Raw genomic sequence first — 72,089 nt, forward strand, 5'->3', positions numbered from 1 at the left:
CTGGAACTGGCCTTCAAAAATTGCTTTTATATGAGAATTTTGTGAACAGTGGAAAAAGGAAAAATATTTTATTTTAAGCTATAAAATACCATAAGTGGTCACATTTTTATAAAAGCTGTCAAAATTTTGTGAATCATTAAGAACTTAATAAGACTACAACCTGTTTGTGGATGGCTTGTGTGAATCATTGAATATACTAGTTTTAATGGCCAATTTTACCACCCTTAGCTCAATCAGCACAAGAATTATATTTCTGAAAGCTAACACGACTTGGACATATTATCCAAATTTCTTTCCAGCATGTTGGAAGCAAAGCAAACAAAACTGCTGTGTTTACTGAAGAGGACAGCTTTCCTGTGAAAGTTTATTTTTATTCCTCTTCTTACTCAGTTATAGGGAAAGATCCTATAATTATCGACTATCTTTTAGTGATGATTTACTTGGGGAAGATTGATTAGCACAATCAGTCACTCTAAAGCAATTTCCATCACCAAATGGTTTATTTTCCTACTTGATTAGCAGTCCTGATGCAGGTTACATTGTAGATGTAACTCTATAAACATGGCTTGAAAAGTGTTGTTATACGAAAAATCCATATCTAAATATAGAAATTCTTAAATATTTATGGATACTAATTGTGTGCATGCACATGTATACATGAGTGTGTGTCAGTGTATATGCATATGAAGAAAATCTGATAATGCTGATTACATTCTAAATATGGAGCTGAAGATTTGGATTCAGAGACTAATCTTCCATATGTATATATGAATAACATTTTTGTTTGATTTTATCATCCTGCCCCAGTATAATCTGGTTAAAAGAAGAAAAAAAATCCTTAGATATGTTTAGCAGAAAGTATTTCACATTTGTCCTTAAAAGTACAGTTAGCTTAATACATTTTGTCTCAGGAAATTTGTCGTGCTGGTTTTGGCTGGGGTAGAGTTCTTCACCCCTTATTCGGTACCATTTATTTCATGCTCAGGTCCCACACTATCCAATACATACTCATTAATCACTACCCCTTTCCCATCATTTGATACAATACACAGATATCATTACCTTAGTTTATGGACCATCCCTGTGAAATGTCCTTTTGGGTCACATTATAGAGTTTAACATTACAATGAACTCCTCCCCTTGATGCTTCTATTGTAATTCCCATAACACTCTACTCAAATAATGAATTATTTTCATCAGGATTAAATCCTCTTGAGGAATACACTGGACTCCTTCTGTATTATCCACCTAGTGCACCCAGGTCCTTGAGCAAAAATAATTCCATGTTTATCCTTTCCTGAGGAACAAATAACCCCAACTATTTTTCCCAGTGGTTCCTTAAAAACGTACTCCTGGCATCCTACCGCCTTCCATAGTGTTGCAGGGGTGTTGTTTGGGCAGGGCCAGGTAGTCTGGCAGATCCTGCAGTGTTAACTAGCCAAGTGACTTCTGCTGAATGTCAGAACTCCAAGACCAGTGATGTAAATGAAAAACAATTGCTTCCCAACAACTGACCACTGTCGAGCCAATCTGCCACCAGCAGCCCCTGACTAAATTTCCTACTAGTTTATATGCTGAGCATGACCCATGTGGTATGGAATATCCAGCCCTTTGGTTAGTTGGGGTCAGCTGTGTCTCCTCTCAGCTCCTTGTTTACCCCCTTGTGCTGTTGAGAGGTGTAAGATACAGAAGCAGTCTTGAATTTGTTAGTCCATAACTAAAACAGCAATAACTAAAACATCCCTGAATTATCAACACTATTCCCAGGGTAAATCCAAGACACAGCTCCATACTAGACACTATGAAGAAAATTAACTTTATCCCAGCCAAAACCAGCACATACTGTTCAGACTGATTTGGTTTTTTGCTGGTTTTTTTGGTGGGTTTTTTGTTTGTTTCTTGGTTGGTTGGTTTGTTTCATTTAATTTTTATTTTTATTTGGAATGTTTCCTTGTTGAGCTATTCTGTTTTAAGCTTTTGTCTTTAAAGGCTGCACTGTTTGGGTCTGTTGTCTAGGGATGACTTGGGTGAACTGCTACTACAGCTGAAGAAATCATATGTAATTCCTATTCTGAAATCTTCCTCAGATTGACAAGAAAGCAGAAGCAACTATGTTCAAGAACAGATTCAGCAGAGCTGCTGAAGTGTCTGCAACTCTAGGTATTGCAAGGCAACGTGTATGGTATAGATCAAATAATGCAGCTCACTCTCAGAGAGACGTGAATAATACATTTGCCTATAAAAATGTTATATGTGCATTAACAAGAAGCCACATTTTATGAGCAACTGAACAACATCGATTTTGTGTCTTGGTGCAATTTCCTATGCAGCATGAACATAAGGGCAAGCAAACTGCAGGTACACACACAGGAGGCACCGAATATCTATCAGATGGGGGGTTTCATTGCTTTGAGCAACTTCTTATCCTGAGGCTGAACTAGAAAAATGAAAGAGGCTTCTACTGCCAGACCATGGCCTGGGGCAGCAGTAGTTGTGCTGCAAAAGAAGAACCAGAATGTGAAGCCTATGTGGGGGATGTAGGACTTGGGAGAGGAACGAGTTCGACAGGTAACTGCAGTAGGTCCCCGTCTCCCACCAGTGCCAGCAGCCAGAGTGAGGAGGTTCCCAGTCTCCTTTGGTGGCTGAGATGAAATTATTTCCTGATTTCCCCAGAGCTGATTTTCCCGCTGTAAATTCACTCGTTCATTTGGTCTTGACTTTCCTTTCATTGCCAGCTTGGCTACTCAGTTCCAACAATGGATACAGGATTTTAGATCAAAATTATTTTACATAGTGAAGCAGAAATGAAATTAAATCTTTTTCAAGCTTCAGTGCACTTTCTCAATCTTCAAATGGGACAAGTCTTCCAGTCTGTAGTCATGCAGAAGTGAATGTACATATATATATATACAGTATATATATGCACATATATCCTACTGTCCTGTAAGTCACAAAGGTAGATAAAACCAGGAAGACAATCTTTCATTTAAAAATCAAAACTGAGGAAGGTTGCTGTTTTTTTCTTGAGTTGATAAATATATAGCCCTGTTTTCAGTGAAAACTTAGCTCTGTTAACACCTCTTATTTCTCTGTGCACTCATGTTGTATCTACTGTAACAGTTAATGGAGTTGCAACTTATCACATACAACATCACAAATGAACATAAGGAAATGATGTTTTCATGCAAAATCACATAATTAATACCTTATAAAATACTGAGGAAAAAAGTTCATAGTTTTTGCAAATATATCTGAACTTTCTCTTATATAAACACACAGTCCCAGAAGAAAGTGTTTAAAAATGATTGCCCCCAAATGTGAAGATGAATAAAACATTCCTGATATGAAGACAAAAATTGCATGGAGTCCAAGTTTGAATTCTTGCTTACCAGGTAACAGAAAAGAGTAAAGAGTAAGTAATCAGGCTAGTAAACACAATTCATTTTTCTAAGCGTAGTACAAGGTTGTAAAATTCATAGATATAAAAGCTTGAGGAAAGAAAAGCAAGATTTCTAAGATTTTAGAAATGTATCTCTGTTGTATTACTGTAACACACAATAAAACCCCTCCACATTACAGTATTATCACAAGAAAATCTTATTATTCTGTGTAATTTTAGCATTCTTTCTATCAGATAGTTTTAAGTGTCTAATGTAGAACACAAGTTAACAAAAAGAATAGGAAAATTTCTTAAGTCTCCAGTTCTCCATTTTTTCCCACTTGTAATTGCATGGGATATCAGCAAATAGAGCACTTTTTATAAGTTAAGAGATGTCAGTAACAAAAATTGCTAGCATATTAAATTTTAACTGTAACCTCTTCCCAGAATTTTTTTGCAAACTCTCACCATTAGAAGTTGTGGTGGTAGCAGGCAGTGTACAGCATGGGGAAGGTTTTCATCTTAGGCCATATTCCATTTCTGAATCATCTCTCTACCACTAGTAGCATACACATACCACAGTTTATGACCCCTAATTTATGTCAGGAATTTAGGTGAAAGCTGCCGATTCATGTAGAAGGCCTGCAAAAGTTTTTAATTAGCCAAAAGAGAGATGCTGAGGTTATTTCAAGTAGTATTTGTGGCAAATCACTTTATTCCAGTTGAACAAAAATGAAGAAAGCTCACTGATCTGTAATGATTTCTGTTTCTTGCAAAAACTTTGATTATTGAGCTGGAGAAGCTCTCTCAGATCATGCGGTGTGACCTCCTGTGGGGAGCATGATGTTCCTGTACAGCAAGCCAACAAGAAATGTACCTAACTTATTTTTGAACACCATTAGTGAAGGTAACTCAGGTTCATAAGTAGAAAGCATTTTTCCATTATCTAATTGCTTGTCTTCTAAGAAATGTTTCCTTTCATCTAATTCTGACCTTTTATTTTTAAACCATTAATTCTGATTTGATTTCTAAAAAGAAAGCAAGCAGTTATTCCTTTAGCTTTCCTTCAGATGTAAATAACTGGTAAATAGCTTCAAAGGCAACTAATAATGCCAACTTAGTGCTCCATGACATATGGTCATCACCTTTGCCACGTCTGAGTTTTAAATGAGACCAAAAAAAAAAAAAAAGAAAGCAGTCTGGATGGGTGTTTGCTGTAAAAAAAGATCTCCCAAGCAGTCAAAATGAAAATATTAGACACAGAAACCAAACCCAGTCTTTTATAAATAATGTATTTTCTACTGAAATGAGGGATAGATTTAGTTTTTGTTAGATTTGAATGGGTACTTTCAGAATGCTCTGGCAGACAAAGTATTGGAAATCTCAATTATGTATTTGAACTGAAGAACATACTACTGAATTAGATTTATTAGTACAAAATCCCATGATAAGCCCTCAAATTCATTTGAATCCTCCCTGTAGCTATTACAACTCACAAAACAGGAATTGGAAAGTGTGTAACTTTAATTCAAGTCCTAAGTAGTGTCTTTGAAATGTGTGTTGTAAATAGCATATGAAAGATGATATCAAATCAGGAAATAGTAAGAATCTTTTATGATTGGTTTTCATTGTGATACAAGTACAAACTTTTGCAGGAAACCTTATAAATTATAGGCAGGAAATGAAGGTTTTCTGCTGGAGAACATTGCAAATTCCCATCTCAGTGACTGATTACAAGTATTGCCTGATGTCAACAGCCAGCATGGTTGTTTATACTCCGCTCAGCTCTCCTTTGAAGTCCCAGGCTTCTATCACAGTATTTTCTCTAAACTCATTATAGTTGGGACTAAAACGTGCCGATAAGTCATAACATTTTCCTAGAGACCATCTGGTGTCCAAAGTCATGGGAATGTTGGCTGCTCTGCCTGACCTCACATGCAGTTAATCTTAAACGTATTACTCTTCATTTAGTGGAGGAGAAAATGAAGTCAAGAGTGTCTCCTTTGGTTTCAAAGAAGAGAAGTTTAAAAGAAAAAAAGAAACATTTGAATTAGATGCCAGAGCAGTAAGCGATAATACCTAGCCCTGTGGAGCTGAGTTTGAGAGCTTAAAAAGCTTGTTTCTAATTTTCAGATAAAGGATAATTATTACACAGCAAGATTTAAATAAAAAAAAAAAAAAAAGTGGCAACATGAAAATTGAGACAACAGACAAGCAGCTTCAGAGAAATAGTCATTTTGGTCACAGTTGGATTTTTAAAACAGATCTTCCTTTTCAAGAAGTGAAAGTCCTGCCTGTTACTCTGAGGGATTCAGTCCTGCAACCCCTGTGCTACTGGATGCTTCCCAAGAGCCTCCTTCCCAGAGCTGGTGTGACTGCTTGCCTGAGAACTCTGCGCTGGGGCTTGCACCTGAAGGACACATCTCCTCGCCCTGCTTTGGGAAATGCTCTGTCCCTCCAACAATAAGCTGTCTTTAGCAAGTGCAAAGTGGATTTATGCTTCTTTCACACGTGTGACACCCTGAACCTCACTAGATGCTGCAGCCATAGCCACCAGCTCGATAGCCAGCATCTGCATCTCCTGAGAATAAAACAGTCTGCAGGGCTGGATGGGGATGCCTTCGCCTCGCACTATTCCTGGGACAGTTTTCCTCTTTCTTTTAAACACAAGCCTAACCCATAATTGTAAAGCTTCACAGAGGGGTGGTGGAGAATTGTTTTTTCTTTAAGGAGAATCCCAACATGTAGACAATGCTCACAGCAAATTCTTTGACCACATTTATCCTCAATCTGCAGGGAACTCAATAGAGCCCTTCTCTGTCAGCAGTAGTATTCACATAATCAGACATGGTTACTTTGTTAGAATTTACTTTTATCCCATTTAATAAAATAACATTCTTTTTCCAGAAGAGATTAATTTTATTCTACTTTGTTTTTGAGAGAAAGCATCATATCTCAAATTGGAAAACGTACACTTAAGGACATAATCACACTGGAAATAAAACAGCAACCACTAATCCAGCAAGAAGTCTGGGGACTGTTCTTAAAGACAAATAGTAATACACTATTTTACTGGTGATGATACCGGCTCTAGACAGACAGTGACAGCTGAGCATCCATGATGGATGAAGCAATTTCTGTGTGTGTATACATAAGCTTTAGCAAAGCCACCAGGACTTGGTATTCTTTCCAGTGATGTCAAGTGGGGTTTTGCCATTAAAATTAGCTTGAGCAGACTTAGACCCCTAATTATAATGAGTCTAATCGTACATATCTGCAAGAAAGCATTTAAGTAAGTAATATTTTTAAGCCTCCCTAGCTATATAAATTATTATCTAACACCCAATCAAATGATTTTGAAGTGAGATACACAGAGACCTCCCAAGCCTCTGCTAAGTGGTGGTTTTTAATTAAATAGCAGATGTGTGAAGATGCAAAAATATTTAGAACATTACAAATCTTGAAAAGATATATTAATAAGCCTACCTTTGGTACTATACATAACTACCACTGGTACATAAAAATATACACATACCCTACTACCTGCACAAAATTACTACCATTAAAAAACAAGTCCAGATGAGACAATAGCGTGACCCTCTTCATCTGTGATGAAAGTATTTTTTGTTATATCTCTGGCTTACTGAATTCTAACACTGGGAAATGCACTTAAAAAGGACTCTGGTCTGAGAGCCACAAACGTTTCAGAGAGACTGATGCTAACAAAAATGGCAATTAATTTTTTCTATGCCAAATATGACAGTTAAGCACAGCAATCTATTTCTTTATTGCAATCATTTGATAGCAATCTATGCACAATGTTCAAGTCTAAAATTATTAGTTCAACTAGTATAAACAAGGTTTGGCTGAGAGACAAAGTCTGACAGAAGATAACAATACAAGGATTCCTGGTAATAATTGTACTTCCTGTGGCTAAATTTATCTGAGTTGGATTAGAGTACCAAGGTGGTCACAAGAAGAGATACTAACAATGATTCATTTAAAGCACTGAAGTTCCTCTCAGCTTGTCCCATGGGATATGCTTTCCATCCCACCCCTTTAAAAATGTGCAGGAATAGTAGCAACTCAATGATAATCTCATTTGCAAGAAAACTAAAGTATACTTTCATTCCAAAGTGATCTTTTTAGAGTGCTTAAGGTATCTGATCTTGCTTGGTTTAGGAGTTCCATAATAATCCACAAAGTTATATATTTGATAGTCAATTTGTGGAAAGTTTTGCCATTTAAATACAGGTACATATCTTCTGATTTATTTATCTTGAGCTATATCAATGTTAATAGAGTTAACCTAAATCTCATTTCCTGTGAATGGAATTACCAAAAATTTGTCATGTAGTTAAACAGGAGCTTTTAGCAGATCCTGCTGCTGGATAAATGTTGCTGTATTAGAATCTCCCTGCTGAAGTGCAGACATTCATTTTTACCATGCTTAAATTAAATGTTTGATTTTGAACCACAATAAAGTAAATTGAAGGCAATAAAGGGGATCAATGCTATTCATATTATTTCTACATTATGCATATATATACATAACTCGAGACAGAAGGACATGAATTTCTCTCAGTTACTCTTTTTTTCCTCCGCTTAAAATGTGTGGTATACATGTGTATTTATAGACAGATTATAAACATAATACACGTATGATGTATTTTGTATGCATGTGTATACATACTTTAAAAGTAAAGTAAAACCATGAAATAAGAAATTTTCCCTCTATTTACACTGTTTTCCACAACCAGTAAGTATGTGAAAAGGTGATTAAAAACCCACTGTAATTTAAAATAGATTATCAAGCAGTTCCCTCATCTAAATGAATGCCTATATTTCTGGAAAAAATAGATTGCCTTTTTAAAACTATGAAGATACCTTCTGCTGTGACTAACCTTATCCAACCATCTGAGAAAGGCATAGCAGGAAAGAATTTATCGAGTGTAATTATTCAGCATGCAGGTAGCAGTAAATAACAAACACAAGCTTCTTAGGGCATACAGTCAATAGAAGAAATACCTATTTACTGAGGATTTTCACAAGTCTGTTTTCAGAGCAGAGTCAACATCTAGCTCTTAGGAAGAGTGCATCATGATCTGCTGTGGAAAGGCTTTGGACAAACAAATCAGCACTGGTTATTGTCCCTGTATTATCACTGCATAATATAGCAGAATATGGATAGTATAGCAGCCTCATTTTATGAAATATAAGAACTCATAATTATTCAACCGAGTTGTTAATACAATATAAACTAATCCTAATAAAAGCTTCTGATGCATTATCCTCGTCTCTGGCCGTATAAGATGTACATGGTTTCAATTAAAATATTTTGGAATCTATCAATTCATCGTCTTCTAGATGGCTATTGTCAGAAACTTTATGAGCCTGAGATATGATGGCTAAAAATGTCATTTAGACTTCATAGTCCCTCTGAAAGGAAATAAATTATTCATTACATTGATCTCTCCAGCACATAGAAAGGGAGCCTAAATATGCCTTCCAGAAATTTGGCATATGCAACATACAGAACACCAACACTTATATTCCTCACTTCCTATTGTTGTGCTCCCTTTTTTTCTTCTTTGGCTGCTTCAAACAGTGAGATGAGTATTCTGGTAAGAGGTTAGTCTTTATTTTTTGGCCTCATTCTTATAAGTTCCTGGAAACCATCAGAAGCTGTTATTCTCCTGAGAAAGAAACTTTCTATTTTGGTAAAAGGTTCCTTCCTGTCCCTCACTCTGTCAATGTCTATCAATCCTAAATTATCTTTCAAGAACCTAAAAATCCCTAAATTTTATAATTTCTTTTTAATCCTACAAATATTTTTACCTTTTTTTTAAAGTCCTCCAAATGCAATAAATGTGTTCAATTTTTAACAAAATATTTTTAAAAAATTAATTTCTTAATACTAAACTTCTATTCCAAACACCTTTATTATAAACATTAGAGAAGTTTAAAGACAGTGCTGGTAGCATCACCTCTGTTTTGTACTCCTTCTTTCAAAGCCTTGAAAGATTTGCACATATATCACTTGGATATTTTGCTTTACACTGTCTTGTAGATTCTTTGGGGGATACGTGAAGAATTTATATGGCTGATAATCCAACAGACAATGCCACATTGCCTAGTATTCTGAAAGCTTGACAAAAAATTTAATGTGTTAATGGGCCAGAGAATAGTCACATTGGGGTTTTACATATTTTCTTCCTTGTGTGCTGGTTTTTTTAATAGTGGTTAACAGCTGTTCAGTTGCATTTTTATATTTTAAATCAAATTTAATCACCTTTACCTAAACGGAGACTCAATTTTGTCATTCTTCTTTATTGCTGATACCACATCAAGAAATATGGAATAATCCACCAGTAATGGCATTTTATTCACGACTGTTCAGTGGGTTTCTGGGTGACCCGGGTGCCTTATTGCATGATATTTCATCTCTTTCATTCTGGCTCTTTTGCACGACATATATATTATTTAAAATGTAAACTGCTGTCTTCCCATATCTTTTGCAGTTTTCGGTGTCTTTCCTCCTATAAATATTCTTTGCCCTCCCACTTTATGGCTTTTCATTGCCTTGATATGAGCTCAGTCTCATTGCTTCTCTCAGTTTTGTCATTCTCATATTTACAGTATCGGTGTTATCAGATGTGGTATCTCCTCTGATGCCAGTATATAAAATCTAGTGCTGTATTTTTTATGTTGTTTTGGTTTATTTTATGCCTTGAATTGAATTACAGCTTTCACTAGTGTTAGACTTTGACAACTTAGGATACCTTGCATCTATTATCTGTTCTAGCCTTTATTCTTCCTAAAGCCCTATACTCACAGTTCAATCCCTCTATGAACTGCATCACAAAAAACCTCCATGTATTTTCTTTTGCTCGTTCCATTCTCCTTTGAATGTTACTTTTTTAATATGATATGCCTATTAAATGAGCGCCAATTTTTGCACCTTTATGTGTCGTCCATATTTTCCATGTCAGTCACAGATAGCATATAGACTATGAGTCATCTAAACCTTTGAGTTCAGTAATACCTGAGTGTATCTGAGTTTCCACAGCTGACTACTCTTACCATGGGGATGGGGAATTACAAATCCCATTGTATTGCAGTGACATTTCCGCAGTTTCAAGGTAGCACTCCAACCTTGCTGCTGCTTCTTGCACATTCTGAATACCTCCTTGAACATAATAATTCTTTTCATCACTTTGTAGGTATTCCTGGTGCTCCATTTTTTTCTTATTTTTACAATTTCTGCCCAGTATCCTTGACATTTAGTCCCCACCCTTCTTCAGCTTCCACTCCAGGCTTCTTAACTTTCCATTACATTTCTCCCTCTTAACTCCCCAACATTTCATTGGCTTTCCTCATAGCTAGAAGTGCAAAGACATTTGGAAGGCTGCTGTATTTTCTTTTAAATTCTCTGTACTCTCTTTCCAAAGAAAAGACACATAATTCCAAATCACAGAAAGGCAGAGTTCTCAGACACTTAAATATGAAAGGTCAGTCTGATCCAGGAGTTTTCAGAAAATATTACAAAACCCCTGCTACACATTAGATTGTTTTTTAAAGTTCCCAAATGTAAACATAACAGCTACCAAAAGCTAGAACAAACCCATATGGCTCATTATTATGAGAAATAAACCAATGCATAGAGCAAAAGTCAGTCATCATTTCAAAGGGATGGGAGATTGGAAGATTTGAATATTGGACAGAAATTATTGTCTGCAAATTGCATGGCTATTTCTAGTTTACACAACAGTACTTTGTGTCCTCCCCACATGAAGAAGTACTATTATTGCCATAGAATTCATCAGTTTTAACTAAGAAGGGAATTTGAAAAAACAACACATTATTTTGCTACTACATTTTGAAATTCACATTCTTCTTGCTTCTTTCTTGTAGTGGAAAGAGGAGAAAAATTCACTATGACAAACCCAAATTTGCACAGTTTTGAAGCCAGGGACATGGAGTCACTCCAAGTCATTATGGAGATGCTAGTTTATCATGTCCACATGCGCTTGCTCATACACAGCACCATCTGATGCTTTTGCGAGAAACAAAAATATTGGCGTTGAGTTAAAGTTGATACAAAATTCAGTAAGTTTTGAAAATAATTATGGCAGACAGTTTGGATCTGATCCCAACCTTCAAGGACGTCACACAATTTCCATAAAGCTGTAACTTATTAAAAAAAAACCAAAAAACAACCCCATAAATTAAAAACGTTGGGTGGTCACAGACAACAAAACTGAGTAACTCACTTAAAATAGCAAGGAATGGAAAATTATGGGCAAATACTTTGACATTAATTTCTGTTTTCTTTGGTAATAGTCAAGCCAAAATCTGCAGTTTTTAAAAGTTTCTGCTCTCTGCTAACTTTCTTTTGGCAGCATGTGAGACTGGTTCCTGCCCTGTTCTCTGCCAGATGCAGCACAAAGAGGGAAACATCTGCCTCCGTCTGCCAGGGCACTGAAGACACGTCTAACCTGAAGTATGTGAATACTCCTTCCAGAGTGGGAACTGGTGCTATAGAGCACAATAGAAGCTAGACAGTATTTTCTATCAAAGCAATGTAAAGCGAATTTTCATAGATGAGAGGGTGACCCAACATTGATGTAAAATCATTGGCATTCACAGAGAGAACTTCCCTGTCAGGTACACTATTTCAGTGGGGATGTAGGGCAGTGGGATAAGGGCTGGTGTAGGCTGAAAAGAAGATCAGCTTCTTCCAATCAACTCTCATCTCACACCCTTCTTCCACAGTGCTGGGAACTGATTTGTTTTCATTATAGTGTCACTATTTCTAGTCAGTTTTCGGATCCCAAATGCCATTTTTAGAGAGCCAGGCATAAGATGTACCAGGGCCAAGGAATCTGTTCTTCTCAGGCCCCAGACTTGCACTGCCAAGCTGCAGCTATCTTCATGCAGAGGCAAGCACCCAGCTCTTGGCTCCCCTGCTTCCTAATGCTCCTTGTACATTCAGGCTGCATCCATTTGTGAATTGATTCCTTCATTCCTCCCATCAGTGGGGCTCTTCAAACAGATGAATCCTATTCAAAACAGAAGGGCAATTTCTAACCCACATTTTGGAGACTGAAGGATGCACAGTGCAAAAGGTCTATAATGGTTCATCTCAAAACGAGCAGCGTATCCCAGACATCTGTTCTGTGTGTTCCTGCTCACAGCCAAGACTCCAGCAGCAGGGCAACACCAGCCATGCTCCTGCCAGCAGCTGGCTGTCATCCCATTGTGGTCCCATAAGGACATAAAGCTTTGGGGGATAATATAATGTTTCTGTAAGTGATAAAAGAAAAGGGAAAAACCTCAGTGCACCTCTGCCCTCTCAAAATTGAAAAAGGACTTGAATTTTTTAAATTTATTGATTTATAAAAAGCAACACCAAAACACAAACGTTTCAAGGGACTGTGAGGGGGAGAAAGGGAGTAAAACGATATTGCAGAAGATATAGGTTATTTATTACCAATGTTTGTTCTAAACTAGTCTGCATTCCTAACATATTCACCTACTCAACTCAGTAAGAGATTGGGGTATGCAAAGAATCTGGGACTGGGTTTAATTTTCATGCTAGTCAAAGTGATTTTTCTTCAATCTATCATATACTGTATTTGACATATGGCTTTTCCCTCAATCAGTAATTGGCTGGTACATGCTTTGTACTCCAGTGAAGGGAGATTTAATACACTGGACATCGGAATGAGCTATTTTTGTCTTTTGAATGACAAATTTAATTTTTGTAAGCTGTATTGTACCATTGTTTCTACTAATTTCACATTCTTCACCAGCTCTTTGGTCCATCATTTCATAACTAATGTTTTACTTCAAGTGAACAAGAATCCTGAAAACATCAAAGGTGCCTTGACATCTCTCAATAGACCATGACAGACTCTTTCATTCTCCATATTTCTTAATGTGGAGACATCCAGTGAAGGAAGAAACACAGGACTGTGGTAAACAGACTTAGGGATAGTGACTCACCGTTTTTTTCAGTGATGTTAACAGTGGATTTTTATTGCTTAGATTAAGTGGACTAGGGGATTGAGCAATTTATGTAACCAGCAAGCAGAGAGAAGCAAGAAAATTAGCTGTCATCTTCCACTAGAGATATTTTTGGTCTCAAACTGATTTTTTTTTTTAATCAAACTTAAAGTAATTTTTTTCTGGTTTAATTTCGAAACTTTATTTTGTGTTATTTTTTCTCTATGAAAGCAAAGGACTCGGATGAACAAAACTCTTAAAAATAGATCTAGAGAAAAGTCCTAATTAATATAAATTATTTTCTCAATCTTCCGAAAAAAAATGCCTTATTTGCCGAAGCTTTGTATTTTATTCTCTTAAGAATTAAAGCTCTTAGGATTTCTCACTGCAAACCTTTCTTGTCTGTGCTCACTGCAAGCTTTCCTTCACTTTTATTTTCACTACTTCTTGTATGACTGACAGGAGCCAAATTAAACTCCTTTACTGGCAGTCTTAATGTGAACAACAAAGCAACTGGAGCCGTAAAGCACCACTTCTTGGTTAAAAACAAGCAGTGGAGGAAAGAGCAGGAGGAAAGGGAACTGCTAGGTCTCAATTTTCTTTTTCTGAAACGTTAAACATGAATGAAGGTAATCTGACAGAAGAGGAGATTACAAGTAATAGGATGGGTCTAAAACATGTGTTATAGATTCTCAGGATATCAAAAAAAAAAAAAAGCCAGCCAGGGTTTCAGGAAAAAAAGCACCAGGTGACTGTCCTTTCCCTCATTTAGGAGAAAGATCTGAACAATTTGCTTGAAGGCAGCACAAAGGCTGCAATTCTCCCATATTAAAATAATACAATAGCCTTGCTAGACTACTAATAGGATTGTCCTCAACAATCAGCCTTCCCCTTCCTCATCTGCATTTCTACTTAAGGGTAATACAGAAAGAGAGGAAATGTAAGGAGACAAAAGGGCTGGAGCTTAGGAAGAGAGAACTGCAGGACTGCTGCCGAATGACAGGCCTGGTGCTTTGTCAGACGCCAGAAGGCAAAAGCCTGAGGGAGCACAGACCTGGGATGGGTCACACGTGGCACAGCAGCTAAATTTTAGGCATGACTGTCCTTCCCACTAGCAGAAGAGCTAGAACCACGATATGGATGCTGGGTAGGAATGGTTTTCTGGGTAACCTTCATGTTAACCAAAGTAAGTAAAGGAGCACAGCTATAGTGCAAATCCTGACTTCTTGCTGTGTTTTGTAAATTCCCATATATCCCTTTTTTCAAATGTTGAGTATTGTCATTAATTTTAATTAGATTAGTTCTAACATTGCAGTTAGAAACATTCTCTTAATATAACAGAAGAAAATGAACCAGCTTGCTCTCTCTAAATACTTTGTCATTTTAAGTGGAGTACCAGGAGGAAAAAAAACCCACAGAACAAAACAAAAATGAATGTCACGTTACAAATGCAATGAAAAAACAGCAACATCAATTCAGCCAATGAAAAATACATCTCTGTTGATGCTCGAGGGCATATGAAAAGTGTTAAAATATATGAGTGAGGAAATGCACTCAGTCAGATGTACAAATGACAACGATTTGGGGAAAGATTCAAAACATTGTGAAAGAAATTCCAACAGGCATCAACAAGCAGAACAAATATACTTTCTCAGACATGATGTCTGGGAGGTTTCACAGTAGCTCATTTGGCCATATGAGGTGATGATATATCAGGAGATAATGTTTCTACAACCCCAGCCTCCGCAGAAAAAAAAAAAAAAAAGGAAAAGGATAAAGGATATTAAAATTTGTAGCAATGATGCTTCTTTTCTTGGTTTTGGATGAATCAGTCACATTGAATTTTCTGTTTGTCACTAGCTTAACCACATATTTCCCCTTGGTATGTGCCTACCACCTGTTGCAAAGAGTAGTTTCTACTTACCTCTTTTATTTTCTTTAATATGTCATACTCAGTTTCATCACAGTTTTCAAAACACATTTTCTTTTCTTGTACAGACATAACACTATTTTCTATTCCTACTAATATAAACTTTTCACATGCTTTTTTGGTATCTGCCTCAATTTTTTTCATAGTGATGGTGCACTTTACATCACAGCCAGTACTAAACCACCAAAGGTTTTCTTCTGCTGCATAGTGACAAGTTCACTGTGGGTAATGGAAATGCAGTAGCTCTTAGATGGTGCTGTACTTCCCAGTTTGGGTGCTATTTGGCTTTAGAATCTAATTTAAAACCAAGCATGTTAGCAGCAGTGACCTCAGCCCATGCATAATTCAGACCCTACCCCACTTCAGGGAAACATAAGTGAACTGCTGCCTCAGTACTACTAATATTATCACAGGGTCTGGTCCTAAGACAGTATGTGTAATAGAAGAAGCCCCACAGAAATCAACATCTTGCTTGTTTGGATATTGTTTAAAGGTTGTAAGGCAGGAACCTTCTGAGAGGACCTCTGTAACACAGCTTTTCCTGTTGACTCTGCAAAAAATTAACAATAGAGGTAGCTGGTAGCTTGGTACATGTGGTACTGGGCTTTGTCTGCTTGTTCCTGCTCTCATGTAAGAGACTTGGTGTCTCATATTCAGATCGGTTTCTTCAGCTCTTTGACTTGGAAGGATCCTTGACTGTGTTTATGGTGTTGCAGCTGTGAGTTACGGCAGCATGAGGAGCTCTTTCCACAAATTTGCAGATGGCACTGAGCTGGAGAGGGAGCAGCCAGTGTACTGGAGGGTAGGACTGTGAGTCTGAAGGACCTGGTCAGGCGGGAACCTCACTAAGTCAAGAGTGCAAATGAAAACCTTGCACCTTCAAGGGGATTATCCCATGCCCCAGTACAGGCTGGGGTATGACCAGCTAGAAAACAGCTCTGAATAAAAACGACCTGGTGATCAAAGTGGGCAGCAAGCTGAACAAGCACCAGTAATGTGCCCTGGCAGCAAAGAAGGCCAACAACATCTTGGCTTGTCTTAGCGAAAATGCAACCATCAGGTCCAGGAGAGTCATCCACCACCTCTATTCAGGATTTGTGAGACCATTTCTGGAGTATTCTGTCCAGAATTTTGGCTCCCCAATGCAGGAAAGGAACAGACATATCTCAGTGAGTCCTGCACACGGTAATAAGGGTCGTCAAAGCACTCTTGTGTATAAGAAGCTGAGAGAGATGGGATTATTGAGCCCAGAGAACTAAAGGGTCAAGAGGATATTACTACTTCCAGACCAGAAGACACAAAAATGGTGGTGCCAGTAGCTTTATAGAGATGCATGGTTTTGGGACATGAGATAACAGGGAAAAGTTGGAACAGAGTAAATTCTGATTAGAGATTAGAAGCTTCCATGACCAGAAGTGCATTCAAACACTCCGGTACCAGGGCACCAGAGAGATTGTGAGATTTCCATCCTTGGAGACACTCAAGCCTTAAGTGGACATGGCCCTAACCAATCTGATCTCATTAGATTTGGTTTGGAGCAGCAGATTGAACTAGATGACCACTAAAGTTACACTTTCAGACTAAATTATTCTTTGAGTCTTTGGTCTATGGATATAGTGGTACAATGGATGAGGAAGAAAGTGACAAAAGAAAAATAGAGAAGTCAGATGGAAAAAAAAAGGGGGAAAAAAGTTATAATAGTCAAAACACAAATTAGAGGAAAAAAACAACAGAGAAAGGATAAATGCTGATGCTGAAGTGTTATTCTAAGAGTACCTTTGCTTAGATATGGGATGTCACTTCAGAAATTAACTACTACAAGGCTCACTTTTATACCATCTTTAAGTATCTTAGAAGAATACTACTTATTGGAAATGCTTTAATATATAATTCCTCTATTTTATTTCTATATGTAGAATAATATATTGTACTTTAAAAGATACTGTTGTTCCAGAGTGTGACACTTAGAAATCTGGAAATGACAAGATTTAGACCGATTTAATTCAGGTGTTTTTACATATTTCTGAATAATGTAAATGGTGGCATGCTAATTAATACACGAGCATGAGCTATGCTTCCAGAGGATCCTTACTTCTCCAAGGAAATGAAGCAGACAGACAGTAATTCTTAGAACCTTTACTATATATTTATTGCATTTTACCTCTATACTGACTTTTTATTGAATATAACAGTATTATTCTCTTAGGATACTTCTATGGTCTTTGTGACTTTAGCATATGATTTTTAATAAACAGTAATGAACATCTCTGTTACATTTAGAAATGGTATATTTTTTCTCATTTTGTAAGAGAGATCGAGATCCATCGAAACTGCCCACTGATGGTAAGAGATATTTGAGTGCTTTGCATCTGGCATCCGTCTTTAAGGAGCTTTTGATTACATGTTAAAAATATCCTTGTAATTGATTTAATTTTCCAGTATGAATTCCCAACCTGAATCCAGGCAAGTCATTCAGACATTTCAAAAAATTACTTATTTGTACAGAGGAAAGCACAGTGTGTGAAATTGCACTGAACCACAACTCATGCCATCAGCAAAGGTCAGGTCTTCATAGCGACACAGAGGAGATCCTTATCACTTGAACTAATAGCTTCAGTAGCTGTTCCTTCTGTGGACTGACTGCCCAGGGAGGCAGGGCAGATTCTTCCACTTGATTTCATATCCATTCACCATAGGAAAAGAGATAGTCACAATACTTCTTAAGTCACAGACAGATTTCCGAGGCAATGGTGCTTGTTACTTTGTTATGAGCTCTGCTATTTCGGCTTTTGCTTGCTGTCTCTTCCCATTTTGTCTCTATGCACTTAATCTTGCTTGTACATTCATGCTGTCTCTGCCTTCTTTCCAGCTCCCCGTGAAGCCCAGGCTGCCTTGCTAACCCTTGAACCCCCAGTGTCAGATGGTGCCTTAGGACTGAGCGGTCCTGCCATGTGGGCTGTTTTCCCTACACTCCTTGAGCACAATATCTTTGGGATGGGCAGACATCTCCCTGTTCTTTTTCACTCCCAGAGCGGGCTCTAGCACGCTTTCCCAGGTCCTTTGGGAACAGTTGGTGGCCAGAAGATGGAGGCTGGAGAATCACGGAGCATCCATTTGCTGGTACATTGTTCATTCAGTCACAGAAGCTGTAAATGGATGCAGCACACTCACTACAGATGAACTCTGGAGAATGTAAGATATAAACACATCTCTCCTGAGCATAGCACACAGCACTGCAGTGTGCACGTTGTGGTTACGCTTGTGTTTGGGGGGGCTGTATGCCAATCTTCTGCTTCTCACCGGGAAAAATGTTGAAGTCTTTGGAGGTTTTTTTTTTTTGTAGACAGTGAAAATGTCTATTTTTCAGACTACATACGACTGAACTTTAGCTGGAACTTTTAAACAAACAAACAAACAAAAAAAATCAACACGGGGTAGGTATCTGATAGAGGCAACTCCATCCCAAACTGCAAAGGTTTAAAAAAGTAAAACAAATTGAGCCTTTGTTGCCAGAAAGTACTGGCAACATTAACTATAGATGCCAGTGTTATTTCTGCATATATTATCACAAGTTTTCACATATTCAAGTAAACTGTTTACATTTTTATGAAATACTAGAACAGAACCTTGATTCTGCACTTCATGCAGTTTTGAAATAGGTGTCTTGAGCATGGCACACCTATGCTCTTTATCAATTTTTTAAAATCCTATCTCATTTTTCTTTAAATCATACTTGCAATGTTCTTCCAGTAATTAACATTTTACATTTGGGAGGCAATAGAAACACGACTCAAACAAAGAAATTGGCTAATGTATTAATGTCTGGTATAGACCTACTGAAGTAATATCAGACATTAAAAAACAATAATAATAATTAAAAAAAAAAAAAAAACCACAACAAAACAAACCCCAACAAACTCCACAAAACCTCAACCCCAAATTTCTATTTGCCTTTAAGTTCTAGTAGGAACAGGTCAAGGAAATGCATTTCTTATTCAGGATTAGTGACAGACTGGTGTTAGTTGATTCACAGATATCTATGACCAAAAGCCCAGCTTTTGCTAACATCACACATTCTGTTTATGTACTCCCAAACACCTACTATGGTATCAGGGTACTGAGCTTTGGTTCTTGTGCTTTTAACAGAGGAGGCACCTAAAGAGAAAAGGAGAAATTGTTGCAATATGTGCAAGTGTTCTCTAACATAACACCGCTGGGAAACCAGGACTAGACCTTGTACACTAACTCCTAAGAGCAGCTGTAAGAGCAAAGCCGTTTGTGCTCCGAGAAGTTTGCCATGTAAATAATACTCTTTCTTTCTGTTTCAGCCTTGAACTGTGATCGAGGTGGAACGAAACTTGGAAGAAAGTTGTGCAAACCATTAGGATTTAATCCCACACCTTTCGAAATTGATGTGAACATTCCTATGACTAGAAGAAAGAAAGATCAGGAGCTTAGAAAGAAAACAGAATTTTTGAGGGAAAAAAAATAAACCCAAACCCACAACCTAAATAATATTAATAGTGATACAGTAATTAGCACTTATGGAAAATATTTTTCCTGTTTCTTCACTAGATGATGGCTATTCTGGCTTGATTTTTCTCTTTCCACTTCATAGTTCTCCCTCAAATGTAAGTAGCACCATTCTCTTTAAAATCCGCAGGTTGAACCTCCCTCCTCTTCCTTTTTTAATAATCCTTAATAGACGTCATACTCTACCTTGGTGCCTATGTGTGTTTCTATCTTATGAGGAAGAGCTGCTTTAGACAGTGAATTATACTAGTACCTTGTTTAATAACTAACCTAAACATTTGCCCTTGACATTCTCAGCACCTCAGTGCTAATTAAGCAAAATAAACAGAGACTAAATGGAAAGTGGGTGAAGTACTTATCCTTGGCTCAAAGATTTAATTTGGGATCAGCAACGCTGCTGAGGGGAGAGAGAAGTGGGAATTGCAGGTAAGTTCGCACACGAATAATGAAACGCTGAATTTTTTTTTTTTTTTAAGCCTCCGCTAATAACTTGTGATTTAAAGGTCACTTCAGAAGAAGAATCAAGGTCAGGCACCGCTAATCCCGCATCCGAGGCAGCCTTTCCTTTCCCATAGTCTCTCGCCGCGGCGGCAAGAGGGGGCGGCGAGGCCGGGGCTGCCGAGCCCGGGACACCCCGAGGTCCCAGCGGGGACGGGGGAGGCCGCTCAGGGGCGGCGGGACTCCCGGCAAACCGAGTCGAGCGCTTCCCTGCGGCGGGGGAAAGTTCCCCAAAGTTGGCCCCGGCGGGGCGGAGCGGAGCCCGCAGCGCCCCCGCCCCGCTCCCGGCGCGGCCGCTCCCGCCCCTTCCCCGGCGGAGCCCGGGCCGGGCCGCCCCGGCAGGGGCGGGCAGGGGGAGGAGCGCGTCGGGCCGGGCCGGGGCGGGCGGCGCTGGAGGGACTGGGGGGAGCTGCTGCACCTGATACACTGGGGCGGGAGCGCAGGGAGGGAGGGAGCGGCGCTGCCCTGCCCGCCGCCTGCGAGAGCCTCTCCCCGCCGTTAGTCAGCGCTGGTCTCGCTACCTCTCCCTCCGCCCGCCCCTTCTGCGCGGAGCTGGGCTCTCGCTCCTGTTCCCCTCGGGGCCGGCGGCAGCGCGTCCACCTCCTCCTCCTCCTCGTTTCCCCTGGGCCCCCATGGCTTCGGCCGGCAGCGGCATGGAGGAGGTGCGCGTCTCGGTGCTAACCCCGCTGAAGCTGGTGGGGCTGGTGTGCATCTTTCTGGCGCTGTGCCTGGACCTGGGAGCGGTGCTGAGCCCCGCCTGGGTGACCGCGGACCACCAGTACTACCTGTCCCTCTGGGAGTCCTGCCGCAAGCCCGGCAACTTGGACAGCTGGCTCTGCGAGTCGACGCTGCACAGCGGTGAGATACGGCTGCCCTGGACCCCCTCGGGTACCCCCGGCCCCGCTCCGCTCCCCTCCGCCTTCGGCGCCCCGGCCGCGTGCTGTCCTCTCTCTGCGGCCCCTGCCCAGCCCTCCTTCGGTCCTTGCTGCCTTTCCCCCCTTCTCGGCCGCCTCCCGCTCCCCGGGCACTGAGAATTATTCCCCCTCCCGCTGCCCTGGCTGCCCCACCAGCATCTCCTAAGATGCCTCTCTTTCACCCTTGCCTCCTTCTGGACTGTATCGCAGCCCCTTCCCGGGATCAGACACCCCCCCTCCCCGGACGGGAGCAGTGCCCGAGGACCTGCCCCGCCACCCCCGCTGCCCCTGCTGGTTCCCCGCCTCGCCCGCTGCCGCCCTTGCTCCCCGCGCCGGGAAAAGTCACCGGCACCTTTGTGCTCCCGCCCTCCGCATCCCTCCCCTTCCCTTCTCGAGCCTTTTCGTCCGTCCCCATCCTCCTCCTCCTTCTCCCTGCCTGCCTGGTCCCGGCGCTTGCCCTCCCCAGGCTGCGCGACTCCGAGCCCGCATCTCGCCGGCCGCGGGCTGAGGCGGAGGCGGCGGCGGCGGTCCCTGCGAGCGGCGTGTGCTGGAGGGGGAGCGCCGCACTCGGCTCGTCCCTCTGCACGCGAGATGGCCCAGAGGGCAGGAGAGATGCGGGGCTGGCTTCTGTGAGCGAAAGGGATGAATGGTTCCGTATCTGACTCGATGTTGTCACAAAAGATCTCGAGTTTGGACTAGTTTTGATTATTTTTCCGTGTGGCGGCTTTCCTATACAGTGAGAAGCTTTTTGGGATCGAGTATCTTGTAATTCCCCTCCGCCCCCATCCCCTGAAGTCACTGGTCTTGGAAAGTTGGGGCTTCCTAAACCAAAACTGGTTGTTTGTCCAGAGTGGAGACGTCTGGGCTCTGACTCTCTCCATCAACCCGGGTTTGCTTGTGTGTGTCTTTCTCTAGCAGGTACTGATCTTCCCATCGTCTTTCATGCTCCTTTGCCTTCATGCCACACTCCCCGTTGTGATTTCTTGACGCTCATTCGCTCTTCACCGTTCTAGTTCTTTGATCATAGCTTGTTATTTTTTTCATGTCATTTCACTATTGCTTGGAGTACTTCAAAAACAGGTTGTGAATGATAAAAACAAGCTGCCTGTTGAATATTTTTCAGTAAATTCTTTTGTAGTATGGTAATTGTTTTGGTTTTCATGGGCGGTTTTATTTACTTTATGCCTGATAGCAACTTCTGGAGCCCCAGTAGAAACACTGACAAATGCAGCCAGCCTCCCCCCACGTCCTTTTCATCCCCATCCCTGTCCTCCACACACACACACTTGCCTCGCTAAATCATCCATTTGGATGGCTGTGCTCTCTGGTTGGGTAAATCGTGCAGGGACAAGATGTTTATCTTGGGAAGGAAGACAACGGACTGACTATATTCTAGATGTGTTCTGTTTTCCTCTCTCTTCTGACGTCTGTGTATAGGTCCTGGGAAATAACTGATTTCTGCTTGAGTAGGAATTGCAGAGGTTCCTTTACTACTGGGCTTTTTTTTTTTTTTTTTCTGTCGTGTGCAGTAATATTTGAGGGGTTTGAATGTTGTTTGGGATTTTGTTTTAAATCACGTAACATCAAAATGTATTGTAAAGAAATGTCGGTTTCAGTCAGTTACCAGGGCATCTACAAAAAGTTTGGAGTGCTTTCTTTTTCTCCCCTGGTATAAATGGAAATTTATGTAGGAATGTCAGCTTCTACGTGTCTCCTTAGCAACGTGAATCCTTTGCCCCTTCTCCCTGTCTCCTGAAATAGTATCCCCTTGATTGCAGAAAGACTTTTCAAATGGCTTGAATGAGAACCTGCTTCAAATCCCTCCACCCCACCCCCCCCGCCGACTCCGCACACACTTTATTGGGCTCCCCCCTCGATCAATCTCCCTGTCACGCATGCGTGTGTAGACACATACACACAAAAGTGGGACGTTAAGAAAAGCAGGACAGCTCATGGAAAAGCATAAAAGGACAGTAATCTCTCGTGTTCCTCTATTGGTTCACCTGTCTGTTTGTGGGAAGGTGGAAGATGAATGGGTGAGGACGGATAGGAATGAAACACAGTTTTGTTGGATGCTACGTGTTGAAAATCTGTCCTTTCCTGGTGCTTTCTGCTGTCGTGTGCACAGATTCTTGCCTGTCCAGTTTTATTCAAACTCCTTGAATGAGCTTTACCCATTTTTCTCAGATACTTTCCAGTCTAGTGGAGGCAGGTTTCACAAGCTACTGGTGAAAAAGTGAATGATTGTTTTACTTGAGGTGCCTGGAACAAGCCCTTTACTTTCCTCATGTTTGGCACACAATGCTGCATTCTGAGCAGACCTGAAATATGAGAAACTGCACCGTTCTCCCTTTGCCTTCTACTGGTGTGTTGCAATGCCATTAAAGTCAATAGGAGGACTCCCACTAAGTTCACCAAGTTGGATTGGGCTCACATTTGAGACCATTTTGTGTACTTGCCTTCATATTTTAGGTGCACTTTCCTCTTACACTGAGAATCTAGCAAGCAGTGTATTTTGGAGATAGTGGAGAGTTCCCACAGGGAAAAGCTCTTTTAGTTTGATACCGGTGCAGGCAGCTTTGCAGCTAGCTAGCTGTGAAAAGCAGTATTACACACAGGAAAAAAGGCATCTTCACCCATGGTTTTAAGAGATTTACTTCATCATCCCTTGAAGGAGAGCACCTCAAGTGGCATCATCAAGGGCAAGCTCCTGCTAGAAGCTGTTAAAGCATATTTGAGGTTTAATTAAAACCTTTTGTTGTAATTAGATGTAGGACCCCTGACTGCTGTCAAAAGGGCAACTTGGTAGTGGAGAGCAGAAGGAAATGTACAGAGCACAATTGCATTGGCTGTTATAGCCAGAAATAATCCCTCATTTTTCCGTGAGCATTGCTAGTGTTTGGAGTATGTATTCTCACACTCATTCTTTCACTGTTCCAATTGCTTTTTTTATAACTTGCAAGCAATTTTTTTTTTTTGTAAGTGCAGGAGCTAGAAAGGTATTCTTGCATAACCCTTGTCTTCCTCTTCCCTAGATGAAATTCTAAAATTCCCTCTATCAGCAGCATCAGGAGCTGAAAAGCTAGCAAAGTTGCCAATGTGGAAAGCTTTGTGATAAAATCTTGAGATCCAGAAATGCAGCTGTAAAGTTTCACCAGCTGTCTGGGCATAAAACTATTTTCTGTGATCAAAGCTTAACTTGGCTAATGCACAAGTTGTCTTTAGGTCAGCTCTATTTTAAACTCATGTGTCTTTAAACAATTTTTTTTTTTTTAGATCTTTTTTGAAATGCATTATATCTAATTCATGATGGTTCATTTACAGATTTATCAAGAGTTATGTTAGGAATATTTGTCTTTCACAGCATTAAAACTGAATGCATCCCATTTACAACTGCTTGGTGTGTCTCTACCTGTACAGGTACTCCTCTTCTTCCTGCAGAATTAATAACAGTAAATTTGAATTTGTGCAATAGACTACAGCCATTATAGCTCTTTAAATCAAAAATACACATATATGATGTGGAAGAAATAAATGGCTCCATAGAATCTGATCTGCAGGTAAAGATTGTGTATTTTGACTTCAATACATTTATATGCTGTTCATAGAAAACAGTGGCTCCTTTGCAGCATTTCAGTTTATTGTGAAAACAGCATATATAAAAATACATTTGAATGGTTTTGTACTGTATTCATTCTGGTGAATGTGGGGGTAAATGGCTTTGTTACTTTACAGCCTGTGTGTTTCCTTATGCAGCATTCAGTTTTCTTTAAGAATATTGTACTCTTTTAGAACTGTCCATGAGCATTTGAAAGACAAAACACTCTCAAGCAACAGGGTCTCTGAATGTGTTTAAACTTTGTGATGAACAAACCATGAAGGTAAGCTTAGCTTACAGCACAGTGCAGTAAACAACTTGAGTCTAGTTTTATGCTTGTAATTTTGTTCTAATTTGTTCTTAAAATAAAAATAGCATCAGAGGCTGTTCATTCAGTAGCACTTCAAGGGGCTTAACCTTAATTATACATTAGATCCAGATATCTGAATTGACATGCCTGAATAGTCTTGGATGGTATCTCCTTGTTTGGAATTTAAGGAGTTGTTCCAAGGGGAAATTGCTAGCTCAAAAGCAGCTTCCTCATTAGAAGATCTGGATCATTGCTCAGATTTGATGTTGACATATATTTGTAAAAAGCTCAGCAAGGCTGGTAGTTTGCTGTAAAATAACATAAGAAGAACTAATGTAATTTTACTAACCTGAAAAAAAGTGGCTCATACAATGTAAAGAGGAATGAATAAAACATGCCCTCTGGTTTTGAGGGCACCCCTCTAATAATCATCCCCAACACTGTATCTGAAGGTGGATGTAAAATAAAAGGCATGCTACTTCAAACTTAGGTTCTAAGACTGATTAAGCTGACCTAACTTTGAAGTTGAGTGTAACTTGGAGATTGGCCCTGCTTTTCGTGTGGAGCTTGACTAGATGACTTCCAGAGGTCCTTCCCAACCTAAATTATTCTGTGATTCTATGATGGCTGATACTCTGTTTATATCTGATTTCTACTTGGCTTCTTCAACTTGTGCAGAATGCCTTAAATTGGTTAACTACCCCTCACAGTAACCCTTGATAGAATATTTTAAGGTCTGCTCCCTCTTTTACAAATAGACCAGTTTTTTTAGCCTTAGATTTCCCAAGGCCATGCTCTGTGGGTGCAGCAGATCTGTCACTCCTCTTCAGCAGTCCGGACCTTTTAGTATGATGGAGCTTCCACTTCATCCACCCTTCTCCAACCAGCTGAGATGTGGTTAGAACACATCTATGTGTAATACATGAAGTTTGTATGAGTTTATCTGATCAGGTCAAGAGCACCAAACACCTTATCAGTGATAATACTCTTAAAATAAAAAAAAAAAAAAAAAAAGAGACTTGTAGCTATAATGGGTTATTGTTACTGCTGTTGTTCATTGCAGTTGTAAAATCAATAGTGATCCCACTGTGTCAAGATTTATTAAATAAGATGTTCCTTCTGTTAGGAATAATACAAGTAGTTTTAATATTTGATGAGATTTTTCTATTTAGAATTGCATAGAGTGATCTTACCTCTCTTACTAATTTGTGGCCCAAGCTGACCACATAAGATTAAAGGTAACAAACAGGAGGAGGGGTAAAGTCCATCCAGCTGTATTTCTTTGTGTTTCACTTATTCCAGTTCTGTAATATGAAGGCCATCATTTTGATGGGAAGTACTCCTGAAACTCTTTTAAATGCTAATTGTTTTTCTTAAGGAACAATGGAATGAGTTTTGAAAATTGCAGAGGATTGCCAGTTTGCTTGAAGAACACTGGTAACTGTGGAAAATAATTACATTCCTGTTCAGTTGCAAAGCACGCTACTTCAGATTGCTAAAAAGTAGTAGCTATACAGAAGAGGTCAGAAAAGCTGAGCTTTTCATGAGAAGCTTGTATAACACATCTCCCACACTCCTTTCCTAATGACATAATTCTAAGATTTCCAGGTTTATGTGAAGTCCTTGGAGTTGTGGGTGTGTGCAGTTGTTTGGGGGTTTTTTTTGATATTTTTATTGAATGAATGAATAGCCAATAATTAAAATGGCATAGTAGCAAGCTAATCTCAGAAGAATGCCATATATCCAGTGGAGGAAATGCCTAAGTACATGCTGTACTATTCTGTGAATGAATTATAGCTTACATGATTTTCTGTAATGCTGTGCTTGTCTTGAAGACCTTTGTTGGCAAAAGTGATATACAATGCATATTACCTTTTAAATGATAAAATAAAGCTCTATATAATGGCACCACTTAATTCTTTGGTTGAAGTTGTGCTGCGTTTTAAGGATTTTACTCCATGATTTTGGAAATAAAGGCAGGCCGCAGCTCAGAGCAGATGTACAACACACCCTACCCCTCTGCAAACTGTATATATTTTGTATAAATAAGGAATGCAAGCTTTACTCTTCGAGAGAGATGTGTGTCCGTGGGCAGATGAGCAAGCACCTGCTATGTTTCAAACTGCTCATACATCTGTAACCCCCCCGGGCACTAGACCATTTTGTTGTCTTGCAAAATCTGTTGCTTTTAAACAGCAGTAAAGTTGCTTACCATATCTTTATTGCTTTTGTTGTACAGTCCAATCTCCTGTAGAGAGGGGAGATAAAACTTGGGGCGGTGCTGAAGCACACAGAAAGTTTTGAGTCCTGCAGCCTCAGAGCCATGCGTCTGATGAACATGGCAGCTGAGATGGGGACATCAGACAGGTTAATGCAGTCTGTATTTTATGCAAAGCTGCTGCAGGGACTGTCCTGAGAAACGAACCATTTCTGCTTTGTGTGCTGCTCACTTCTCTGGGAAGCAGACTGTCCCCTGCACTCTCAGTGCCATCTTTGGGTGAATGGCACGGGAGACTCTGCTTTTCATTACAAAGTGACTGAGCGGAGTCTACATAGTGGCTGCCTAATTATTCCCCCAAACTATCAAGCATGCCCTTCCCAGGCTGAGGAGGGTAGTTGGCAGAGTACCTACTGCCTGGAGCATCCTGCTAGTAGCCTGTTATCTTGCCTGGAAAAGAGTCAGCCTCTTCCCCTCTCATCACAGTTATCTTGTTGTGGAGAAGAGGAAAGCCATAGGAGGAGCCCAAGCAAGAGGGATGCAGCTCTGTGGATGGCTCCTAAGGACTTTTTCCCTCAAAGGTGAGAGAGCCCCGAGTCTGGGCTGCCTTGCCGTAATGGTCAGTATTGTACCTCAGTGGAAAGGTGCATGAACAGCAACAGAATGCGGGAAGGGACCAGTTAAGTGAGAGGCACTCAGAAGCAAGACTCAAATTTGGGTTCCCTCACATCTGTTTGCTCATAGACCTCATAAGTCTCATGCTCGTCTTTTTCAGTCTTAGGTCTAGCAGACAGAAGAGAGTAGTTACAATCTACCCTAGCAGTTAAAAAATCCCTCTGGGAAATGGGAGCAGAGGTTTGAGTCCGAGCTGGAGCTGGGAAGCAAAGACCTTGCAGCTTCTGAGAAGCTCTCTAGCCCCTCCTATATGGCAGCCAAGGAGGTGTTTGCCTTTCCTCTTTCATTGGTTGGCTGCCATCATTATCCATTAGCATTCTGCATCTCTGTAAGACACAGGCATATCTGGGTCTGCCCCAGTTGGTGTTTTTTGGATGTCTCTGTGCTTGTTCTCTTTTTCCTTGACTGATTCTAAGTGACTCTCCACTTGGCATCAGGAACACTAAATCATCCTACAAGCATCTTGTACAGTAAATGGAAAATGTCTGATGCCTTATGTGGAGCCTCTGAATTATCCTTAGAAAGCACTTAGGGATTTTGGCACCCAGAATAAAATGCTTAAATTTCTCTTTGAGTGTTGTCAATGTCCTGGTGATTTAGAGCTATGGGAAAGTCTTCCCGTTAAGCCCATGGGTGTTGTGTGAGACTTGGGTTATTGAGGACTTTGTCCCATGTGTTATGTGTGGATGAAGACTGATTTCTTAGGGAATAGCATAAGTAAATTTCCTGTTGAAACAGCAGAAAATGACATGTCTTCAAAAAACTTATTTTTAACATATTTGTGACCTCACATAGCTATTTTATGTGTTCAAATTTATGGCTTTTAGAAGAAAACCTTGGTGTGAAGTGTTTGAGTTCTCTCTTAAGGAAATGATGCATTCAGCCACAGCTGGCTATTTCCCATAGCTCTGGCAATGCTTTTGAGTGTCTGAGTATCCACATGCACAAGTAATTTTCATTCTTTAGAAAAAAACCTTAATCTATAAAATAAAAAGACAAGGTAAAAGGGAGAGCATGTCCGTGCAGCAGCCAGCAGTAGTAAGCATAGTACACTAATCAACAACAAGCAGAAAATACTTGTGATTTTTGTACAAGGCTCCACTGTAGTAAGCTGTAGCTAGAGCAACTTATTGAGGATTTGTATGAATCTTGTCAGAAAGTGCTTCTCTCTGCAGTGTGCAGAAGTGTATGCTACAGAGTCTCAAAAGACTCTGCTTGCAGTGCTGGCTATACAAGAGCAGAGGAATACAGACCAAGTAACTTACGGACACTGGGCTTCCCAGCTTTAGCCAATATCCCTTTCATCCACGGCTGAATTCATCTGAGAATCTCCTTAAAAACCATAATTATGGCTCAGGTGAGGCTCCAAAGGATTGACTTCTCTGTGGAGTAATTTGATGTGAGAACTTATGGCCACTGAAAGTTCTTATTTTACCTCAGCATTTCCACCAAATTCACTGGAGCTTCCCCTTCCACTGAAGTTTATGCATCTGATTGTGCTGAAGAAAGAGAAAATCTTACTGGTTGTGCAGTGCACTTTTAGAAACTGGATTCTACCTTTATGGTTTTATGTAATCACTGCACTTTTTAAGCTTCTGTTGGCTATTTGATGGCTAAGTTTGAATATGAAGCAATTAGGAATATCTCTAGCCATCTTCTTTATCTAAGTTGATTGTTATGATATTGAGTGGGTTATATTTAATTTCTTACGTGTGGGTGCCTCAACTTTCTCTGCTTGACACATTCTTTCAAATTCATTATTCTTTATATTAAATGCTATATTACAATTTCTAAGCGTATTTATTGGCTGAGGGGAGGTATGTGAAAAGTAGAAGCTTTGCAATGAATCAGAAAAACTTCTGTGAATGTTGCATTTTGTTCCCTACCAAGGTTTTGCTTGATGCTAGAAGAAGGTCAGTCATTGCCTTCATCATGTAACAGCGGCATGTATTTTCTTACTTCAACCTCTATGAGAAGGAGACTTGGTGGAGAGCCACTGTATGAAAGAAAGGAATATTTGATTGTTTCGTAAGAAGTTAATTCAGCTCACATACACTGTCTGAAAGAGGCCTATACACCGATGTTTCACATATTCCACAGTATATTTCTATGCCCACCACTTCTTTTAGTGTAGAATACCATGCACATAAAATATTTAATTTTGGGGTACATTGCTGCAAACAGAACATCTGTGACAATGCTTGCTTTTTGCATTGCGCTTTCTCATGTTAAAGAAGGACCTAGTTATTAAAATAAAAATTTCAGAGCTTTGATGAGTTTTCTTCTCCTTTTATGGTTTTTTTCTGATTTTATCCTAGTACTGAAGTATTATTTTGTCCAAGAAATGGAGCAAATAGAGCTACTCTTAATTAAAAATTTCTGTGCAGCTTAAAGCCTTAGGTCATTTCTTTTGAGGGAAAGAAGGGAGGAGAATCACACATTTTAGTGTGCAGTTGACACTGGGCTTCTGTATCACTGCGAAACAGGCCGAGTTTCCAAAGAGCAAGGAGACCAAGCTGTCCTTACAAAAAGGCCCTGACTGATGTATGAGCAATTAGCCCCCAAAACCATGATGATATTGTTTCAGTTTTTGGAGCTTTTTGTTTTTAACTGAAGATGGTAATTTTAATGAACACTATACATGTTTTGGAAATATGTGTTAAGTACCTAGGTTCATATTTGTGTATATATATATATATATATATATATATATATATATTTACAAATATTGAAACCCACATCCCTAAACTAATAGGCAGATTTTTATAATTACAAATATGCAAACAGTGTCATCACTGTCAGAACTGCAGTATATATTTCTCATGGTTGTGATGCTTCTTAGGGATTTGCAGACCTAAAAATAGTATATATTAAGTGAGGCTTTTCTTAAGAAATCTCTGGAGTTACTTAACAACTGTCAAAAATGTTTTAATTCTAGTTGTTCAGATGGGATAGGTGGTATTATCAGTGTAATTCTTAAAATATTGCTAAAAAGATAGAACACTGAAAAAATCTGAAGTTATGCATTCTGTAGACTTTTCAGTCTGAACCAATAAAGCAACTTATTTGAGGCATGACTATGAGATTTTTTAAAAGTTTATTAACATTTGTGTGACTGAAATGTTACTAGTTCCTAATATTTTTCTGAGGTAGATGTGTAATGTAGAAAATCAGCAATGTACAGTGAAAAATACTGATGTGCACTCTTAAAGCGTAACCATGTTATGTTTTGAATACAGAAAACTAATAATTATCATCTCTCAGGTGCTATTTTGCTCATGTTCATGCATGTTTCTATCTCTGTGAGAACATGCAGTCTCACTGAACTGTTGAGGCTCCTGAACTGAGTATAGTGACTTATTTGCAAGACTGGTGCATGCCTAGAAGTGGTAGAAGCATATTTTGGATATTCTTAAAGTAGGCTTATGATGTTTATGTTCTATGTACCAGTAACACTATGTAACAGAGCAGTCTGCTGATCCCATTTTAATACTGTGTGTTATAAATCACTCTTGGGTAGTCTGAGGAACAGTAATGACTTTTATTGTAGAAAACTGTATTTGCTGTATGTGGTTATATTGTTGTAGCTATCTGACTTATAGGGTGTTCTGCCTTCAGAGGTAGTGATTCAATTTTCTTTGGATGTTTCTTTTATTTTGTGTAAAGTCCAATGGCCTGGATTTTTCGTCAAAAAAAATTAATTGCTGTCAAGTAGAAGACCCAGGCAGAAGAGTTTACTTCCTTGATCCAACATAGGCTTTATTTTGTCACCAGATCAAACGGCTTTCAGAGTTGGAAGTGAAGATATTTCCAAGGTGACAAAGAATTTTAAACATGTAGTTACCATGGTAGGCAGTATAGGAAAGTTTAGTCCTGTATTCTTTGTGCACTAGTGTCTGACCTTCACAATGTTCTTCAACCAAAGTCCCACTCACCTGCAGCTCAAGGCAAAGGCTGGTAGTGTTGTATGCTCCCCTGAAGGGAGGCTGGAGCTAAAATAAATAGGGAAGTTCAGGCACAACAGAACACAGCATTCACTACCTGATCCTCGGCTGGTAGCGTGAAACAGTAAAAGCCTCAGGTTTGTGCTACTGTCAGCATCACTGAGTAGGTTGCCTTACTCAAGATATTAATTTTGTTTATCCAAGTAATTTCTTTTTTAGTTAGCAGTGTAGGTGTCTTCCAACACTCATTTGTCCTTCTACCTCCCACATCAGTACTATAGTAAGGTACTTTGTTTATTTTTTAACCTTTATAAAATCCATATATGTCTATCTGTCCTGGAAGTCAAACTATATTTTAGCCCCATGCTTACATTATCTTTGCCTACGTTATTTTCAGTTGTTTGGTGATCTGGCCAATGTGGTTTTGGAAAGTAATAGGATACTCAACATTTTTTCCATTTAGCTGCTACTCCAGTGTTGCACACCTTCCCTTTGCATTACACTTTGGCATCTGATCAATGCAAAGATAACATTTAGGATTTTATTATTTGTAGTGGCTGTCAAAAATCTTAGTTTCTGAATTCTCCCATCTGGCACTTTGATTTATTTCAACAATTTTGTATGGCTTTTAACTTTGGTGCAATATGGATTTATGTGTCTAGTCTTCGTATCTGTGTAATTTTCTAGTGCAAGGATTTCTTTCATATTGTTCCAAAGTGGTCAATTCTGTTTATTTATTTCTGTATTTTATATCTGTAATGCACTCTGATATTGGAAGAATCCTTTCTAAATCATCAGTACACTAACCATTTGGTGTTTCTGAACAATCATGTCAGCATTAAAAACAGCTCTCCATAACATTTCTATCCAGTACTAAAATCATATTTTCATCCCAATAATAATAGTATAGCAGTGGGACACATAACAAACTGACATTAGAGATTTCATGCTGACAGTAGGAGAATGAGAGATTGTTCCCAGCCTTGGGTTTTAGTCCAGTAAAAAAAGAAGGAGTAAAATAGCTTGGAAGGTTGAGTACTTAATAATTAAAGTATTAGTAAACAACATACCTGGATTTCTGAAAAGAATGAAAATAAATGTGTGTACTTGCACAAACACACATTTAAAGTCACTTTCTTTCTAGCTCTTCTATTTACTCTCTTCTTTCAATCTCCTTCATCCTTTTTCATATAATATATGAAGGCTTTTTGGTGATAACTGCCAGCATTCCATTCCCAAACTCCACAACTTCACTGTCAGTATCTTCAGCAGATTAGACTAATCTTGAAACTGGATGCATTGCTTTTTAAAACAGTGCTTTTTACTCTTTTCCAAAAGAGAATGTGCATTTTTGTTGTCGTCGTTATTTTAGTAACCTTAAGATCTCTAAATTTATTTTGGAAATAATTAATCTTATTTTCTTTGAACTATATAATGCATTTGGACATTTTATCCTGAGTATCACATGGGTGCTAGTATTTTCAAAGTAATAAGATGCATAGGATCCACAGGTCCTTCTCCCACAAGCTGATTTTATGTCATCTTCCTTGAACTGGTAAATAGTAGTGATAAGTAGTAAGTAATGATCTGATTCTTTTCCTTGATGCCTGTTATTGGATAGAGGCAAGGTCTTAGATATTCTGCAAAAAAGAGACAGCACAAAGCCTGTGCCTTTCTAAAATCCCGCAGAAGCTCTTAAGTTATATCTTGGATGTTGTATAGACCCATCATGGTCATCAGTTTACAAATGGATTTTGGTTTATGTGATTTAAGACTGCAAGAATGTTGTTTATAACCGCATCCATTATGTATGAGAATAACCAAAAAATGCACTGGGCCAAATGCAGAAGTTGCTTTTGGGGGAAGAAGTGACACTTGAGGATAACTGACATTTTAAAATGGGCTTGAGATTTGACTGGGTCTGCAGCTAATGATTGTTACTGCCTTTATAAAGGCTTGACTTCCAGCTCTTTTTTAGTGTAGAATATTTTTTAAAAAATTCCTTTGAGCATCTCCTTCCTTTACCTCACTTTTATTATTCATATTAAGTGACCTTGGTGCTTTCCAAGTGACAGGTGTGTATGGTGAAGCTCCATGCATTTCTCTTGCTGTGTCATCCTAATCAGCTCGAGCAGAGGTTTGACTTTCACTCTCTTTTGTGACAAAGTTACAACAGACTGAAGGTCAGCTAACACACACTAGCTAATCCTTATCCAGCCTTGCTTTCTCATTCTAAATTGGATAAAAACCAGGGGACCAAATTATTCAGTTTTACTCAAGACAAAATCCCAGTGAGGCCAACTAAGCCTTGAGTGAGTGTGGGAGGTTGTGGCACTTTGCTTCTGAGTTACATCTGTTTTATAAAGGTGATTCACTAATGAGGGGAAAAGAAATTCAAGGCACAGCTGTTTATTTACCTGAGCCTTGATGCAGCCTCTGTGTTCCTCATATTTTGCTGTTTCTGTCAGGTCTGTGGGCTTGTTTTGCTGAAATTAATTTTTTTTTTCCTTTCTCTTTTTTTTTTTTTTTTCCCCTAGACTGGCAGATAGCTACTCTGGCTTTGCTGCTGGGTGGTGCTGCCATTATTCTCATAGCTTTCCTGGTTGGGTTGATCTCGATCTGCGTGGGCTCTCGGAGGCGGTTCTACAGACCGGTTGCAGTCATGCTCTTTGCTGCAGGTGAGCACTGGCACCACCAAAATGGTTTCATGAGAGCAGCTTCTCTTTTGTGAAGAAAACATGCCTTGTTCTGCATACTGATTCAGAGATGTTTGGTTTAATTCTGTGTTAACTCTGGTGAGATTTTGCAGGATATAGGTTCTCCAGAGCATAAATCACCTTTGCAGTTGCACTATTATTTAGTTCATAAACAATTATTTATTTGCATTGTATTGTATTGTGAATTTCATGCAGCGGGGGAAACTACAGAGGATAAATCTCAAAATACCCTTTTTAATCTGTGACTTTGTTCTGTTTGGTGTCCCCGTTTTTATTCTTCATGCAAAGCCACTTTTATCCTAATGTTTTTCCTTTTACAATTTTAAAATAGGCAAATTAATGCCCAAAGATGAACCCTGGAAGCTCTAAATAGGATTATCTTGCAAGGTGTTTATATATGCCCCTGTGCCATAAGGAATTAATTTCATAGTGTCATCTTGCTTACTTAGTGATTAATTTAACAAGCTGTCACAGTGTAGTCCCTGCTTGGTTTAAAAAACATGAAAATGGAACAGTTTATATAAACTATCACAAAATCTTAAGGGAGACCTGTGAATCTGAATTTTCTGTAAGACTGGTCCAGTGAGGTATAATTACAATATCAAATCATCTCCTTTTATACATTTTGGTGTTCTGGGGCTTCATCAGCAAGAATGTCTCAGATTCTCCTGAGATTCACCAAGCATGGTCTGCCTTCATCCTGTCACTCATATCTGCACTGGAGCCAGCAGCTTAAGCCCCTTCTGATAGCCCATAATGAAGAGGATGACAGAACCTAGTCTTGGGGATGTATTAAAAAAAGCCACTTACAAGGATATGAAAGGATAAGAGCACAGAACCTCAGGGTGTTTGGGATGAAGCAGAGCTCCGGGGAAGGCTCCTGCTGCCCCCTGGTGTTAACCTTACCTTGATGGAGCCGCTGAATCCTTCAAGATGCACTTCAGTGTGCTGAAGAGATATTTGTAGATTACGTTTCCTTTTCGGAAATGAAAGCAACCTTGGATTAGATTCCCTCGATGGAAGTGGTCTGACTCTGTTCTATGTGTCACATTGGTTTGGTTGAATGAGTAAAGTACTGGTACCATTGTTTTAAAATTTAGTGCTAATTCTGAGATTTTAAAGCATGCTGGGCAGTTAACCTTGAAGGAAATGGGATTATTCAGTTTCTGTAGTGGTTTCATATTTGGCTTTTGACTTTATTTCTCATAACATTGTGTAGTAACTTGGTAATTGTTCAGCCATACACTGCCTATCCTCCAACTTGCTCATTTGGTATGTAGTTAAGTTTGTACTAAGAAAAAGAAACAACTTTCCCTAAAAAAAGATTTCCCCAAATTCTACTGTTTGTCTTAAAGTTTAATCTGTTCTCCTCTGCATAAAATTAGTTCTAGTCTTTACTACAAAAGGTTGGTGGTAGGGGGGGTTTAGTGGTTAGTTCCATCTAAGAGGAAAATGTATTGGTCGTTTAGCCCAAATATTCTATATGACTCTGGTTAGGAGTCTACCAACTGCCTCTGGAAAAATGACATAGTATGAATTGCCCAGAGACATTGAATGATCTGTGTGGGTGTCAGGTAGAAAATGTCTCTGAGTGGAAGAAAGGACAAAATGGAAAAGTGTGCTTTAGAGTCCAAACAGTTGGCTCTGGGATATTTTTTTCGTTCAAGGTTTGATTTTTTTTTTCCCCTCAGTTTCAGATTTCAGTTAGCAACTCTGTAGGTGAGGGAGAAGGTTGACTGACTAGAACTGGAAGAGATGAGAAAGCAAATGGACAAAAAAGAATTCAACCTAGACACTGAGGAATAAGCCAGCAAGTAATGAACAGTTGTGAATGCATTTTCACAGAACTGGCAGTATGTATTTTAATGGTGTGTGGAACAGGAACACCTCAGGTATTGAAAAAATGTGGCATACACAGAGAGACAGTTGCAGGACGTTCTGGAGCCACCTTGGCTCAGACAGCTCTTTGGTCTAGTAGAAGTCACTAGCTTATGTACTTGCTGGGATATCTTAGTGCTCATGAACCAGACTGGCTCTGAAAACTGCATCCTCAAAGCACCATCTCACAAACATGTCAGTATAGGAGTTTCATGACCAGATAACTAAGCGCTAACCAAGTCTTAATTTTGGGTCAGAAAGAGAAAGTCTACCTGTTGCAAGTCCATAACAGAAAAAAAAAAGTTTGCCTTCTGTCGCTTAACAAATGTAGCAGTGTTTGGGAGAATAACCTGTTGAGGTTAGTAAGCTTTTAACACATTTCACAAGATGGTTTTATGTGCAAGCTAGGGAAACAGTGGCTAAGGGAAAGTATTACAGGTGACAGAGTAATAAAAAATGGTGGCAGATAATATTTGGAGAATATTTAGAGGATATAGTTTTTAATTCTGACAGAGAGTCACAGCACAGTCCAGCTGGATTGAATCCTGAGTTCTGTGGTATTACCTATTGTCATAATGATGTGGAAGATAGAATAAAAGTTTATTTTTTCAAATTTTACAGTGAAGCTAGAAAAAGTTGCAGATACATTTGAAGACAGAATTTGATTTTGAGAAGTTGATCAAATGGTCTGAAAGAGCAGGACTGACTTAAGTAGGATATAGTGCAAGTTGCTACAGGGCAGCAAAAAGAGTCATAGTATCAAAGAACACTATTATGAAAAATACTCTGTAGGTCATGTAGTCCAATCTCCTTGTTGAGGTACAACAGTCACTAACAGCGACAGAATTGTCTGGACCAGTTTTGAAAAAATTCAAGCATGAAGATTCCACAGCCTTTCCAAGCATGTTCTCCTTGGCCAATACTATCCTCCTTATGAGTTTTTTTTTTTTTTTTGACTGATGTCCATCCAGAATCTCTGAAACAGATTTGTGTCCATTTTCATTATTGCCAGGTTGCCTGATACTAAAGAAGACAGATTTTTTTCTGTCACTGTTGCAGCTACATTTTCTGGTAATCTTTGAAAGTGCAACACCTATTAGTTATTAAAGAATTAAATTTCACATTTACTCATGTGAAATTATCAGGAGGAATGGGAGGAATGGTGTAGAGAACAGAAGTACAGAACTTACTAGCCAGAACCACCACTTTCATAATTACAGATCAATTAGAAAACCGCACCGTAAGAGTGTGTGTGTGGGGGGGGATTGATATCAAAAGTGTTATAGTCAAGCATTTGAACAAGGAAAAAAAAGATGACTGAAATTATATTTTCCTAGTTTTAAAGCATTTGTTATGACTTCTGCATGTTTAGTGCAGTGAGAACATATAATTGCTTATATTTCATGTAAATGGAATAAAACTAATATTCCTGTTCCCATATTGCAAGCATCATAGTGCTAGTCATAAAAATGGGTCTACATTTGAAGTGAACAATCCAGTTTGAGATGATTAACCTTTCTCGAATAGCATTTGAGTAGCAGATTTTTTAAGATTTCCTTTGCAGCCCATTGTTTCTACGGAAAAAGGCTAGTGCTTCTGAAGAGAGTTGGTACATGCTTCCCTAAAGCAGGCCAACATAACATGGGGTTCCTTTAAATTCGTTAGAAGCAGGTCAGTAGTTGCAGGCGTGGGTTTCAACATCTTTTTGGGTCATACTGGTCATTTCTCATAACTTCACTACCTCTTGTTTCTCGCTTACACAGCTCCCTTCCTCCTCTACAGGGAAAAACAATGACAGAAGGCAAAATTAGTGCAAAGTGATGACAGTGCTCTGTAGTGTGGCTGTTCCCACCAGCCAATTGCTGCCAGCACTTCCTTTGAGTTTTTCAGTGGTGTAGCTGGACCAGTAGTAGCAAAAGCAGGAACTATAAAAATGTCAAAAACCCCTTTTGTGAGTGTTGCTGCTTTAGCAGCATGTTCCTCTCTTCCAAGAGAATCACTTTTTTGTTGTGTTTTGACTAGTCCAATCTGTAGATTGAAGTTAAGCATACTTCATATGTTACACTGGGGAAGGTGGAGAGTTGCCTTGGTTTGCACTTAACACAGACACAGACGGAGCAGTTTCTGTATTGACTCAGCAGAGATGCTGCATCCCAGTTCAGGAAGTCACTAAAAAAAGTTGTTTGTTTCCATACATCTTTGGAAATCCTTTTTTGACTTTGAATGGTCTTAAAGATGTGTTGAAAGCTGAGCATATGTTGAGGTGCTTTTGGGTATAGTGATACTGTCATTATACAGAATTGGAATGCATAATCTTTTCATACGAGTAGGTGCTTTCTCTAGTGTATCCTGCCAAAGTTTCTCCAGTGTTGCGCAGTATTTTGTTAGCTGACAGACAAAAAAAAATATATTAAAATGGAATAACATAAAGTAACACTTCAATAACTGTAGAATTAAAAAAAAATCCTGTGGCTTTTGGTATGCCCATCAGAAAATCCACTAAGCAAACATTATTCAGGTTGTCAGTCTCGAGTAAGAGTCCAAAGATTAGTCTGTAGGCTGAGGCAGGGAGAGCTGGAATTTCCAATGAGTGTTTTATAAAGTGTTATAGAGGGTCTAATGAACATGGGAGATCATCTCCCCATACGAGTCCTGTCCACAGGACAGGTGAGCTTCAGTCTCCAGGGCTAATGAAAGGGACCAGTTTGACAACACTGAAGATGCATGTGGGAGTGAGAAGGCAAATGAGAGATTTTGAGTGTGCAAGGTGTTCAAGGAGTGGGAGAATATAATAACTGCTTTTTTATTTTCCTGTAATTTCTCAGTGTAATTTCAGAATAGCTTCTGTGGTCCAAAGTAGTCTTCCTCCCTTTTATCCACTGGCATTTTATATTGATACTGGCTTTGTAACACTTCTCAAATTGCATCTGTTCCTCTTACAACACCTAATAAACTGTAAAAAATGATCCAGGAAATGTTAAAGAAAGTAGTCATTATGAACTTTGTCATCAGAGTATGTGTCAGGCCTGCAAATACTTTAAGCACATGCTTAGTTGTGTGTGTATTCCCGGCCTGGCTGTAGACAGGGCCTGGGGTGTTTTACAGGGATGGTTGTATGCTGAAGTCTTTAAAATTGCGACTGTTAAATGATGGAAGGGAGCACTGCAATGGGACATATCATGTATTTGAGGGGTAAAAGGGATGATTCCTGTGATGTTTGATCTTTTGTGGGTGGCAGAACAAGAGGCCTGAAGAATCACTACATCATACAGCTTGTTCTTGTCTTCAGAACAAGTGTGACTTTCACCTGCTCACCTTGTAAACTGTTGTCCCAACTCACTGTTAACAGTGAGTCTGAATTTAAAAGAGAATGGATGCCCATGAAAATGAGATAATCTTGTGAAAATCGAGGTTCTTCATCTTTGTATTTTCAAGTTACTGTATATGGTTTTTTTTAATGTAGCACAATAATTAACAGCTTTGCTGAATTCCCCTGAAAACGTGTGGATTGGCCTGCAGCAGATCTGGCCTCTGAGACAGTGCTGTAGGAAGTAATGATTTTGAAGGGTTTTTATTGCCTTGGATTTTATCTATTTTATTAGCTTTTTTTCATCACAAAACATTTCTGACCCACCCCCTAAATCTGTAAGATAAGGCAGTGTTTTGCCAGTTTGAAGTTTTGTGACTGATCAAACTTTATAGATTCCTTGGTATTCTGTGTGACAACGTCCTTAATTCTGATTATACTATACAGTAATGCATATGAAATATGTAATTCAGTGAATGTCTACTGAGCATAAATATGTATCACCTACTACAGTGAATTATTTCTAGGCTAAGTAAATTATTTGATTCTCAGCTATATTTCTTAATATTCGTTTATTCTTGTGTCTCGTTTTGACTTATTTATAATGGCAATAGAACAAGTTTTGCTATTATGGAAAGAATAATGACTGCAAACTAAAACAGAGAGACAGAAAGGAATACAGAAAATATTCCTTTTGCTGTTTATTTTGTGGACATTTGAAGGATTGTCATTATACCATAGCAGTAACATTTGTTCATCAACGAGGGAATATGGAAGAGCTGCTGTGTTGCCTGTGAGTGAAAGGAAGGTAATTCAAAAAGAACAGTACTTCCAAGCTAAAAACTCCCCAGGAGCATTTTATATGTAAATTTCAGATATGTGATGTTTTCCTTGTTTTAGGGAAACAAATTAAATCTTCTTTTGACATTTGTATTATTTTTTCTCTTCCAGTTGTTCTCCAGGTCTGCAGCTTAGTCCTTTACCCGATCAAGTTCATCGAAACGGTCAGCTTGAAAATATACCATGAGTTCAACTGGGGCTATGGCCTGGCATGGGGTGCAACTATATTTTCATTTGGGGGTGCCATTCTTTATTGCCTGAACCCTAAGAACTATGAAGACTATTACTAGAATCATTTAATGAGAAGAAAAGTAAAAAAAAAAAAAAAAAAAAAGGATTACCCCATCTTTTCTAGCTCACAGTTTTTTTAGAACACTCGTGGAGCACCAAACAGTCTGCTCTGTTGATAAAATAACCTTTGCCTTTTGGGTGTGAACACTGTAACCAGCTTTTACAACCATTTAAAAGAACTGCAAACACTAGGATTACTGATCTTACACAGGCAGATGCTGCGAGCTGCTGATACGTAAGCTTCATTTTTCCTGACAACGAGCAAAAGGATCTACGTGACACAGCGATCGTTGTGAGAAAACTAGTTGGAATGAGAATGCAATGCCAGCATCTGCCATTGCCTTCAGGGGAGCAGCTGGTATAGGCTCCATTTAGAAGTTTCCCTGTATCATAGAGGATTCAGAGGTCTGATAAGCAGGCAGTGGCATCTTGTACAATAGGCTGTGTTGGCCCCTTGTTACTTGCTCAAAAACACTCTTAAGAAATTAGTTTGCAAGTGACTGTGTTGAGGGAAGTGAATGTAACTGGTTAATGACTTGTCTAATATCTGCATTCAACAGTCTTCTGGGAGAATAATAAAAAAAAAAGGAAAACCCAAACAAGCCACCAACCCGCACAGGATTTCATGAATTCGACATCACCGTGCCAGCTGTAGCAGATTGTTGAAGGAAGTCCAAACCAGACTTCTGACTGTGTAGTTGGAAGTTGTCTCAGCTCTTGAGTATTTTGCTGGAAGGGTGGAGGTAAGGGGGAGTAGGAAAACACCTGGTCTGTCCCTCAGGCATCTGAAAGGTATGAATGAATTGCAGTTGCCGTAAGCAGCCATTTAACTTCCAAACATTGTCATGAAAAGAATGCATATGGAACAAGTTCAGTTATATTTTTGAAAGGTATTTGTTAGTATAAATGAATATATATAATGCAGATATTTATGCAGAGGGAGAGAGACAATTTGTCTTAAAATTATAATATGAACTGTGATGCAGTGGTTAAAATACTAACGTTGTACACATTCTTGAAAGTCTTGGATTGGTACCCCCAATTTTGGTTGGTGTTACAAAATAAACATAAAATGGTTTGTCTTCTGTATATGCCCTTGTACAGACTCTGTGTTATGGGAAATGCTTAAAAGTTCACATCAAGTTAAGGTAGAACTGGAAAAAAACCTACTTGCTATTCCATGTGTAATTTAATACTTACTAAAAATTCTTTTCTAAGCCTGTTGCAAATTAAAAAACTGCCATTTTTTAAAAGTCTAGTTAGGTTCTGAATGTCTCTGATCATCAAGAATACAGCCGAGAATCCATCATGTCCATATGAAAACATTAGCACTTCAGGAGGTAATCTCTTGTTTTTAAAAGCTGAATTTATAATGGACTGTCTGATGATTATGTACATCCGATTATTCCTTGCTTAGTATGTTTCCCACTTAAAACATCCAGAGACTGTACTCATGAAATGAAATGGAAGATAAAGTTGGGAGAACTTTCACATATATTTAATCTGCATCACTTTTATTTTTGTTTACAATTTGCTTATTTGGATATTTTCAATTAATTATGAGCATATTTTTATACAATTGTAATCTTCAGAAATAACTATTTTTTTTAATGGAGAAAATTAAAATATATTCTATGTGGACCTCTGCACAAGCAGATATGCTGGGGCTGCACATCCACCTCTGCACAAATGGTTTTGCTGGTTCCATGGAAAAGACTCCTGGATTCCTGGATGTTAAGATCGCATCAATAGTGTTCGTGCTGTGCCACCATTCACAGGGCGCTGAGGTTCTGCAGTGACTGTGGGACCACAGGGCTGCCTTTAGGAGGTGTTGTGTGAGTATTGCTGATGTATGAAGGTTTATAAAACTCTGGGGCTCTCTGGAGTTCGGTCTTTTACTACTGTGGCAGCATATTCCATATCGGCAGTCTTTGCAGGACCAGTGGTGATTAATTAGATTAGATGGAGCAAAATGATAGCTTGACATGGAAGGGATTGTGTGGCAATGCCTGGAGAACAAAAAGGATGGGAGGAAAAATTATGTCCAGTTGTTTCACAGGCACCAGAGAGCATTTGTAACTCTGCTTTTTTTCCTGAGACTGACTTAAGGCAGATATTCAGTATGTAGTTAACTCTGTATCTTTCTGAACAGCTGTGTAGTTCTGCTTTTATTTAGCAGCATGGAGAACATTGTAGTTTGGCATGGGAATTAGGTTAGCGTAGAGAAGCCCACTGAGAGAAGACGTCTGTACCTTTCTAAGAGGTTGGTGTTTTGGTGCTGATAGTGAGTGGCACTTGGTCTGTGCTGACAAGAAGGTACAATGCTGAACCCATATCTTTTCCACTAATTTATCAAATTATTTTTCTGTATGTAGAGTTTGAGTGAAAGCAACTGTCAGGCCTAAGGCAAATGCAAATGAACGGCATGTGCTCTGCAAGTCACCAGCTGTTAATGTGAAAGGTGTTCAGGCAAAACAATTAATGCCTAAAGACAAAGTTCTTTATTCTTATTTGAGTCAGAAGTTTGATTTTCAGTTTCAACATGTGCTTTTCCTCTTGAAGATGATGCAATCTGTCAGGACACACCTCTCAGACTCCTCAGGCCCTTTGTGTTTGGGCATCTAGTAAGTAGACAGGCTTTAAAGTTCTTTAAAGGCAACATCCACATTGCTTCCCAAACCCTTGCTCATTATGGGGGAGTTCTTCCTGCTTCACTGCTGCTGTCCTCAGAAGGATGTAGCCCATCTGAGGAATCAGCTTCATCAAAGGAAAAATTTTTATTTCTTTTTTTTTTTTCCCCTGTACTCACCGTTGGTGAGGCGACACCTGGAGTACTGTGTCCAGTTCTGGGTCCCTCAGTTCAGGAAGGACATTGAGGTCTTGGAGCAGGTCCAGAGGAGGGCAGCTAGGCTGGTGAAGGGACTCAAGCACAAGTCCTATGAGGAGAGGCTGAGGGAGCTGGGGCTGTTCAACCTGGAGAAGAGGAGGCTCAGGGGAGACCTCATCACTCTCTACAACTACCTGAAAGGAGGTTGTAGCCAGGTGGGGGTTGGTCTCTTTTTCCCAGGCAACTGTCAGCAAGATAAGAGGGCATGGTCTCAAGTTGTGCCAGGGGAGGTTTAGGTTAGATACTAGAAAGAATTTCTTTACAGAGGGGGTGATCAGACATTGGAATGGGCTGCCCAGGGAAGTGGTGGATTCTCCATCCCTGGAGATTTTTAAAAAGAGACTGGATGTGGCACTTAGTGCCATGGTCTAGTAACCACAGCAGTGTTGGATCAAGGGTTGGACTTGATGATCTCAGAGGTCCCTTCCAACCCAGCTGATTCTATGATCTATGATTCTATGACATAAGTACCTACCTTTAGCTTAGGTTGCTGCTGCAGTGTCTTTATTTCCCCTTTACCATTGCAAATTTCGCCAAGCATTCTGTTTCTCAGCACTGAACTAAAAGCAAATACAACTTTATGCTGATTTTTTTTTTAGCCACAAAAATGATGCATATCTGTGTCTTGAGTGTACGTATGACAAATTAATAATTTTGTATGTTGTGCTTGTGTCATGTCACCATTATTTCAGTTGTTGGACTTGATCTCACTGGCAAAATGATTCTCTCCCACAACAAATCCATTTTTTTTCTTCCAAATATATATGAATAAATATATATATAGCAAACTTGCAAGCAGGGCTAGTTATTTGTATTTTTTAAGCTTAAAGTATACCGTCCGGTGCTGACAAATACCTGGCACCTCTTCTGGATTTCTTGCACAACTTCATTTAGCTTTTGTAAATTTTAAAAACAAATATAGAGAGACCTATGTGTTTGAAATATAAATGATATATATGGATTAGCATGTAACTGTATATTATTAAACATGCAATGAACTGACTGGCAAGTGAAGTCTAATCTTATGGCTAGCAATGTAATTTATTCAGACTGTATTTTTGTACAGCGCAGTGCACACTAACCTGTTGCCTCTGTGTCCTCTATAATGCCTAAAACTGTGCCTAGAAATGTCATTTATGTCTTTCAAGGAAAAAGAAAATTACTAAATGCTTCATGTTGTTGATAGTATTGGTTTTTCTGATGTTGTTCTTTATTTATTTTTGAGAAGTGTATGGTATGTTTATTAAATGAATCCATCACAATATGGTTCGTTTTAAATGGTCATTGTTAGCAGGGAAAGATGGATTTTTTTTATCTGAACTTTTAAGTTTGCAGTTTTATTACCATTTCTGCATTTCACGATTTTTGTAGCTTACATAAAGTTTTATGTGAAAAAGTAACTGAAATAAAAAAAAATTGTTACACTAACAAAATGTGCCTGTTTTGCTCTGAGTAGAAGATACATGCAGCTGAAACGGTGTGGTTTCCTGTTGGGCAGGCTGAGAAGGAACAGTCTTCTTAAGCTGATGAATATGCCTGGTATTCAGTTTTTCCATGCTAAAGGAGTCTTATCAAAATACGCAGCGGGGAGAGAGGGAGAGATGGAGGGGTTTCATTGGCAATATCCTGCATCTCACCTGGCCATGCAGCGGTAGCACAGGGCAGGTTTCTGGGTGTCACAGAGCCCATACTGCCTTTATAAAAATGTGAGTATTGTAACATCAGAAACCCATAATGTTTTTAATGTAAAAACCAAGACTATGTGTTGAAATGGGCCTCTATAGTGAGCACCTTGTTCCAGTGGGGGAGTGTATTAATTTTATACAGGTTTCTTTTTCACATTTCCAAAAATTAATACTTTTTTTTCTATTTTGATTCTGAAACCTGAGTTACTTTTCATCCTGAAAAAGCAAAAAAAACCCAGGTGCTGTTTTTGAATCTGAAATGTGGTGTTTCAAAAATGGAGAAGCATGTTTAAAATACTAAAGACTGTGTTTTTTCTACTATTGGGTAATGCGCTGTCATCCCCTGCATGGCTGGATACCTCTCAAGTAGGCAGACAGCAGCCTGAGGCTGCCAGCAGAAAGCAATAGGAGAAGGGGAGGTAAAATCCTTGTTTGGCTTCATTGGACTATTGCAGTTAGCAAGTGCTGAGCAAATACAGGCACAAGGGTGGGGTACACAGAGTGGAAATCAAGTGATGGAAAAGGAATTCAGAGCAGGAAGCAAGCATGATGGGCGTGGACAAGGATGGGAGGTGTCTGAAACTTTGTTTTCTTTTGAAATGTAAGTGAACTGAGGGAGGATGTTCATAAGGAACTATGAATCCACAGTCACTGGGAGTGAGGGAGCGAGCTGGAGGTGATGGGAAGCTTATTTCTTGACATTTGCATTAAATTCTTGTGGTTGTGGCTTTAGAGTGTACAGTGCCCAAGGGTTTGACCTTGCCTTAATGCCCAGATTTATCTGTGTTCCTACATGTTGGCACAAGGTCAGAGGGGCCCACTGGCTTCAGGGGAAGAAATGAAGCATAGGGTGAGGGTGCCTTGCTCAAACCTTGTCTATCCAAACATACTGAATGATACGAATGCTGGCTGGACAAGCCCTGGCAAACCCTCAGGGCACCAAAGATGCCTCAGCAATCTTGGCAGTCTTGAGTGGCATTCACAATGTGTTTGGCATCCACCACAAAAGGAGGTCTGCACTCTGCTGCTGAACCAGATGAAGTGTTTCTGGATGCATGGCATGTTGTAAACAAGAGGAAAATGTGTGAAAGGTGGTGTCCAAGCCCAAGTTTGCTCCTACTGAAATGCAGTTTGAACAGGAGCAAGCCGCAGAGCACTGGATGGAAGCAAATGGTTTGAGGTCTGCAAGTGATGATGAAAACTCCAGTGTACAAACTTGGGCAAATATAGCCAAAGTAAGACTTTCTGGGACTTTACAAAGTCTTGTTAAGTTGATTTTTTTGGGGGGTTTGTCTGTGGAGAGGGAGTTGCTTGTTTCTGTACCTTTCTGTTGGTTTAGTGACTTCTTGGCACTCTCTTCATTGGAAACAGTGGGCTTTTCTATCAAACGTATCTATAGGTTTGAAGAGGACTTTAAATCTTCTAGGCATCCAGAAAGCTGGGTGTTTGTCTGGAATTTGATGAAACAAGCACTGCAACCTACAGAAAGGCTGAGTTTTGTGATTTTTTTTTCTTTTGTTCAGTTAATACTTACACCAAGTTCTTTGATTTGTGAGGAGAAACACTGGATGCAGACAACTAGGAGAACAACAGTAGTTCAGTGTTTCATTAGGAGCATGGTTTGTACATAATTCCCTCACAATAAACCAGTGGGTTCTGCAATCCAGTAGGCCATTGCCTGCTCTTAGAGCGACTGGTTTGATCATCATATAGAAACCTCATCATTTCTATGAGGAATATTTGCATTGAAAGTGAGTGAAATACCAGTATTCAACTAAGTACTGAACTGTAATAACAGAATCACAAAAGCTATTACTTATTTTGCTCCTGCCTGCCTTTCTCACTCCATTTTCGTTTTTTTTCAGACCCATGTCATACTATTTCAGAATTACACAGAATCACAGAATGGGTCAGGTTGGAAAGGATCACAGTGGATCATCTCGTCCAACCTACCTGCTCAAGCAGGGTCATCCCAGAGCACATTCCCCACAGGATTGCATCCAGATGGTTCTGGAATATCTCCAGTGAGGGAGACTCCACACCCTCTCTGGGCAACCGGTTCTAGTGCTCGGTCACTGCAGAGCAAAGAAGTTCTTCCTCATTTTCCGGTGGAACTTCCTGAGCATCAGTTTCTGCCCGTTGCCTCTTGTCCTGTTGCTGGGCACCACTGAGCAGAGCCCGGTCCATGTTCTGACACCCCCCCTTCAAATGCTTGTATATGACCTCTTAGTGTCTCTTCTCGAGGCTGAACAGGCCCAGTTCCCTCAGCCTTTTCTCACAAGGGAGATGCTCCAGTCCCTTAATAATCTTTGTCACCCTCCAATGGACCTGCTCCAGGAGCTCCATGTCCCTCTTGTACTGAGGAGCCCAGAACTGAACACAGCACTCCAGATGTGTCCTGGCAATAGTGAGTTATAAGCTGATACATAAATGAATGAATATATTAGGCCTACCACTGCAAGAAAATATCTAAATGGACACAGACAGCAGGTGTTAATGGTGGACAGGAGCTAGGGACATGTTCTTGATGGGTTCATCTTGGTGGAAGCAGCATATCCCAGGATAAAAGGAATGGTCACTTCCATGCTTCAGGAGCGGTATCTGAGATAGGTTTGGTTCCTGACTGCACTGCAGATTCTCTGCCTTGCAGCCTCCTCACCCTCTCTGCTATGAGAGGGAATGTAATAATTCAGCACCTTCCTGTCATAGATGCTGAGTAGTGATATGATTTAAAAACCCGGAGTGTGAGCATTGGGACAGGCAGCTGAACTGGTTTGTGTATCTTATTGTGGTTACCGTAGTGGTACCATGTATGTTTTGTCACACTGGAGAGGCTGTACAACAGGGCAGCAGGGAGAGGAGTTGACTGCTTACCTTTTGCACTTTGGAGGGGATCCAATCCTCTACTGAAAGGAGACTGCCCTTCCCTGCAATCAACCAAGCATACTTGACATGGCTAAAGCTTTGGAGTTCAGAGTAAAACGAACAGAGAGAAAGTACAAGTGAGCGTTAAACGGGGAGCCCACTGTCTCAAGTCAAGGTGAGAGACACCTGGGAGAAGTAAGTGACCTTCCTGCTTGCAGAAGAAACACTCCCAGGGCCAAGCCTCAAGGGTGACAAATACCACAGGACACACAAATTATCTGTACTGTTTCAATTCCTCAAGAGATGCTGGACTGCAAAGCAACTTTGGAGGCTTTTGTGAGATCAAACCCTGAACTCATTTCCACTGAATGTCCACTTCCTGTGATGCTTTTACCCTGGTAGATGCCTTTGGTCACTATGCACCTTCTGAGTATCTCTCTGTACTGTACTGTGCATCATAACTAAAACCTGTCCTGAAGGCAGATGTGGGCCACTGTGCAGTGGCACTAAAGCTGGGTAGGGCACAGAGGCATTTGGGATGCTCCTCAGTCCTGCCACAGATCAGGATTAGATGCAGACAGCTGTGTCTTGGTGAAAGTAGCTGTAATTGAGATAAATCATAACAGTACAGTGGGGTACAAAAGAATTTCTGCAATAGCAGAGAAGCCTTGGAATATAATAATGATGAATGGATTAATAAATGCTCTCCTAAATAACAGGAGTATTTTCTGACTCAGAGCTGCTGTGAGCCTAAAATACTTACCTTTGTCTCCAAGTTGCTGTCACTGGAGACAAAATCTTAAATTCTTTTCCTTGAGAACAAGTCATGTTTTTTTATCAGGAAATTTAATAATATTAGAATTATTTAAAATACTTAAATGTATTCAGGTTGTGAAGCTTCAACTCTATTGAAATAATTTCTTAGCTGGAACATCTGTTTTGCGTTTTGGTTTCTTTTTTTACCTTTCTACTGCTTATCTATTTTTCACATCAATAGGAAAAAGAAAGCTAAAACATTTGAGCCAGTTGGAAGTTAAGAGAATAGGAGGGCAGGCTGAACTTTATAGTTATCTTGGAATAACAGGACTGTGGGGCGACTAATTTCAGCTCTGTGAGGAGATAGGTCTGTAATGAAAATGTCTGAAAAAAGTGGAATGAATAGCAACTGAGAAATAATGCCTCTCTTTCCTAAATACGCACACGTTTTGTTCCTATCTGTTCCCATTTCTTCCCTTGATGCTACAAGAAAAGGAACATTTATTTCAGGTTTGTCCTGGTTATCTTTTGAAGTAAGTATGCTTGCTCTAAAGCTGTATAACAAAGTAGCTGCTAAACTAATATCAGGAATTTCTAATGGAAATGTTTAGAATACCTAATTTCCAAGGCCTAATTGGAAACAACTTAAATTATTACATCAATAAAATTTGCTTGAGGGGAAGCCAAAAGGGATTCATGTAACGAAATAGAAAGTCTTAGCTGGAGAAAATTATTTTCACTGTGGAACATCTGAAAAGCTTTGCAGATGTTGGTTTAAAAGAAACACTATTGAGTTATTCTGAATCATTTAACATATGGACATTTTGACATAAAATATCATGCAACTTGCAAAAGGAACAGGCAAAGATATTCTGAGAAGCGTAAGTGTGAACAGATTGTGCTCCATTTGTTTGAAAACAACCCTTACCTGACGAAAATGCAATGCCATTATACTCCCTACCAAACATCTTGTAATTTTAGCACTCTTATTTTTATGGCTGTTTGTAAAGCTGTGGGAGTGTGACAACATGGCGGTTCAGACCTCAGGTTTTAAAATGCCAGTTCTCCTGGGAACCGGAGATGCAAATCCAAACTACCTCAACTCATCCCTTCATCCTGGCAAAGTGGATTTGATGTTCTTTGCAGCTTGTGATTTGGACAAAAGCTAAACCCCAAGAGTTTGGCTGCTCTGTGCCTGTACAAAAGAAGTCTTTGCAGCAGATGTGGCAAGCTGATGAAGTTGATGAAGCTTTTTACCCAGGAAAAAGTCTTCTGAGGAAATAAAATATATTATAATGTTGGCAGGGAAGGATATGTAACTCTCATATCTTAGACTTACTCTACATACAGAGAAATTGAATATCCTAGAGCACATGTACATGTTTTCAATATATAAACTTAAAAAAATCAGAATATGTATCAGTGGAGAGTAGAGGAACACCATTCGAGAATGTTGTTCACACTATTACTTTTTAACAGAGTTTAACAGAAGACAAAGTAGCTGGTCATCTTAATAAGAAATTAGAAACAAGAAGAAAAAATGAGAACTAGTAAATGTAAACTAGTAAATGTAAAAGTTTCATTATTCATGGGCTACACACCTTTTCCCACTAAAACTGTTGCGTCTTTGCAAACCTTATTTTCTGAGACATCTGAATAGATACAGGTTAATTATTTGCTTACAGTTAAGCTCTTCACACCTCTGATTCAATTTTGTGGGTCTCATGCAGCTAAAGCTCCTGAGAATAGTTACACTAGTTCTTTCAAAGATCCCATTTTTAGTACTGCAGCAAAAGTTTACAGAAAAGTCAGATCAGCAGCCTCTGCCTCCCAACACAGTCACATATCTGCGGAATTCAAAGCAGGGTTCTCTAGAAGCTGCTAATTGCCTGTCAATCATTTGCTACACTAGCAGTTCACACGTTTTTGCTATCGACCTAGCAGATTAATAGTATAACCCAAACAAAGGAACAAAGGCTAAACTGTTCAATTGGGAAGGGTACTGTGTGGTCTTTTCAGGCCAAGATTAACAGAGAAACAGAGAAATGGTGTTCTTTGTAAAACTAAAGCTGCAGTGACTTTAACTCTGGCAAACAGACTGAATGAGTTCAGCACTATTTACCAGCAAAACCTGAAACAGCAATGCTTAAAAAAAAAAAAAAGAAAGAAAAACAAAAAGAAGAACGCCAAACTCTATATTGAAAAATCTTTCCAAGCAAAATGAAGTAAAATTAAAATTAATTAACTTGACTTTTAGAAGTCAGCAGCATAGCTAAAATTATTCACGAAGCAATGTTAGAAACTGTTGACCATTATGCCACAGCCTTATACTAAATGTATTTTTAGTATCTATGTGAGTCTATTTTCAGGACAAAAAACAGCGCTGTTTAAAAAAGAGTGTTTAAATTTTCCTCTGGTATCTCTGGGACTTGTATTCTTGGATTGAGGTCAATCAGAATAAGGGTACTATTATTACTGAAATTAATATTTTTTTAGTTACTTGTATATTCACCAAAGCTAGGCATTCCAGCTGAGACTAAGACTCTGTTGTGCTAACATCGAACCACCACCAAAAGTGAGCCTCTGAAAATTTTCAGTCCCTCTATACTCTGTAGTTTCCAGTCAAATTCATAATTAATAATTAATTCATAATGGCAGTGAGATTTTCTCTGTAAGTAAGGCAGCACTGGATGAAAAGGGCGACTTGTGTGAGGAATGGCTGCTCCAAAAACTATTTTAGCTACCTTTACTGACATTTACTTCATATAAATTAGTTACCATCTGGAGGGAAAAATTCCTTTCAGCCTAAAAGAGAAAGTATGCAAAATGAGCCCCCAGTCTTCCTTCATTTCTTGAGGCAGATTTTGTTTTCTAGGGTATAATGACATATTTTCTTTTGGCTTCTTGTTCCTGCTCACCATACCTATGTCCACAGCCTCTACTGCTCCAATACTACTTCCAGGACTGCATGATAAATTTGAGTAATTTCAGTAATCCACTACACAATGAAGCAGTTGGGAACTGAGTCTTCTCAGCCCAGAGTGTTTCAGCAGCAGAGTAGGGGGGGTGAGCAACAGCAAGAGGCAGGAGAGAGCTGACCCCAGCTGCATTGCTGCAGCCAGTGCACCACATTGTCACACCCTCAGCCTCTGTGTTGTGACCCCTTACTTAAAGAGAACAGATATTCCTTCATTGCTGCTATTGCCAGACCCAATTAATATCTGCTTTCCAGGCCGGATGAAACAGAAGCCTGGAAAATGTTATAAAGCAAAAATCAGACAGTCTGAAACAAGAATCAGCTTTTCCTATAGTCTGACCTAAAAGGCCACTACATACTCTCCCCAAAGGTTCACACGCTTCTTATGGAAATCTGTCATTTTTCTTATATTCTTCTGATATTCTATTGCATCAGTGGCCTCAACAAACTGTGCAGTGAATGAAAATGTGGAAACTAGTTTATATTTCAAAATAATTAATTAATAGTTCTTGCAACTAAATGCTGGTCTGAAAAGGGCAAGTCAGTCATTCTGAATGTTTGGTTTAGGATTTCAAGATAAATTATCTGTGTGACTCATAGTCCCACCATTTTTGTTCTCTGATTCTATATATTAATTTTATATTCTATAAAATTAATAGAAGGGAATTTCTAAAATGCAACCCTTAAGGTTGGATTCAAGTTTTGTTTTCTGTGAATATTCTGTAATATTTATTTGAAATTTTTCATTGCTAGACATATTAAATTCATTAAACTCATTCATTTGCCTATAAAACTTTGATGATTTACAAGTTATCCACTCTTCTTCAGTGGAGGATGCAAGTAGTACTATTTCATCTTCTAGTCATAAAAAAATAGGGAGCTTTCAACTTAGAATCAGAGCCAGGTGACTTTCAATTGCAGTCAAAAAACCTAAAGTAAGGGCATATATTAAATGCAGGTAGAGGAATATCTCAGACCTTAGAAAATCAATTGAGAAGTAATGAACATTGATGAACATATAAAACTTGCAGAAAGTCTCATTTATTCATTGTGAGCTTCAATAAAGGACATCTCATTTGTCTGCTACAAGGCTGGAGCGGGATGGATTACACTACATGGTGAATATTTTGCTTTGTGTTTTATTGATCTGAAGGGAAAATACAGGTTGCACTGTTGAGTATGAGCTGGATTCAAAGCCACTAAAGTCAATGAAAAGATTTCTTTTTATTTTGGGGGTTTTAGAGCAGCTAACATCTGTGAAGTGTAAGTTGCACAATCGATGTAAATTGGTTACACAATCCTGGACCAAAGTGAAGAATATTCTCTTTCTGGCCCAAATGAACGGTATCTATTTCCTAGCCTTTTCTTCTATGAACATAATTGCATAGAACAAAACTACAATCTTTAATTTAAGAGAACATCTCAGGTAGGGGAAGTTACATCTAGTCTGTGTGTGCAAATAGAGGCACATGCATGCCTGTGTCCTCCCCCCTTGTCTTTCATGGCAGTTAGATGCTAGATGGCAATTTTGTCCTCCATCTTAGAAGGAAACTTCACAGTTATGGGTGCAACCTTAAAATTTTTGTAGACTTAAATGCTAATCTGAATTGTACCAAGTGGGCTGTGCCTTGGAGTGGCAGTGCTCAGGAGCATAGTCGAAGAAAAAAACATCCTTTTGGGAAGACCAGCACAGGATGCTGGGAAGGACATGAGTGACATCAGGAGTTCCTTTGTCTCTATGACTGAGTCTGGTTGGAACATCCTCCAACAGGCAGAAATTATTTTTTCTCAGCCTCTTCCCTTAGTGTTTGAAGAGTCTAAAGGTAAGCCTAAATCCAAAGGAAAACAGAGACCTCCCCTGTCAAAGTGCAGACAATGAGAAATGGATGCTGTTTGCAGAGATACTGTTTTTAAACGTGTGTTCTCTATCTTTTTGTCCTTTTGATATTTTGAGGTAAGGTGTTTTGGGTTTTTTTTGTTTGGTTGGTTTTGGGGTTTTTTTTTTGAGAACAAATGCACAATAGATAATGTTTGCAAGAGCTACTGAACTTCCAGTCGCATCTGATTCTGACAGGCAGAATCTGTCTTGAATCAAAATTGCAGATTCTTCTTTGCAATGACTATGAGATAGCTCTTTTCCTCTTTCACTTTTTTTTTTTTTTTGCACTTTTATTTCAAAGTATTGGCAAATTCTTTGTATCTCAGAGCAGCAGGACAATATTTGTCCTGATACTTGAAGGGGCAAAAAGAATGACACTGTATTTCAGCTCCTATATGGTATAATGTGGCCTAAAATATCGGTAAGATAAGATATATATAATATACTGTGTGCTAGTAACAAATGTATCACAAAACGTTAAAAATTGCAAGGATTACTTTGTTCTCTGATTTTGACAACTGCAGTTACCTTTAGTTACTCATGATGAAATATTCTAGTTAAAGGCATCCCTATGCATATTTTAAAAAACCCTTTAAACAGTCATTTGAAATCTCTCACTGTGCTATTTAGTCTTTGCTAAGAATTGATAAGTCTTGCTGAGCTTTGTTTCAGTTTTGATACAAGTCAGAAGTGATGTGTAATTTGGTTTAGAAACTGATGAGGTTTCAGATATGTGCTGTTTTGGAGGAAGTGTAAATTAAGGTGGTTGATTAACATGTGGCTACTTGTACCTCTTCTGCTGGATAACTCAGTAGCAGAAACACACTTCTGGCAACAATAGAAAGTGCCGAATGGGCTTGTAATGTTCACTTAATGACAAGGAGTGAAGGAAGGTTTGGACTACTGCAGAGAAAAGGATGCAAGTGATTGCATTTCAGAGCTGGTTTTCAGTGGGATTGTGGGTGGCACTGGCAAAGCTTTCAACAGGAAGACTGGGCAATATCCTCTTCAGACTCCAATGCTGCTCCCCTTGACAGGGCTGCTCAGAAATTAGAGAGATGGTCAAATTTATACAAGCTGTCACAGAATCGCGTTTTATCACTTTCCTTTCTCTGGACAAATGCCCTTTGTCTCTCCTGGCTTGTACCTTTCTTCTGGTGCACTGCCATCCGTCTGTCATGCATGGGGAGAGCTGAGCTCTTAGTGTGCTGGATGCTGGAAAGCCTCATCAAACAAGAAGAGAGTTGCTGAAAGCTCCTCACCTCAAGACTTAATTTGGGTTTCAAACATGAGCACTTGCAAACGATATAAAATCAATCACCTTAATTGTCAGTGTAAACTCCAGTCAGGCCCTAAATTTGCTTTCTCTTTAGTGTCTCTTCAACAATGACAAAGAATAGACCAAACCTTTAATTCCATTTATGCTGTGTATCAGAAAAGTCAGCCTTAAATAGTTCTTGAATATTTCAATGTGCCATAGACTGCATCTTCGAATCTATATCTACTTTTAAAATGTCCCACTACTATGGCATACAATGAATTTCTTGCATTTCAGATCTTGAAATAAACCAAATCCTACTTCTGACTATCATGCTCTGTAAGTGCCTGATGAGAAGAGGGCTATTATGGCTTAACCACTTTTTAGTTATAGGTCCAACAGTCAAGAGGAGTGGAAAAGATTATATTTGACCCCGTATATTGTGAATATCTATAGTAAGCTCAAATACCAAGATATTAGAAGCTTCTCAGAATATCTATTCCTGATGTAGTCTGCACATTAATTTTCTGGGAAAAGTAAAGAAAATTGTCTTCTGCATAGGTTTTTATGGTGCTAAAGTGTTTATCCACTTTTCTTTCAAAAGGTTTGAAGTCTGTGAGATCTTGGAACTACCCTCAAAAGAGTACTAAGGAGCCATGTGAACAATGGAGTAAAAGCAAGGAAAGCAGGAAAAGCAAAGGAAATTATTATTATTACCTTTTATTACAATTATTGCCTTTTGTAACAATGATGAAGACTGCCAGAGTTAGTTACTTGTCTTTAGTACAGACCTCTTCACACCCTTCCCACAATTTTTTAATATCCTAAATGTGGAGAATCATTATGTCTGCATCTTTTCTCAGAATATAGCAACAGTATCTTTCAGATAACAGGGATACCACAGGGATACTTGATTCCATCCCATACAGTCACATCCTGGAAACAAGATTAAATGGACTAGGTAAAACATTAATTTCTTTGAGTTTGCTGCTTAATTACCACACAAGCTGCTGCAAGGTCATCAAGCATGGCAAAGAGTAGGAAGAAAAAAAACTTGTCTTCTGTATTTTGCATTCAACAGCAGCTACGCTGAGTTTATCTACAGTAAAAATGCTAGTGCATCTGCCTTCTTCCCAAGTCTTCAATGCATACTAATTATTTTCTCATGTATATTAACTAGGATTTTATAGCTTTGGTACCTTGTGCACTGTTTCAAGTCTTTATCCCATAGTGTTTCTGCTATCTTGCTTGCTTAGAGCTGAAAATATTTTTTCATAAAAGTCTGGTGCAAATTCCTGTTTGTAAGCAGGCAGAGTCTTATAACTTTACTAATACCACATAGTACAAAGTCCATACTCTTTAGGGGAGCCTTATGTTTCCTGGGTGAAGTGAAATACTAGAGTATATTATGCTAAGGTGAATTGACTTAGTTTATAATGTTTTCCTTGTCTCCAACCATGGGCTGGACAGGCCAGGTCTCTCTATAAATGCCAAGGGATTCATTACAAGCCACTAATGACTAACCTTAACATCACACATACTGGGTACATAGGATTTACAGATGCTACATGTATTTAAATGATAATACAGCCTTAAGCTTTGTCCTCATTGTCCTGGTTCCACTTCTCACCATTCTTTGTCTCTGTCTTGCTTTAATTGAATTCCTAGTAGTACATCATCTTTTTTTTTGAAAGAGTTCACCAGTCTTTGATGTATCATCCTGATATTTATTGAGATGTTGGTCTGCCTTTTTCATACCAGTATATTTAAGTGAGAGATGTATATTTTTTCCTGTTGTTCATAGACAGATAAACCAAGCATACCAAGTCATGATTAAAGTCAGCAATTTTCTCCTCTCTCTCCTCATTTAGCCAGCACTGGAAATATCCTTTTTTATATCACTGCTTGGCCTAAATAATATGTAATTCACAATTGGTATTAATACTGCATCTGGCCATTACACCTTGCTCTGCTTCAGTAGTTCTTTCTATGGTCCAGGGGTTGCCTTTATTAGCAGATCAGCCTGAGAAGTGAGCCTGCTGGAGAACTGCAAATAGGATTCCCAATCCCCTCCTAACTGTTCTGACATATTATCCAATCTTTGCAAGCCCATAAAACTTTAAATGAGAACTACCCACAAATTTAACTTTACAATACAGTCACACTTTGCTGATTTTGAACTTTCTCTCCACACACATACAATGCAACCAGATCCTGTTTTTAATTTATTGTGGGAACCAGAGGGTGAGGATAATATATTCCAGGTAATGCACTCAAAACATTTATCATTGCTAGTTAACAGCTAGAAGCTTATTGTGTTATACTTTAAAGAGCTTTTCACATTACGTTGTGTAGTGACAGGGGTGTGGCCTTGTCCATGGGGCTAAATGTGCGTTTGGCTGAGCCAGCCATCCTTTGAAAGGCAGAATCAAAAACAATGGCTTCTGTTTTAAAACAGTTACACTCAGCCTATGGGTACCCTTGGCTGGTTGGCTGATTCAACATACAAAGCTTAAAGTGAGACTAGACTCTGGAAACTGATTCTATAAAAGTGTAGGTTGGGGACTTGCCATATTTGCAGTGTCAATGGTATTTCTTCTCTTTGCTTATGCATTACTTTTATTCCTACTTTCATTTTCTAGGTCATGGCAGTCACACACTGTCACCTGCAATAATCTGCCAGCAAATTACCTCTTCTTGAGTAATTTGGGAGAGCTGTGGTTTTTCAGAAGTTGCTTTACCTTTTGTAAAATTATGTCCACCTCCTTCAACATGAAGAAGAAAGAGCACCTTAAAGTTTAGGGTTACCATAAGATTTAGGGAGCATATGTGGAATTCCTAGACCTCCCCAAAATTTCTTGTGTGGTTTTGTGAGAGTCTATGAATCTTTTTGTATTAGTCTTCCTCACTCTTGATAAGGTGATGGTTTGGTACCTTGCTACTCAATTAGGTTAGGAGGAAGCAGTAAGAAGATACACATCACAGGATCAGATAAGCATACTAAAGAGAGTCCAACGATCATTTCAGCAGAGTCCATTTCTAAGGGTAAAACAAACCAGAATTTCAGAAAACAGTTCTGTAGACTATTTAGGTAGAAACACCTCATTTACCTCTTTTCTTTGCTAGAATCACAGAATCATAGTCATCTTGTGACTTGGAGGGTCTTCTGAAAGCCAGCTGGTCCATGCTTTACTCACAAAAAGGTCAGTGAGACAAGGTTGCCCAGCTGAGACTTTAATAACTGCAAGGATGGAGTTCCCTCAGCCTCTCTGGACCTGTGATCCAGTGTCTGACCACCCAGGCTTAATACATTTGTAGAGCTACTGAACTTTTCTGAAGTGAAGGGATTGCAGATAATTCAATTTGTAATTATAGTCCATTCTTAATCTTAACTGCTTTCTTACACTGCTATATTTAAATTCATATTCAAGAACCTCATGTTCTTTATACAACTGTTTCTTTTAATTAAACAGGATAAGTGTTTGCTACTGTGAGTTAAATTCTGAACCAAACAGAAATTGGATTGTGTTATCTCTGGGTGAATGTCTTATGAGATAGTTCCTGTTTGTGCTGCCTCATTAAAGTTGTCTAGCACATATTTAGCTCTTAAAAAAAAAAAAAGACCTCATAATTATTCTAGTTAAACCCATTTGTAGGGTTTTCTCACCTTGTTTATAACTATCTGTACTTTTTAAATATCAGTGTTATAAGGTTAACAAATCCCACTTTCAGCAGCAAGTATATTTGAAGGAGACTGAGGGAAAGGAAAAACCCTTCCTATCCCTCGATGTCGCTAAGGTGGTACAGGCTGCTGTCAGCTGCACCTTGTCAGAAGTACTGAGAACACCTTATACATTCCTTAAGTTTTACACTGCATGATTTATGCTATAGTTTGTATTCATGTTTAATCTATTTTTAAGGCTACTTCACAAGAATTCAGTGGGATTTATTTTTGTTTATATGATTGTTGTCTAGGAAATAGCAGCAAACAGCCTCACTACTCTTCCATGAGAACAGCTTGTGTAGTTAGGGAGCAATTGTTTCCTTTCATTATTGAAATTGGATTTGGTTTAGATTTTTTTTTCTCAATGTGTTTCTAGAATTTCTCTTAAGTAAAAATAACTCTGCTACTGCCTCTCTAAGCATCTCCAGGTAGAAAATCTGAGAGAGAGGAAACGCAGACATGAGGCATCTGTATGATTCAAAAGTGTGTTCACATAAAGTGGAACCATTCAGTTCTACATCAATTGTTTATACCAGACCCAATTTAGAGTTGGTAAAAAAACCTCTACATTCAGATGGGCACACAGCAGCCTCAGTAAGATGAGGGCATCTACTGTCTAATTGCCAGTGAAAAGGTGTTGAATTATAAAATGTTTCCACAACTGCAAATGCTTGGTTTTCCCTGACTTACTTTAGTTGCAAGAAGAGATATGTCAGAGAGTGCTCCAGGATTATAGACTACGAACCCTCCTATCAGAGGTGCAGGTGGTGTTACTTGGCTCACTGTTAGCTGGTGTGATGGTCTGCTCCTGTAGGAAGGTGAAGTTTCCTTGTGTCTAAGGAATTAACAACATAGTTCCCAGATCTGCTCATCTAGGTCTGTTAATACGGGTAGATCCTTTCTGTAGGTACACATTCTTGAAAATTTGGGATGACAATTTTTCGTAAGTGACTCAGGTATAAAAGCTTAGAAGTCCACCTGCAGAGATCTGCAGAAACGACATTCTTTAGAAAGTAATATATAGTTTGCTATGAAACTCTTTGACTGATCTCAAACTGAGTATTAAAAATAGCATTATGGTGTTAGAACTAGTCACTGTGAAAATTCTTTGTTTTGATATAAAATATTCTATAGAAGCTGTGATATATAGAAGGGCTGCTGATGATGTAACATCCAAGAATAACACTCAGACTTAACAAATCATTAGCAAAGCTCTAGTGTGGAAAGCTCCTCTAATGAGCTGAAAATGAAAACATCTGGCCATTATTCATTTAGAGTTTCTCTATATGTCAAGTAAAGTTTTACACAGATGCCTCAATAAGTACAAGGTTTCATTATATTTATGGCTGGTGACACAGGTCCTCTGGTCATTCTGCAGTGTTTTAACACTGAATTCTGGCACCTTTCTGAAATATCACAACTACGTAAGGCATACTTATATGTATTGCTAGAAGGATGTGACTTGTCTGGACAATCAGATTAAAACCACAAGACAATCTGGACAATCAGATTAAAACTGTGTAGCTGCTTATAAGACACCTGGATGAAGTACTCAATGTAAATTTATTTAAATGTCTAATCTCCAGCTCTTTTATGGGTTTTGTTTTGTTTCAAGGTGAGCAGACTAACACAGGTGTAGAGAAACCTTTGCTGGCTGGTATAAATATCCATTGTGTACATCTTTCCATGTAACTTTTATTTATGCCCTTCTCTATTACATATCCTCCCTGTGCTTTCTTCCACTATAGTCCTCACAACCCTTCCAGCAGGCTCTGTGTCATCTCAGTTGAAGGAAATGTATTGACTGTGATCTTCCAGTATATTCTCAGAGTAGTACAGAGTCCTGTTTCCCTGTCACAGGACAGATTTTCTCCTAATTTTCCTAAAGAGACTGGTGGATCCCTTCTAACTCAGAATACTCTGTGATTCTGATAAAGCTTTTATTGTCTCAAACAAGATTCCCAGGCAGATTTGTTTTTTAAGGGAACATTTTTCTTTTGACAGGTTTTTTTTTTTTTTTGCTTTTGCCATGATGTTGCTGGGATAAAATTTCATTCTTAAGGCCCTTATTTGGATCTGTAGAAGCCAGATTCTATCTTATACAGTCTTTCTAAATGCTGAACAAACATCACTTGCCTGAAAGAAATGTGCTTGCTCGCTTTTTCTTCCTTTTAATTTCCAAATGGAGGAGATGATGTTAAAAGACTGCAAGCAGTGAGTCTGGAACACAATAAAGTAAACTCAGCTTTGCCCAGCTTCCTTTTTCTCTACCTCTTCTTTTAAAAGAGAAACTCTCTTTTAAAAAATAAATATGTTCTTATGTACCCTTGAATGTTTTGATCTTCTAGTTATCCTGTAAAACCTATATATTTAATAGGACTTAGGATAGGATGGAGAAATGTATTCCAGAATTACAGTGTATTTTTTGGGGGGGCTGGTCTGATGAAGTAAATTATTTGTCCTTACTGAATGTTTGTTCCTTAATTATGCTAGAATTATGATTTATTTTAAATTAATGTCTCACAGTAAATTATCTTGATCTATACTATTTAAGTTTTTATGGGTTATTTGTGATGACTCCTCAGAAGTTCTCTATGCAGTAAATTCACTGAATTGGGAGGGTTACAAATCTCAAGTGGGGGGCTGTGTCTGCTACGGTGCAGTCTGGTACCCTTAGTAATTAAGCTGTATTTTAGCATATAAAAATCAATTGATACCTAATACTAACTCCTGCAAGTTGGAGTACTCTACAAGTAGAAAGTGGTATTGAAAGTGAATTCTGTTTGTGTGGACCTACATTTGTCCCAGTCATTATGTTTTTGTTACTTGTCTCCGGCCATTAAAGAAATCAATCCTAATTCAGTGTAGATCCTAAAGCATGTTGTGCAAAGCTTCTTTTAAACTGGCTCTTAAAACAGAAGGTGATATACAGCATATCAACACAATGTTGTCATCTGAACCAGAGGTACTTGTTGTGATCACTTAATAGGCTTTTTTTAACTCCCGCTGTTCTGTGTTGGTTCTTCTGCAGTTAAAACACAACAACAATGAAAAAAAGATCCTCAAATAATGTTTTCCCTTGGAATCTCTTTTTCACCACTGATTGCCTTAATTTGATTTTTATCCAGAAATTCTTGCAAAATTCACTGTGTTAGATTATCAATCTTGTATTTCTTTTGCAAGACTTAATGAGCTCTTAATTAGAAAGCTTGCCTAAATATGGATACCTGCCTCCCCAGCTCTATCCCCAAGTATTACTTAAAAGAAAATGTAATAATTTCCCTCTTTTGATCTACTTTTTCTGTAGTCTGCGCAAAGTAACCTACTAAGTAACTGATTCATTGGTTTAATCCTTGCCTTTTCTGTAGTATGTCATAGTTTATCTGGATGGTTCAACTCTTCTGTTGCTTTCAGTTTATTGTTGTCTGTCCTGCATGAGAGGGGGGTTGGTACTGTTGCAATTTAAACAAAATCCCACTAGCAATTTTATTGGGGTTCTATCTTGTTTTTGTTTCAACACTTAAGGCATTTGAGTGCTGATTTGGAGCTCCTGAAAGGTTTCTGATTTTCACAGTGCTTCGGTGAACACCTTTTGCCATCAAGCTTGTCTTAAGTTACCTCTCAGAAGCAAAGAGAACAGTACAAGGGGATATAGTTAAGCCAGCTTTAGACTAGTTTCCCGGCTGCTGATAGTTCTGTGCTGCTGGAGCAAGGAACAGGGTTAGGTGTAAAACCCACCTGAGAAGCCGGGTAGGTGCTAAGGAGATTAGCTCATGCTGAGCTCTGTACTGCTGGGTTTACAATGCCAGCAAGTCCCCAGATTGTCTAGTTTAAAGTGTGCCTACATTATCTCCATTGCTACAGTAGCTGCAAGACCACCATGAGCTACAGCAGGGCCAGAAAGCCTGGGCTGCAAACAGATGTAATCACTGCCTGCTTTGAGAGTGTTGTAGTTATGTATTTGTTTCTCACGTGAGAGCTTAGCTCTGCTTTCTCTTCTGTCTAAAGTTCAATCCTCCTATTTTGGGTAGCTTTAGGCATACAATTCACTACAATTCAGATACTAACACTTGTAAACAGTTCTTAGCCCTCCACTCAAAATCCCCTGAACAATTATTTTTTGTTGGAAAAAGAGATCCGACTCACAGTATAAATTCATCCCCCAGTAATATCTGTCCACAGTCTTAAAAACCACATGATTAATGTGGGAAGCTATTGATACTATCTTAGAGCGTAAGCCAAAAAAGTTTTTTAAACACTGCCTGACCTTACTGGATTGTTTTAACTAATTAGTTTAGTGCAAGTTTTATGAGGAAAAGTCTGCATATATGCACACAAACAGATTTTGTTAAACCAGAAAAGGGGCAAAGTATGGGCATGCAAGTGTTTCCTTGGGTCTAAAACAAACAAGCTTAAAATATGTTGGGAACAACACTCGTACTGCTTCCTTGTGTAAATCACTTCACCTCTCTCTGTACCTTTTTATTCTCCCTGTCTTTGTCTTGGCTTTTTAGGTCAGAAGTTTTTCAGGAAAGAGATGTGTTCTTTTCCTATGTGTTTGTATAACCTATCACAAGGAAATGCTGTTCTTGAATGGTGATAGAGGATGTGGGTACCTCCCAATACTACATTTTCCTCTTTGTCATTTGGTTCCCTGTGAACAGGAACTTGTTCTTCATGTCTGCAGCTGGTATCAGAGGCCAGGTGGGAATACAAAATATCCGAGTATTGCTCAGAGCACCAGTTATCATTTGGCTCTTTAGGGTGAATTTTCTGTCTGTGCTGGTCAAATGGTCAGCTTGGGATCATGATGTGTGGTCAGAAGCACTGCTGGAAGTTTCTTGCTCCTGACAGCATAATTTCTGGTCTTGGATTGCTGAGCATGGTTAAAAAACGGAGACTTGTTTATATTGCAATCACAACAGTTGATATGCACAAGGTAAATTTAAATGAGTTGGTTGTATTTAGTAATGGTCTTTGCCCTGACAACAGGGGGTTTATTGCTGCTTCTTTTAACACTTTTTTCCAAGCAGATTTAGCAGATGGTGCAAAGTTCCTGGTTACTGGGAGTCACGGGAAACCAGCACAGTGTTAGTTAGATATGGTGATGGCTGTGATGGCAGTACCACATCCACTGTCCCAGTGGGGGGAGTGAAGTTGACCCTTCACCCTTTAAGCATAGTAGATCATCTGTTAATCAGTATTTCAAACAACTTTGGGATTCCAGCAAACATTTCTAAATATATTCCAGTTCTTTTTGTACCACTGTGTGAATTCATCCGGCCACCTTCTGAGGTAAGACAGTAGAAACAGGCTCACATACTTAGCCATACCTAGTTATTGCTTGACTACCTGACCCATAGAAAAAGACCACCATAGGCCAAAGACAAGTTCCTTACCTGCCATTCTGTAGAAGGAAAGTCTCTCTTTGAGCTCTTATTTTACTGTCCTGTACCTGTGTTACACAATTAAAAAAATGCAGCTTTTTTTGCTTTTCTCTTGAAGCAAATGATATAACAGAAGAAGCTTTGCCCATTTGTAAGGAACCCTCATGTAAATTCTAGGACAGGAAGGCCAAGTACTATATCTAAGTACCAAGGGAATAATTGTACTTGGTCATAGAAGATAAAAGCATGTATGATCCATGGTTACAAGCCTCCATAATTCTTAACAACAAGACATTCCATTTTAACTTGGGAAAGGAATGACTTGCGTTGGAGTATCTGTATATATCTATGCTCTTCTGTCTTTAAACAGCCTCAGTATTATGTGGGAAAGCAAAGCAAAATTCAAAGTAACTTTTGTTTTATTATCCATGATATTTCTACAACATATTCAGCATTATAAGGGATATTTCTACTCTGTCATACCCTTACCCAGAAATAGAAATATGATATCAGGAAACTTAAGATGAGCTAGTGATATTAACCCTTTTATATTCTTGACTGCAGTATGATACACTTCGGATTAAATGGGATAGTATAAGCCATCTAAAAATATCTTCAAGGAACATTTTGGTAACATTTCAGTAAATATTACTTTGCAGATGTTATTTATAGCTTTGGAGATAAGCAGTAACTTTGTTTCTTATTTGTTTGTTTATCCCCAGCTGTCATCCCACACAGCTGCTCACTCACTCTCACCCAGTGGAATGGGGGAGAGAACTGAAAGGGTGAAAAGTGAGAAAACTCATGGACTGAGATAAAGAGAACTTAACAGGTAAAGCAAAAGCTGCATGGACAAACAAAGCAAAACAAGAATTAATTCATTGCTTGCCAGGCAGGCAGGTGTTCGGCCATCTTCAGGACAACAGGGCCCCATCACACATAACGCTGATTTGGGAAGACAAAAGGCCATCACTCTAAACATCCCCCCTTCCTTCTACTTCCCCCAGATTCCCCTCATGCTCAGCTATATGCTGCCCCTGATGCCCTATGGTATGGAATATCTCTCTGGTCATTTGGGGTCAGGTGGTCTGTGTCCCCTCCCAACTCCCTGTACACCCCCAGTCCACTCAGTGGTGGGGTCGAACAAGGGGCAGAAAAGGCTTTGACCCTGCTGCTGTAAGTGTAAGACCTTGACCGTGTAATAACTCCATGTTATCACCACTGTTTTCAGCATAATAACAAAACACAGCCACGGTCTACCTACTGTAAAGGAAATTAACCCCATCCCAGCTAAAACCAAACCATTATCTTAATCAGGATTTTTTTTTTCTGTATGCAAAAAAAAAAAAAGCCAATATCCATTGTAATTGCTGCACTATTCCTTCTCGAAGAAGAGATGTGCTGAGTCACTGATAAATAATTCACTTAGGTCTGAAACCACCCTACAAACCAACTGTTATCTGCTGCTGATACTTCCCTCTTTTCTTCACCTGCCCTGCTTAGGTCACTAGGGGTTCAAAACAAGAGCAGGACTGGCCATCCAGCCTAGTGGGAGTGAACGAAAAGAGAAAATTTCCTGCTCTCGTTACATTAAACTTCTGTCACAGAACTGAATTATTCAAATTATAACATGTGAAGTTTCATTCTTTAGTAACAAGAGACATTTCAGTTTTACTCTCCCAAAATCACTGGATCTGTTGTTTCAACCAATTACTGTTGGCTGTCGTTGGTAAAGAGCTTGGGTTTATGATAAAACTTGAAAAATCACTAGTTAATTTTGGAAGTTGGGCTATAATGATTTAGATGTTGACATGGATTTGAAGTGAGCCATATTAAATAGATTATTCCAAAGTGACACATTATTCCAGAGCAAGGAGTGTGTTTTGTGGTTTGGTATCTGACTTGAACTCAGCACAAGAATTATTCTCACCTGCTGAGCACACAGCCTTCTTCTGGCCATGCCTATGAAATAGCAGTAGTAGCGTTGACTGTATCTGCTATGACCAGATACTCTGAAGAAAACAAAAGAAGCAGCATGTGACACTGTGTGACTGGCCCAAGACTGCCAACTTCTGCAGGACACTGACAATCACTACTGTGAGGTGCTGGCTCCTGGGATCTGCTGTTGCTGTGCCCCAGGGTGTCCCTCTGTAATTCGCTGTGCTTCTTGTCTGCCTGAGGCTGTCTGCAGGCAAAAATGTCAAACTTGTTCATTTATCTCCCTCTCTTTTGGCACATCACCTGTTTCCCATGGTGGTCATTTTGACTTTATCCAAATGGAGAAAAATGGGTCTGTTTGGCTTCTGCAGCCGAGTGCTTTTTCTTACCCTAAAATGTGCAATGTCAGTGCCATGAAGTGGTGCCAGTTCCCACCATACTTTCTCCTCCTTTGCATTATCTGTCATTTGCTTGTCTTTGCATGTCTGCAAGGTTCACTGGCTGTGCCAGTTTTTAGGCAGCAGATGTCCTTGTGTTCAGCTTTCTGTTGAACGAAACACCAGCCAGTGACAACCGAGACATCTTTGCTTCTGTAATTTAAATGCACTAAACAAGGCATGGAGTCTACCTTAGTGCACACAGTTTGATGTTCTCTTTTACAAGACTGCTAGAAAGGTGGTTAACACACGCACATTGTTCAGAGAACCATCCTGCACTTTGATTTTTCCCTCTCTGTGTCTGTTACTCAGTGGTTTTTTTGGCTAGTGGTTGGTGGTAGAGATCGAGCCAGGGTGCATAACTGATATAATAATTGCTCTTTATTTTGCCAGCTGTTCACAGTGGCTTCCCTGATGGTATTTTTTCTGTGTTCTTTTTTTGAGAGGCTCAGAAAGTCATGCTGCTGTGGAGGAGGATGAGAAGGAGAAAGAGTACCTCCTCCCCATCCCCTTTCCATGGCCTTTGATTTAATATTCTTCACATTTACTACACTAACAAAGTGTTTTGGGAAATCAGTCTTTTGCAATAGGAAATCATCAGATCTTTGATATGGAAAGATGTTACATCATCAAAAGACATTTGCTTTCAAAATTTTCAGACTTTGGCACAAATCAACTGTCTTTTTGAAGCTAGAAGTACATGTGGATTTCACATTTGGGAAGAAATTAGCTTCAATAATTACTTTCTAACTAATCTTCTCCAGAATTATTTTTTTCTCATAGCACTTAGTATGATTTTTCTATGTTTATTGAAAATATCCTTTTGTTAGAAAACTGAAATATAATGTATTATTGTATTGATGAAGGTGTAAGTATGTAATTGCCAGCTTGTTGATTCCAGTGCAAGTAGTTGTGCTTTTGAAACAAATGTCATATTTTACTAAATTAATTGAGCTTTTAATGAACAAAAGTTCTCCTGAGTTTCATTTAAATGTGAAATAAATGTTTCTCAAGGGGCCCATTCTCAGGCAATACCTACTAAAGTTGAATTTGTTATGCTGTATGAACGTTTTTAGTTCTAGAGTATTTTCATAAAGAAATCTCAGGAAATAAAAAATGTTGTATGGGAATTGCTCCAATTAACTGACTAAAATCCATTGTCTGGCTCCAGGGTGCCCATTTTTCCATTTTACAAACAAGATCTTATTCTCTCAACTTGGCCTATAATTTGGCATAGGGGGAAAGCTTTAATTGCTCCATCGATTTTACTGTTTGCTTTAGGTATTTCTTGCCTTTTTCTTAGGCTTTGTAATTTTTAAACTTCTCATTCCTTTAATGATTTAGTAATCTCTGTCCTGATGACTTTTAAGTAAAACATATTTCAAAACAATGCGGGTGAAAAATACTTATTTTGGCTCTATACAATGAGGCTCGTTTAGCATATTTGTGTATTACTTAAAGTTTCCCGAACTTCTGTGGATATTTTTGTTTTCTTTTATCTTTTTACACAACTGTGAAATTCCAGTCTCTCTTAAAAAAGTATCATCATACCAGTTATATACAGTTTTTGCATACATTTTTTGTGGCCAGTAGTAACTCTGAAATCAAAGATTTTCTGAGATGGTAGAAACAGGATTTATGGTGACCGGGGCTGGATAAATGAAGACATAAGACTGTGCCCTAAGTTGTCAAATCCCACAACTGTTTCTCACCAAATAAAAACTTCAATATAATTACCATGAGCTCTGGAGAAAATAAAGATTGAGAAATATTTTTGTTTTACTTCACAAGAAATTACTACCTTAACAAATCTGTGCTAAATTTAAGAGAAGATTGACTAAGAAAAGACTTTGTTAAAAAGATTTAACTTTAGGTCTGTTCCATTACTGATAACAGGAACAATGTTTTGAAGCTAAGGGGGAAAGTCTGTAAATCTGGTCCACCAGAAAAAAAAAATAAATTTAAGCATTTTGAAACTACTAGCTTCATATTCCATGGTGTTGTAATGTATGTTTTCTTGAATATTGGATTCATCTGAGAAACCAGCTACCAAGCATTAGAGAGGCCTCTGAATGAGAATGTGTGTTGTTTCATTCGTATCCAGGATAAAAAATTAATATCTCCACAAACAACTCCATCGTGTGAGCTAGAGCATGACCATGGGTCTTCATTTAACCAGAACTGATGAAGAGATCTCCTTCCTCTCCCTCACCTCTGACAGTGCCTAATTTCAGAGCTACCAAAAGTCATCATGTAGGCTGGTAGAAAGGTACTTGACCATTGACTCCCTGACCACAGATTAGAAAGAAATTACTGTAAATACATGAATGAGTCTTTCTTTCTTTCAGTTTTGCTCCAGTACATTCATCTAACAGAAGTCAATCCTTGGCAGAAATCTCATCCTAGCAATATTCCTTGTTTTTATGTATCTGACCCTGCTGTGAGCTCCTTCCTTGTCTAAGTGCAGGGATGTTGGTATTCTACTTGAGATGCTGTGGGACAAACTTGTTTTCTCCTTGTGACAGTGGTATACTGTGAGATTTATACATTCCTTTTGGGTAAAGGATTAGCTCATACAATAGATTTGATTACAGATATAACATTAATCTAGAAGTGAGGGTCCAGCCCACTGTTGAGGGCAAAAACCAAAACCAGATTGTGGTAGATCCTGACCATTTATTCCAGCTGAGAATTTCATCAAAAGACTGCAGTAGTGACCTGGCTGTCTGGGTTAATTTGAGAAGACACATTTTTATCATGTTACTTCTGTGTTAGAGTCTGACACTTGCCCACTTCTGATGAGAAAGACATCTACTGTTGTGCTATGTTATTGATTACCAACAGCTTCTCAGACTCTGTCAAGTTAACCCTATACCAATAAATGAAGAAATACCTACAATCCTCTTCCCTCTAAGTGCACATCCACCATGATAACAGAGGAGTTAGAAATTATATTCCTTCTGTAATGCTGTTGAGAACAGGTACTGAAGCTGTGAAATAACTGTAGTAATTTGTAAGTGTCTGTGAAATGAAAAATCGCAGAGAGAAAATATCTCAAATACTCAGCAGTTGCTCTAGTGCTTTTTATTATCCTCAAAGGCAGGCAGAAGATAATTTCAACATAATCATAATTTTCACAGACAACACATTAATAAAAACTGGCTCCATGTTTTACTAAAAGCAGCTACTTCTTCCCCTCATCCATTTCAGGTAGCTGTATTAAAAGTTAATATTTGACTCTGGCAGTAACCAGAAGGATTTAAAATTACTTCAGGCCACATTTATGAAATTCTTAGATGCCTGAGTTTTTCTGAGATTCTGAAGTAGCAACTGAAATTGCTGACCTACAGGCCATGTTTGTATTTTGTGTTTTTGAATCACCTAGGCTAATTATCTCTGGTAGCGAGCAAGGCTAATGAAGATACTCTGTCTCCAGTGCTCAAACGACAGTATCCAGAGGCAGCTAAGCATCACACTCTGGTCATCTGCAAATTTTAAGGCAAGTATGAGTAGATAAAAATATAGGAACTTCCAAAAATCCCAATCTTACTGCAATCACTCCAGGGCTCATCTTTCTTATTTTAGAGTTTTATGAAATAGATACTCTTTCTAGTGAAAGGGAAGAAATTACACTTTGGGGGGGCCAATTGTTGTCCTTTACTTTAAGCTTTTACTTGAGAACTAATGTCCTAAGACCTGACCTGTAAAGCTCTACATTTAATTTGATGCATCCCACCTGTGAACATAGTGAGTCACCTGTCACTGCATAACTTCTAAGGCAGCTCATTAACACTAAGAATGTAGCCTTGCTCACATCCATTCAATATGTTGCTGCTCTGAGCCCAGTAAATACCTATGAGGATGTAGACAGCTTTCCCATACACACAATAAGTTTCCTTGAAACCCATATAGAGAGGTTTATCTGGGTAAATACCACTTCAGTGGTGCTTTCTGTTACCTGATTGTGAACGTGCAGGCAGTCACACTACAAGACATAGAACATAACTGCCACTGGACAGATTTTGGGAAGATGATTGCACAGAAAAGGTCTTTTATGTGTGCAAATAAACTGAAATAAGTTATCCATCCTCTCCCTAGAAAGCAGAAAGAAAACACTTCCCCTGTAACTGGGCTAAATGATTTTGTGAGGTGCTTTTTGTGATGTAGGGAATAGCTGTGTGACTCACTGGTTCCTCTGCAGATGTGAATAGATAGATGGAGCAGCTCTGTAGAATCCCAGCTAATTTTTCGTTAAATTACATAAATGAGTGAACATTTAGTTCATTCTCCAGGCCTGTCTGAGCCAGGAGTCTTCAACACAGATTCCTCTTTCTGTTTCTTGAGTGCTTACTCATGTTCAGAAAAAGCCATTCTTAGTTTTTGCCTTTGAAAAAGTGACTATTTAATTTACATGCCTGAATCATAGGATCACAGAATATCCTGTTTGAAGGGACCAACAAAGTTGTGTGTCCAACTCCTGGCCCCACAGAAGACCACCCCAAAAATCATACCATGCACCTGAAAGTGTTCTTCAAGCATTTCTTGAATTCTGTCAGGCTTTGGTGCAGTGATCACTTCCCTGGAGAGCCTGTTCCAGTGCCCAGCCACCCTCTGGGTGAAAAACCTTTTCCTAATATCCAGCTGAAACCTCCTCTGACACAACTTCATGTTGTTCTCTCATTTACTGGTCACCAGAGAGAAGACTTTGGTGCCTGCTCCTCTGTTTCCCCTTGTGAGGAAGTTGTAGGCTGCTATGAGGTCTCCCCTCAGTCTCCTTTTCTCCAGACTGAATAAGCCAAGTACCCTCAGCTGCTCCTTGTATGGCTTCTCCTCTGTAGACCCTTCTAGACCCTTCACCATATTTGTCTCCTTCCTTTGGATGCTATCTAACAGCTTTATATCTTTCTTGTATTGTGGCACATAAAACTGCACACAGTGCTCAAGGTGAGGCTGCACCATCCTTCTCTGTCTCCTTAAGGAAACCATGAACCCACACAAGAAATATTACAGGACATCTTTACCATGGAGTCCTTTCAGCTACTCTAAGGAATACAGTAAGTAGATTCATAATATTGAGCTCTGTATATGAAATTGTACAAACTACTGTGCTTCCTTACATGCAGATCATCTTGGATTATGGAATTAGCATATTTTTCACAAAGAAAAAAAGCAGAATTATCCTATCTTAAATAACTTTTTTTCAGTACTGTAGAAGGTGACTATTCACTATTTCCCCAAACAGAAAACACCGTTTAG

At 39.0% G+C, this 72,089-nt stretch overlaps 1 protein-coding gene across 1 annotated transcript; it reads left to right on the forward strand.

The window, feature by feature from the left end:
- The first annotated feature begins 20,681 nt into the window (after positions 1-20,681).
- On the forward strand, positions 20,682-41,831 carry TMEM47 (transmembrane protein 47). The gene is made up of 3 exons (XM_027638410.1): positions 20,682-21,206; positions 34,545-34,685; positions 40,861-41,831. The coding sequence occupies exons 1-3, from the start codon at positions 20,981-20,983 to the stop codon at positions 41,037-41,039; spliced, it is 546 nt and encodes a 181-aa protein (XP_027494211.1). The 5' UTR covers positions 20,682-20,980; the 3' UTR covers positions 41,040-41,831.
- Positions 41,832-72,089: the final 30,258 nt, after the last annotated feature.

The sequence above is a fragment of the Corapipo altera genome, unplaced genomic scaffold (assembly GCF_003945725.1).
Source record: "Corapipo altera isolate COAL_440 unplaced genomic scaffold, ASM394572v1 0, whole genome shotgun sequence".
Taxonomy (NCBI): domain Eukaryota; kingdom Metazoa; phylum Chordata; class Aves; order Passeriformes; family Pipridae; genus Corapipo; species Corapipo altera.

Bases quoted from the DNA above. Each gene is read 5' to 3' on its own strand.
- TMEM47 (XM_027638410.1), top strand. From the start codon at position 20,981: ATGGCTTCGGCCGGCAGCGGCATGGAGGAGGTGCGCGTCTCGGTGCTA. The intron at 21,207-34,544 runs GTGAGATACGGC...TTTTTCCCCTAG, and splicing joins CGAGTCGACGCTGCACAGCG to ACTGGCAGATAGCTACTCTG. The intron at 34,686-40,860 runs GTGAGCACTGGC...TTTCTCTTCCAG, and splicing joins AGTCATGCTCTTTGCTGCAG to TTGTTCTCCAGGTCTGCAGC.